Source organism: Carettochelys insculpta, chromosome 2 (assembly GCF_033958435.1).
Source record: "Carettochelys insculpta isolate YL-2023 chromosome 2, ASM3395843v1, whole genome shotgun sequence".
In the NCBI taxonomy this organism is placed as follows: domain Eukaryota; kingdom Metazoa; phylum Chordata; order Testudines; family Carettochelyidae; genus Carettochelys; species Carettochelys insculpta.
In genome coordinates this window covers 170,090,843-170,162,931 of record NC_134138.1, presented here as the reverse complement: position 1 = coordinate 170,162,931, position 72,089 = coordinate 170,090,843, and the positions used below count along the sequence as shown (strand labels likewise).

At 40.7% G+C, this 72,089-nt stretch overlaps 1 protein-coding gene across 2 annotated transcripts; it reads left to right on the top strand.

Moving 5' to 3' along the window:
- Positions 1-23,425: 23,425 nt before the first annotated feature.
- On the top strand, positions 23,426-54,549 carry VSTM2A (V-set and transmembrane domain containing 2A). Of its 2 annotated transcripts, none has more exons than XM_074986000.1 (5): positions 23,426-23,504; positions 25,510-25,676; positions 26,625-26,675; positions 33,365-33,701; positions 53,455-54,549. In XM_074986000.1, the coding sequence occupies exons 1-5, from the start codon at positions 23,426-23,428 to the stop codon at positions 53,541-53,543; spliced, it is 723 nt and encodes a 240-aa protein (XP_074842101.1). In that variant the 3' UTR covers positions 53,544-54,549. The 2 variants fall into 2 exon arrangements, with proteins under 2 accessions (XP_074842101.1, XP_074842102.1); XM_074986001.1 differs by having other exon boundaries at positions 53,333-53,522.
- Positions 54,550-72,089: the final 17,540 nt, after the last annotated feature.

Sequence of the window (72,089 nt, the reverse complement as noted above, 5' to 3'; positions counted from 1 at the left end):
GCCAGCTGCTCCTGGTAAAATTCCTACCATCCCTTCATAATTTATTGAAATAAATAAATAAACAAATTAATTAATTAATAATCTCACCTCTGATAAAATCAGAAAATGTGTGAGGTTAGAGGTGGCAGTATTAAGAAACAATCCTGCCAGGATCATATTCTTACGGGGCTGGCAGAGGAGTGATGTCATGTTAGCATTCCCCTTGTCTTGTAATAGATGGATGGCCGCCATCTTTTGTTCACACTTTAACAAGCTTCAAAGTATAGTGCTTTTACTTCAGTTTTTTCTTCATTTTCTTGAGTGTCAATGTGTTCTTTCTTCTTTTCAGCTGTACATATGTACAGCTGTGTATTTTAGTGCCCAACTCAGTCAGGTGATCAACTTGTGGATTGAGTGTATCTTGAGAAAGATAAATTTATGTTGGTATCTCTCCATCAGTTTTGGACTCCTTCACTGTATTTTTATGGTATGGCATAAGAAGCATCCCAACCATTCATTGTTTTATCATGAAAATAAAATCAGGAATCTGAAATGGTACCTTTTGGATTTCTTCCAAGAATGCCATTGAAACTCTAGAAGTTATCAATTATTTATTCACATTAAAACATAATTTGCAAAATTACCAACCATCAATGGGAATGTCACTAACTCACCAGTAAGAAGAAATTAAGAAAGTACACACAATAATAGAGTTTAGCACTTAGGTGTTGAATTTCACCTGCAGATTACAAAATCCTTTACAAGAGGGGGCTAAATGTTGTTATCTTTATTTTAATCCCAAGAAAGCAGACCAGTGAAAGTGATGTGGTTTTCACAAGGTAACACAAAAAGGCAATGACAGATCTCAAAAAAGAACAGAGTTATTCTCAAAGCCAGTCCTGTGCTCTCACCACTAAACTATCATTCTTGGGAAAATGTACCAAACTGAGGAATGGTACCAAATTACACTTAATTTTATCTTCTAAAACATAGTAGACACTTTAGATTTTATAATAATGACATTGTGCTATCCTGTATTCTTCATTAGTTATGAGAAATTCACACTCCAGATTCGCACATGTAAATGGCAGACCAATACATAAATGTATCACATACAGGTGGGAATGGCCCTTTACCCTTACGTGATCCTGACCTACTTCCAGAGTCAGTTGTGAGATTCTCATTCTCCTTCACTAGAGCCAAACTTGCCATTGAGGTGTTGGCTTGCACTGGGGGCAGCACTATGAATTATCCTGTGTGGTAGGCAGCATCCTGTTTGCAGAGGGCAGGAATCAGCTTTCTTGTCCCATGACTAGCCAGCTATGTGCCTAGTGTAGAGTAAAAGGTCTTGGTCCCTTTGAAGTGGTTTGTGTCTCTCAGGGCCTAGTGAGGAGCAGTCACTATCCTCTCCCAAGTGCAAGGACTGCCGCTGTGTCTGGTTCTTAACAGGGCTTGCAGGACAAGATGAGTTCCATCTCCATCCATCCCCAATATAACTGTGACAGCCCCATAAATAAGCTGGTGCTACAATTTATTAGGACAAATCTCTGAATAGCTTTTCCTGCACACTTCACAGCATAATGTTTATTACCTGCAAACATAACTGTCTACCTTACTCCTAAATTGAGGTTGGGTAGAAGTTTTCCTTGAAAAACTGGTTTCATTTTATTCTCTTTCTTAGCAGTAAAGGTATTGCAGATGGCATGAACTGAACATTTTTGGTCAGTGCCTTTCATCCTAATATTCAGATTATCAAACATGAGCACTGAGTAGTGGGCTCAGACAACTTCTTCTTCCTATAATAATAGTGACATGCATTTTTACTTAGTACAGATGTGAAAGTGTTTGTTTTGTAGCCATTTTATTGCTGTCCTCACCCTGCAAGATATTAAATGATCTTTCATCAATGTAGAATGCGTTATTGTATTTATATTTGATATTTTGTTATGTTAATATTTTACATTCCTTTTATTACTTTATTGCGCCCAAAGCAGGCTCCTTCAGATAGACTGGTAGCTGGTATGAATTAGTGTAAACCTATTTACACCAGCTCAGGATATGGCACTAACAAAAATATAATTCTACATGGCAAGACAAATATAGAAAAGCTGATATTCAGAATAGCTGAGTACTCAATACGCCAGTCGAAGTTAATAGGATCTGCAAGTGGTCTGCACCTCTACAATTCAACAGCAGAGCAGGCTGCAACATGGGATTTCTGTCTCCATCAGTTTGAGGGTTGCTGGGCAGGGATTGGTGGGGACGGGTAATATTTCAAAAAGTGAAAAAGTCACCATTTTTCAAAGGACAGAAGTTCAGGAAAAAATAATTGTGTTGAAATACAGTAGAATCCTGAGATATGTGCAGTCAAGTTGTGCGTGTGTCAGTTTAACCCAACTCAGGGTGATGGGGAGCTGGCTCCTAGGGACTCTGGCTTCCCGCCACTTGGGACTGGAGAAACTGACCAGTGCTGTGGTTCTGGTCAGTTTCCTGTCTCCTGTGAATGGCAGGCAGCCCAGAGCCAGGCTCCAGCTTCCCTGAGTAATGTGAAGTTTGATTTACAAAGGGTTGCTCAAGAATGCAATCTTCGCCTAAATTGGGGTCTACTGTAAATTTTTTTCAGCTTATTGTAGAGTCAGAAAATGGAAAGGGCAAGAGCCTTCCAGGAAAGCTACAAGACTCATGGTGACATGAAGAAGCTACTAGGCTGCCTGGAGGCTACTAGGTTGCTGAGGTTCTGGATCTCCCTTCCTCCTCCCTCCCCTCACTGGCTTGATGCAAGAAAACCAGGTAAGCACTGAACCTCCCTCCAGACTATCTGTAGTGCCTCTAAGTGGACAGTTGAGAAGTTCTCATTTCCTTTTTCCCACTGGATGCATTGAAAATTGTCAGGGAAATTCCTTTTGGAAAGTTTTAATTCTGAACCGAGCTATTTTCCACCTGAAAATCACTTCAACAAAGTATTCCTGACCAGCTTTGCTCAATAGTAACTTTGCTATGGTCATAAATGGAGACAGGATTTTTCATTCACAATTTGACTTCTGACAGCTTTCAGAGATGAATCTTGCATCTTCAGAGTGCTTACGGGCAAAGCCTGATCAAAGCCTTCTAGCAGAAAATCAATGATTTTACATACAAGACAGACAGGAGGTATGATTCCCTAGTCTCAGCACCAAAGGAAACATTTCTACAAGCTTTAATAAGCAGTAAGTATCAGATATCCTGGAATTCAGGAAACAGCAATAAACTTTTCAAAATCCTTTTTTTTTCCCTCAGGGTCATTTTGACTTTTCGCAAATTTCCATATATGTAAAGTACCAAGGGCTGTACTCACATAGCTAGGGGTTCCTCTTAAAACTAATTCACATGACTGGTTTAAGCCCCCACCCAGAATTCCTGGGATCACTGAATGCCTTCACTAGGTGCCATTAACATGCATTACTTCCCCACTCTCAAGAACTAAGTATATAAAACAGGGAATTTTTTTAGCAAAAATGGGAACGCAGCATCCCCTCAGGAAAATACATCAATAAAATATCAACATGAATCATAAATAAAATACTCCCCATGGCAGTCTTGGAAATAGTTTGTTAATTCTGCTCCCCACCTGCTGGCATGAACATCCAGCAGGCAAATGTCTCTTTACCACACCACTTGACCCTTCCCAACCCTTAAATCCCATGCATTGAACCCTGTTTAGGCAGCAGCGTTAGTTTGAAATAAATTATTCTGGAAGAGATTTTCCAGAATTGTTTATTTTGAACTAGCACAGCTCCACACAATAGAGCCTATTTTGAAATTGAGCCATTGAACGCTCTATGGATTATTTCAAAATAGGCTCTATTCCCTGTCTACGAAATGAGGCTTACCTATTTTGAGATAAACTGGCCACTATTTTGGAATTATTTTGAAATAGTAATTGCATTGTGTAGATGCTTGCAAAGTTATTCCAAAATAACAACCCTTGGTCTGCGTCTACACTCGCAATTATTTTTGGAAAACCTGGGCCATTTGTAAGAAGCCATGGAGTATCTACACACAAAATGTGCTCTTTCTAATTGAAATAAAAAAGAAGACTGCCTTTTATCTCACAGACCTCCTCCTCTCCCAGATAAGGAAGAGCACCTTTTCCTGAAAGATTCTTTCAAAAAAAAAAGCATGTATATTTGCACATGGACCCTTCTTTCAAAAGAGCAGTCTTCATAGCTCTGGATTTTTCCATCCCTGGCCCACGCTTTCGAAAGATCAGGGGCTGTGTGGATGCTCTCTATTAAAACAGCACATTGATCTTTCAATCTGCATTTTTTGTATGTGGGTGTGCTCTTTGGAAATAATTTTTTTTCAGAAGATCTCTTCTGGAAGAACTTCTTTCAAAGGATTGCTGTAGTGGTGACTCAGCTTTCTGCTTTGATATCAAAAGAGCTTTAGCTGTAGGTCAGTAAAGACTGTGACCTACATTTTCAAAAGTGACTAATAAATGTGGGTGATTTGCCTTGAGACCCCATAATGCTTTTTCAGAACCATCAAGTGTCTTATAGACATCTAAAAATTGGCACACTCCAGCTCACTACTGGCTTTTGAAAATTTAGATCTAACCCTTTTGTGTGATATATGTGCTGAAAGAGCTATACACAGTTGCAAAAGGGAGTTGTTTAAGAACTCCAACTTTTAATTTCACTGGTTTGTGCTATAGTCTTAAAAGTACTGTAACATTAAAGATAAATGTAACTATTCAATAGGGAAAAGTCATTCTTTAAGTGAATGGAAAATTTAGCAGTCACCAAATTTGCTTAAACAAGATACACGGAGAGGCTATACCACCGAAGAAGTTAAAAACATTATCTTTCTTTCAATGTTCTGTATCTGCAGGTCCCCTCAACATCACCTTTTAATTTAATGCCAAATACTGTCATTAAAGAGCTGTTTCCTCCTTATACTAAGCTCTAATTATTATTTCTCAGGCTTCACTTAATTACATATCCCACCATGTGTTACCTTTCAGCATCTTAAGTGGTACTACCTTACTTATAGGAAAATTAAACAATGTAACACAACTCTTTTATGCAGTAATACAGCTTGTGGTGTTGCACTTTACTTTCTGGTCACATGTTCCTTAGGATTTTAAATTATAACTTTTATAAATGTTTTCAAGACATGAACTTTCTACTGTGATGCTTGCTCTGAAATGCCAATGTTAGCACATAGATTTTTTGGTTATTGTATGCTCAGTACCCTGCCCTTCAAAAGTCAGAAAGAAATAGAAAAGTACAGGGTGGCAGAAGTTGTATTTATTCTTTATTCTTACCCTGGGAGAGTCACAACACAATAACGAATGACTGTAGAGAAATATTGGAAAAATTGAACATCCCTAAAATCTTGATACCCTAAAATGCACAGATGTTCAATGATCAGTTAAGAAGGAACAGGCAGCAACCAACCTTTTATACATGCCACAGATCCATTTCTACTCCAGCTGAAGTGATGGGAGTTCTGATGGGAGTTATCTTTTCCTCTTAATTTGCCAAAGAGACACAGCTTCCCTGTGGGACCCTGTGATGTGAGAAGAGCTGACTGATTAAAGTGTGAACAGCTAATACCCAAGTGCTCCTTTAATATAGGCAGTATTTCCAAGAAAGAGTTCAAGAAGCCTGATCCTGAGATGGGCACTCACAATGCCCCATTTATTTAGACTGGACTTGTGTGTGCCCTCAGGTTTAGCCATAGAGAGACTGATCCAGAAGTAATTTGAGCACCTCCTATTGACTTTAATGGACTTTGAATCAGTCACAGTGTGAAGATATTTAGAATCTGGACTGTTTCAGTTCCGGCATGTACTCATCTCTGGAACAATGGAGGTTCAGTTTCTATGTATTTTACTACCTATCTTGAATTAGATTGTACTTTATGTTACTGAAGCAAAGCATCTTCATTGAAAGAAAATGTCCAACACTGAATCTTATTAGTAAATCTGCCTGCAAAATAAAGCAATCTATCCATCACTTTCAATCAGTCAATCATAACATTTAATCATAAGCCTATTCAAACTTCAATATGCAGCTACATCTATTCTTAAGCTCCTAATTAATAATGTGTTGTCAAAATGCAGAAACATGAACAGTCCTTAAATCTCATCCAGGTTAGGAGATTTCTAATTCTGGTACTTAACCATGAAATAGTTTATTCACACATTGAAGAATATGTGTTTTTAAAGTATGCTGAATTGTTCTGCATTGCAAGCCAAGAATTTCAATTCGTCAATGTAAATTTCATGGAAACGGGGTCTGTGGTCATATATTTATCAAAATATGCATTTTCTGTGTACGACTCCCACTTGTACTGGTACACAGATTATAAAAATATGACATTCATATTCATGTATTCTGTTATTGTTTTTCACAATAGACCCTTATTTTCAGAGTATTCCTAATTAAATCAAATACCTTCAGTGAGGCTACATGTTGAAGCTCTCTAGTCGGGCACCCTCGGGACCTGACCAGTGCCCGAATCAGAGAATTTGCCCAAGAAGGGAAGGTTAGTATTGTCTAGCAGAATTACCAACACTTCAACAGCTGAATGGGCTCCTAGAAGACATTTAAAAGTAAAGTAGAACTAAATAACAGCACAGAATTCTGAGAACTAGAACTGCTGGCTGTAAACAAATGGTGTAGGACCACATGAAATGTGGCCACACCCAGCATAAGTGGACAGCTGGCTAACTTAAATCATGCCAGACCACAAATGTTGTTAGACTGGAGCGTGCCAGATTAGAGTTCGACCTGTAGTAGCAGAGTAAGGGTCTACTGAATGCACAGAAAAGGTAGTAGGATCTAGGCATATGGGAGTATTTTCAATTAGGAGGGAAGATTTGCAATCTGCAACAACCACAGATGGTCAAAAAACATTCTTATGAAACATTTTTAGTTACAGTTTGCCAATTTGTCATGATCAAAAATGTTTTATGGAAACATCAATTTTGACAAAGTTATGGTGGAAGCCATGTAGGGTTGTGATGGGCAGGAAACCTACCTGTTTTTTCCAATAGCTTCCAGGCTACTAACTGCTCCACAGCTTGCCAGGAGGACTACCTATGAGTCAGAGACCCTTGTCTGTGTATTGAACAGGCCACCGGGCAAATTGTCTCTGATTCAGGGATGCTAGAGCTTGAAATCAGGAGGTCTGGGACTTCCAGGATATACTGCTCAAGGGAAGCACGCCATATGGATAGCTGTTGGGCCAGGGTGAATTTTGAAATTTTGGCAGGATTGTTCTCAATCAGAACAAACACAACTTTCAAAATACTGAAATTCTCAAAGAAATGGAATGTTCTTTCTTGTCCCAGCTCTAAGAACAATTAAGTAATACAGGATCTTTCGCTATCTGATAATCTGTGTTTTATGCCTCACAGCTTCTTTCATCCAGATTGACTCTTGAAACCAATACTGTATTTAAATTTTCAAGATACTGGGTGGTAAAGCAGCATAAATTCAAAAACTTTTTTACATATAGTTTGTATGGTGAAAGAACTAAAGTTTTGATTAGACCAATATGACAGCACAGAGGCATAGTGGACAATAGCTCCCTTCTACTCCCCCATGCCAATTTTATATCCAAGTGAAGGCCACCCAGACTTTGAACCTCAGTCCTCTCTGGTAAGAAGCTGCCGTACACCTGCTACTTCCCAACCAAACAGGTGTATGTTTAGTTGGTAGGGAAGGGCTTTTTTTACCTCCCACCCAGCATATCAGCCAGCCACAGCTCAACTAGCACATTGGAGCCGTGTCTACACGTGCACGCTACTTTGAAGTAGCGGCACTAACTTTGAAATAGCGCCCGTCACGGCTACACGTGTTGGGGGCTATTTCAATGTTAACATCGACGTTAGGCGGCGAGACGTCGAAGTCGCTAACCCCATGAGGGGATGGGAATAGCACCCTACTTGGACGTTCAACGTCAAAGTAGGGACCGTGTAGTCGTTGCGCGTCCCGCAACTTCGAAATAACGGGGTCCGCCATGGCGGCCATCAGCTGAGGGGTTGAGAGACGCTCTCTCTCCAGCCCCTGCAGGGCTCTATGGTCACCGTGTGCAGCAGCCCTTAGCCCAGGGCTTCTGGCTGCTGCTGCGGCAGCTGGGGATCCATGCTGGATGCACAGGGTCTGCAACCAGTTGTCGGCTCTGTGGATCTTGTGTTGTTTAGTGCAACTGTGTCTGGGAGGGGCCCTTTAAGGGAGCGGCTTGCTGTTGAGTCCGTCCTGTAACCCTGTCTGCAGCTGTGCCTGGCACCCTTATTTCGATGTGTGCTACTTTGGCGTGTAGACGTTCCCTCGCAGCACCTATTTCGATGTGGTGCTGCGCAACGTCGATGTTGAACATCGACGTTGCCAGCCCTGGAGGGCGTGTAGACGTTATTCATCGAAATAGCCTATTTCGATGTCGCCACATCGAAATAGGCTACTTCGATGTAGGCTTCACGTGTAGACGTAGCCTGGGAGTGTTAGTAACCTGTTAGTCTATGTACCAGAAGTAAATTGTCATCTCTTGCAGCAAAAGTCATACTTGTAAGAAATCCTGCCTCCCTGAGGTATTGTTTTGTCTCTGAACTGCACTGGAGCACTGCAGCTATGGGCTATGTCTACACGTGAAGCCAACATCGAAATAGCTTATTTCGATGTAGCAACATCGAATGTCTACACATCCTCCAGGGCTGGCAACGTCGATGTTCAACTTTGACGTTGCGCGGCACCACATCGAAATAGGCGCTGCGAGGGTACGTTTACACGCCAAAGTAGCACACATCGAAATAAGGGTGCCAGGCACAGCTGCAGACAGGGTCACAGGGTGGACTCAACAGCAAGCCGCTCCCTTAAAGGGCCCCTCCCAGACACAGTTGCACTAAACAACACAAGATCCACAGAGCCGACAACTGGTTGCAGACCCTGTGCCTGCAGCATGGATCGCCAGCTGCCGCAGCAGCAGCCAGAAGCCCTGGGCTAAGGGCTGCTGCCCACGGTGACCATAGAGCCCCGCAGGGGCTGGAGAGAGAGCATCTCTCAACCTCTCAGCTGATGGCCGCCATGGCGGACCCCGCTATTTCGAAGTTGCGGGACGTGCAACGACTACACGGTCCCTACTTCGACGCTGAACGTCGAAGTAGGGCACTATTCCTATCCCCTCATGGGGTTAGCGACTTCGACGTCTCGCCGCCTAATGTCAAAGTTAACTTCGAAATAGCGCCCAACACGTGTAGCTGTGACGGGCACTATTTCGAAGTTAGTGCCGCTACTTCGAAGTAGCGTGCACGTGTAGACACGGCTATGATCTTATAAAGGGCTTGTAGCAGCTCCACAAACCAGTCCTAAAATGTGAAATCATAACACTACTATCCAAAAAAGAAGAGGAATTCGGAGGAATATATAAGGAAGAAAAGATAAACTTTAAGGTGCATGAGAAAAGGAGCAGAGAGCAAATGAAATAAGAATATACAGACAGCTAACCTGGACAGCAATAGCTTCCAGGGAAATGTCTCTTTTAGTAAGACTGGGGTTAAGACAAACAGAAAGCAGGTGCTGGAAGGGTATAGAGAGTGAGTGGTCAATCAAGTTTCTTGAGGGCATGACACAGGATCAGGAACAGCTTTAAAAAGTAAACCCAGGAGAGCAGTTTTAAATAGGATGTTGAACTGAATACGTTGATTAGACACAATGAAGTATAAGGTATGTATAAATGATATGATCTTAGAGGTATGATTGCAGCTTTAATAAACACATTTGTGCTAACTTTAGTCCATCTAGCATAGCTAAAAATAGCAGTGAAAATATGACAGCGTGGAGTCCACCATGGGGTACAATGCAAATATGTATCCAGGACAACAACAGGCTAATACACCCTGTATGGAAGCCTGCACCACCATGTCTTAGCCGCTATTTTAGTAAGACTAAAGTTAGCATGGGTGTGTCTATGCAGATGGCAAGCACAGTTCTGACTGCAGTGTACCATTAGAGTTAAAAGCTACTGTTTCATAGACAAACAAACAAAATAAAATTCCCAAAGCCAGAGGTTGACAGTCACTTGGAGTCACATTTTCTGTCTTGAGGAAATAGTTTCTTCCATAAAATAAAAAAGCCATTTAGTTGTTTCATTAAACTCTATACATCCTACCACAAAAGAGATACCTGTAGTTACAGCCATGAAAGTATATTTATTAATGGAAAGAACAAGCAATTTGGTATGTAAATAGATTTAGCTTTCCCAGGTTTTGTTTCCCCCAGAATTCTTTCATGAAGCTGGAATTTGCTGAAAGTACCTTATACTAGGCTTGTTGTGTTCTTAATAGCTTACCTCAAAGGAAAATGCCACATTCATTGTTCACATAAACACTCCCATCTGTTTTGAAGTCTCCAGCTTTGCATTTATCTGCAGCTGAGTAAAAGATTATCGTTTTAAGAGTACAGTTCAGTTTAAATCAACCTATTTTTCTTTTAGTGCTCTGTGTAGGGTGTTTTCTGAGGTTGTGATTTTTAGCAACCACATTCATGTGTTTGGGAAATGGCTGAAAAGAGCTGATATTATAGTGATGAGTATTTCTGCACAAGGCTCACGCTTTGCTAGTTAGATACTCACAGTTAGTGTCTGTGACCACCCTATCCTGCATGATCACAGAGAGATAAGTTGTTAGAATCCCATTGTATCCTTTGCAGTCTGAATCCTTAGGAAATTGTGCAGATCTTTTCTAGCAAAAACCCTCCTCCAGATTCTCAGTACAATGAGGGTAGCCTGCAGATGGTACCAGTCCCACTTTTTACTCGCCTCTCCCTTTGTTTCCCCTTAGAAAAGTGATTTGAAGGCTAAGCATAATCTGGGTCTTCAGAAACAAATGACGGCTTGGTCTATAGACAGAACTGATACCAGTATAACTATTCTGGTCAAGGGTGCAAATTGTATTTGTTTGTCACTGAAGTAGTTATATTGCTATTACTGCACAGAAGCACTCACTCTTTTGGTGCTCCAGCCCCAGAGCATCCACAGAAAAAGAAATTGTAGGTGCTCAGCACCTACCAGCAGTTCTACAGATCAGCTCCTCCCTCTTCCTCCTGGTGCCTCCCATCCACCGCTATCAGCCGTTGGGCAGCGTGCCAGAGATGCTAGGGGAGCCAGGGAGGAGCAGAGGACAGGAAGAGGCTTGGGGAGGGCAAAGAAAGGGTGGGAAGAGGTTGGGCAAAGCCAGGGTGAGAGGAAGTAGGATGGGTGTAAGGACTTGGTGAAGGGTTGGAGTGGAGCTTGGGCAAATGCTGGAGTCCAGCATCCATGTGGAAACCACAAAGTCAGCACCTCTGCTACTCCAGCTCTGGATGCATTATAAAGGTGCCTTTTTCCACTATAACCTATTTCCCCTCCCAGATGAGACTAAGTTATTCTGTAATAAGCACTTTTATACAATACCAGTATAGTTAAGGCAGCGCAACTACTCTGTGTGGATCAGGCCTAAGAAACAGGCCAAGAAAAATGACCAACCAGCAATGCTACAGTGCAACACTAAGGTAAATTGTGTTTTTCCAAAAGCAATTTTGCATCTCTGCTTAACTGCAGAGCTTCTGATGATAATCTTTCCCAATTTCCCTTCTGCCTGGTTTGCTACTACAGTTTTAGAGTCAATATACATCTAGCAATAGAAAAATCCCACTGAGCTGGGCATGGGATGGTTGGCTTTCTCAGATTTTGCATGTGGAGTTTGTTCCCAGGTCATTCTGTTTAGGAGATGGGTGTAGTACTTTTATACTATGCCCTCAGATCTCAGGGGATTAGCTGAAACCTGGGTGCAGCCTCACAGAACCAGAAGCCTCTGTTCACTTCTCCTGGGCAATACAACTTGACTGTTGACGAGCTCTCCTATGTGTCTTGTCTCTTGACTCCCCACTAAAAGCCAATTCTCCAGTATAGAGCAGAGCTCACAGGAAAGCAAAATGACAAAACTTGCTGTCAAATGGGAAAACAACTGCACAAAACATGAGAAAGTGTCAAAGCTGTTTGTATTTCACAGGGGTTAAAATTGACTCATTTATTGTTAAAAACCCACAATATTGCTCAACGGAATATTTTACTGAAATGCTGCATTTGTCAAAAGGCTGAATGTTAGATGTTAAAGGTGTGTGGTGGTAATTTAACATTTTCTGCAATAGAGCTCAATGAAAATTTTGCTAAAAATGTGACTGAAACATTTGTGGAAATCTTGATAGTGTCCGCACCATTGCCCCACCTTTTCTTTTTGAAAAGATGCCATTTTTGGATGGCAAAACCTTTGAAGGTAAAACCTTTGACCAATTTTATTAAATGGCCACAAAATGGATTCACTTTTCCCATTAAAATCAATAAGCATTTGGCACCTGCCTTGCTTAGTTGCTTTTAAAAGTCCTAGCTGCATCATTAAAGGTTGACATACCTCTACAGAAATTCCTTCCATGATTTAGGAGCCATAATCCCACAATCAAAAGTCATTTGGGCCTGAATTATAAGCCTATAATGAAGGTCAAGATTCTGCCCCAGACAGTATGTCTACAAAGCCCTGAAAAGGGAACCTCTCAGTCAGACTCATGCTTGTGGGGCTCACACTACTGCTGTAAATATGATTGTAGACCGTGCTTTGAAGTTGTGACTCCAACTGGAGCTCATGCTCTGAAAAACACCACCCCCATTCAGTGTTCAATGTAAGCTGTTCACTTATGCACCCATTTAAGAGAGATTTAAATTAACCCAACTGATTAGCAGAGCACCCACAAATAAGTGTTTTGTTTCTACTGGTAGAGCACATTCTCCCATGACTTGGTGAACATAAAAATTTATTCACACATGGATGGAAAAGATTAGAGGGAACATTGCCCTCACTGGGTGTAAGAGCCTGACCTCCAGCCCAAAAATCTACATGATCATTCTCAGCATAGTTGATCCAGGCTGGCAGGCTCACTTCTACAGGCCGCATCGATGTACAGTGAATATATAGGACATTAAAGTGGTTTCAGATGTGGGCTAAACAAGAAGCAAATTTCCAAACAAGAGCAGTGCATCAGGTGCATCACGATGATGTTCTGGAGGTGATTTTTATCATGCTTTGTTTAAACCCAGCTATCGTGCTCAAAACAGCACTCCAATTTAATTTTCCTGTAACAATCACAAGGTGGAAAACAAGAGAGACAGAGCATTTGGATTGATGCCCAAAGTCCCATTTTAAGGCTTTCGGGGTTTGGTTTTGTTTCCCCTCCCACATAACACTAAAGGCAAAACAACATAAATTCAGATTGAGTCATAAAATATTCACAAGGTGAATCTTATTCATAGTATGCACAAAAAATGACATTCAGAGAACAATATTAACACAGCAAAATCAAGCAATCACAAGTTTGGAAAAGCTAGAATTAAGGCTCCACAGGTAACCTTAATTTGCCCCCTTGGTTTTACACACTATGACACACTCTCTAGTGACACAATCCCTATTTTCCCCCCCACTGGACACTTGCCTCCTTCAGTGAACAGGATTCACAGTACTCAGTTATTGTGCAGCCATTGACTGTCGTGTTTTATTCTCATTGTACCATGTGTGGCTCTCTGACTTCTCTACTGCACACTATTCCAACCCTGTTTTGAAGACAGAATTATTAACATCCTTGTGGGATCGTCTATTCACTCATCACTACAGTACTCATATGCATTACAGACATTAATTTATCTTCCTAACTTCCCTGTGAGGCAAGAGTGTTATTATTTCCATTTTACATGTGGGTTACTGGGACAGAGAAGATATATCTACACAGCAATAAAAAAGCCCAACCTGACCCATGCCTGCTGACTTGGGGTAGGGCCCAGGCTAAGGGACTGTTTAATTGCAGTGTAGATTTTTGGCTGAGGATAGAGCCTGGTCCTTAGCCCTTTGAGAGTGGGGAGGGTTCCAGATTTCACGCACAGAGCAATTAAACACAACCTGAGCCCAAGCTCTGGGAGCCTGAGTCAGCTGCCACGAGCCAGCAAGAGCTTTGCAATTGCAGTGTAGAAATACCCAGAGATTACCATAAAAATAGTAATTTTGGGTACCCAATTTGATGTGATTGCACAGAGTTCCTAGCCTTTTATAGTATGTAATATGTTCAAAACACAAGTCTCAGTGATTTCAGTCGCAACTGTGAGTGTTCATCACTTCCACAAAACAGACCCATGGGTCATAAATTGGGCACTCAAAAAAACAAGAACACCCAATTGGTGCACATCTCTGAGAAGGTTAGAATACATGACTTTCTTAGCATTCTGTGACAGAGAATGGGAACATTCAACTCCCTTAACCATGAGACCTTCCTTTCTCTTCCTGAAGTCCCCTGTTTCGTTTATTACAGACCCTCCAACTTTGGCAGTACATGAGATAACAACCTCCTTCTATACACATCCCAGTTCCATTCTCATAGCAGGTCCATTCTGAACATTAAATGAGACTAGGGTCTTATGGAAAATAATATGTAATCATGTAATTAATTGTATGTGATCTCATAATTAGAGATTATCATAAGACATATGCGTTTCCTAACTTCTGAGCGCTAGACTTTGCAATCTTCTTTTAATGAAGCTGTGATAGCATGCTGAGAGCCTGCAGATGAATCAGCACTGTGGTCACTGTAAATCCAATTAGTTTCCCTGGAGAGGGCCTGACTGAGGGAAGGAATGTGCCCTGTCACAGCAGTTTTATTTTTATGTGTGTAATTTCCTAGGTTTTTATAAAAGAAAACTGAAAATATTCTTGACACCCGAGTTGTTCATCACCAGGGATGGAAATTATACAACGGAAGTGCAGATTTCTGCCCTTTGAACTACTGGGGCAGCTGATAATGATAACAAACTAGAGGGGGATGAAAACACACTTTACCTGTGGGTCTCACAGATGCTTGCTGACAACAGAGGAATGGCGAGACTCAGGGGCCCCAAGCTTTGTTCTGGACTCTGGAAAGGGGTAAATTCCCCATTTCTCTCAAGTTCAATTCATTCTGTCCCTCTCCTCCAACCTGTTTCAGTCTCATCTCTTTAGCTCACTAGTTCCATTACCCTTCCTTTATCTGCCCAACCCATTCACTACTCCTCAGGCTCCTGATCCCAATCTCAGTCTCCTAAAATGGCCACTCCTAAGCCTTTCTTCTGGCTTCATAGCTTGAGTCCAGAGTCCCCCATCACCACCACCACAACTTTCAATCAGCCCTCCTCACACACAACCCTGTCTTTAGCCAGTCCCACTTCCAAGTTGCTCACGCAATGAGTCTCTGCCCTACCTCTGTCAGGTTCCCAAAGCTGCTTATCAAATCCCAGGATCTCCCTCATGTTTGTCTCTTTGCCCAAGCAATCTTACATATCCCCATAGCCCAGATCCTTGTCAGATGTGCTTCTTCCCTTCCACCACCATTCCCAATCCCAAATATTCCTAATCCCAGTCAAGCCAGGCCCAATAGCTCTAGCTCCTCATCCAATCCCAGTAGTTTCCTGCCCTCACCAACCACTTAGACCTCAGTCCACCTTCCCCATTTTCCTTACTGCTCCAACTTTCAGTGATCCCTGCAGGGATCCCAATCCTGTCTTTTTGTGTACCAGTCCCACTGTGGCCTCCTTGCTCCCACTGTCCTTTTCCAGTGGTTCCACTTGACCCCTTTCATCTGTCAGTGATAGATTCTCTCCCCTGCACATTCTAGGCCCAAGTCTTACCAGACCAGTTTTCTCAGTTTACATTTTTACCCCTTGAATAGACTTTCCCCCCCTCTGTTCTCAAATTCAACACCTTCCTTTTCCATTCAGCCAGGGGGATCAACAGGGGGTAACTGACAACACAGGAGAAACAAACTCCCTGCTCTCTGTGCCAGTGCTCTACCTCACCCTGCCCCACAGCAGCTGGGATCAGCCTTTATAGGGGAAGTCCGGCACCTTCAATCTTTATGGAGGGATGGCGCCTACACAGCCTAATCAGTGCGAGACTCAGGCACACGCAGTAGCATAGGTGGGAAGGGGTGATGGAGAACAGCTCACTTGATGATTACCTGGTCCGTTCATCCTCTGTGGGGCATCTGACATTGGCCGCTGGTGGAAGACAGGATAAAGGGCTAAGTGGACCTGATACATTGTGGCCATTCATAAGTTCTAGAAGTGTTAGGTAAGCTTAATAGTAATCAGCTCTACCAGCCCTGCTTATAATATGCAATGGGAAGTTTCATTTTAAAAACATTTTCTGATTTTGTAAGCTCCCTTCTATCTCTTAGAAGCCTCTGCAATTTAATTTTCTTTGCTGCTTCTAATGATTTAATATTTGCACTGAAGTAACATTGTGCCGCCATAATCAGGAATTGGAGCCCCCTCATGCTAGACAATACCCACACATATAATGCAGGACAGATCCTGGCCCAAAGAGTTTACACTTCCAAGCTCTGATCATGAAAGATGTATGTGTCTGCTTAAATTTTGAGTCCCTAAGTAATTCCATTGAACCCCTTGAGATTTGTGACTAAGTAATTAGCACTTAGTTGGACTGGCAGTAGCTTTGATAAATTTGTAGACCAGGAGACTTAGAATAACACTTTTTTTCTTTAAAATCCAAATTATCAGACTTGCTTTCTTTTAAAATTAAGCATTACCAAGATATTTAAATAAGTGATTGCTGGAAGGGGCTTGCAAGAGTCCTCATCAGCAGAGCCAGAAGGATCCCATGAAGAAATCCAACTTCTTTTTTAAAGAACTTTCCAGCTTGTTTTTTTTTTTTTCTTGCAGAGACAGCTTTGAAATGGTAAACTGTTCTTTAGGGATGACTAGAACAAGCAACTGGGCTCCTCTTTTGCAGCATTCTCATAAAGCTAAAGATACCAACACTCTGACTCTTTGTTTCTCTTTCTCAGGCTGTATCTAGGTTGCCAAAAGTTCTGTCAGGAGAAGCTTTTCTGACATTTGTGCTGTCCACATGGGGCCCAATGTCCGAAAACCTCCCTTTTTCAAGACATCTCTTCTTCCTTGTGGAATGAGGCGTACAGGGATGTTGTCAGAATGCTGCCAACTGGTAGATGTCCTCTGAGAGCCCTGCAGTCTGGATGCACACTTTGTAGACAAAACATCTGTCAACATAAGTTTTGTCGACAGAAGCCTGAAGTCTAGACATAGCCTTACTTTTGTATAAAATAAGCCATAAGTTCGGAATGTGTCCAAATGCATCACCTGTTTAATATAATCCAAACTGCTTAGTATGTCTTGATGGAAAATGTGCAATAGTGATATCAGGGAATAATTGGTGATGGAATCCCCAAATTGATTTATTTCAGGTCCATCTCATAAACTAAAACCAATCTTACCTAAATCTTCCACTTTTTCTGATGCTGGAATGAATCCAGCCACTGTACACCCGGTAGTTGCTGCTTTGTAAGTGCATCTGCCATGATGGTTTTGGCAGCTGCTGCAACATTAACTCCCCAGCCTTGGATACCTAATAAGCTGTAGTAGGAATGCCCTCTATCCCACCAGCAGCATGTAAGGGCAAGAGGTTAAACATTTAAATGACTTCTCATGTGGGTTATAAAGTTGTGAAACATCTTAACAGATCTAAATCAGTGATAACCTAAAAAACTACCCAAAACACATAAACAAACTTCTTAAGCACATGTAGCACCTGTTCTAGGATCAAAGATAGATGGGAAATAAGGCATACAATTTTAACATGGAGACGAAAAAACAATAGGAACATTTTGATGCCAATGCTTGATCACTCCCTTTTGTAAAATCAAGATGACTGTTTTTTTTGTTTTGTTTTTAAAAATAACAATATCTATTTTGGGGGCATTCTATGGCCCCTGTAATACAGGAGATCAGACAACATGATCACAATGGCCCCTTCTGGCCCCAGAGTCCAGGAAAGAAGGGCAGATGATTGGAGAGAGAATACCATTACACATTCGTCAGTCACACTGTACTTTAATTAATCTTAGCAATAGAGACATTTCACAGAAGATGCTAAACAAAAGGCTCCCAAGAAAGCCCCCTTTGTGCTTCAGAGGAAACCTACATTACAGAGTGATTACAAAGCCCTCAAGATCTCTTCTGCCTTCAGATGCCTGTTAGTGAACCCCAGTCACTTAAAGGATTAAAAACATGAATTGTACAAAAGAATCCCAGGGAGAATTCATCATCAACAGGCCATTTATCAGAATATCCCATAACAAATGTTTCTTGCAGCTCTGATTGTCAATGTACATGTGCAGACCATTTGGCTACCACGTAATGTATCTTGGCCTTGTTCGGCTAAGATTGTGTGTTTGCATGGCTAGGCAAGATACGTAAAACACTGAAAAAGAAAATATAGCTATTTTTGGTTGTATGTTATTCCTGGAAGAAAGGAATCATGTGCTTTACAAAGTAAGAGATAAAGGCATGATTAATGGTGGCAAGGCTCACATCTATAGAAAACATTACACCCTTCTTGCCAAATGCAGATGTAAAAGCATATTTGTCCAGTGCTACTAACTGAACACCCTCAAGTAGCCAAAGATCTACATATACCTTCTGGACTGAGTCTCAGCCAGCTAAATCTTCTCTGCTTCTCAACCCAATGCCAGATATATTGCTCAAATGAAGCACACAGTACAAGGAACCAGATACATAGAGTTAGATGTTATCTATTTGCAGACAGTGACAGGACCAACATAATTTCATTAAAGTTCGTGGTAACCTCACATAAATATAGAGAAGTGGTGAGCTAGTAGAATCTTGATAAATCTCTGATAAGAGTTCCCCAAGGATGGATGATCTATGGTGCTTTTTCAATGGTTCAATTGTCCAATAGCTTTGTTCAACAGCACCCTCTGGGATTATTCCAAAGAAATTGAGCCACCCAAGCACAATCTTGTCAACATTTCCCAGGTCACCAGACATGACAACGATACCTCATGAACAGAAGCAAACACATAATCTGATGGACTTCAAACAATGAAAAGGAATACTTTATATGTCTCCATCACCAAGAGGAGATGAACAGTGCATTGTCTATTCAATACCACAGCCCAAAACATGATTGCTTTGTGTCACTCTGTCTGGAGTGACTCACAAGCAAGAATGCCAGCCACTTAGGAAGCAGGGCACAAACCTCAAACTGGTTGTGAATTTTATCCTTTGATTTCCCCAACCAAATAACATGTGTAAACAGGCAGGATATAGCTTTAACATGGAGTTGCAGACTGTTCTCTCCAGCATTCTGATCCATCTTGCCACCCAGACAAGCCTCACTATGTGACAGATGATCGCTTAACACCAAAGACCACCAAATATTTAATTTACTCCCAGTCACTTATCCTAATCAATTTTCACCTTAGACATCAAGCCAAAAATAAATCTTATCGCCAATCCTATAATAAAATATGGCTTTTTTAGTTAAGAAAAAGAAACGAGAATTATTTACAAGGTTAAAGCAGATACACTTACACAAGATAATACTTCTTGGTGAGTAATTCACCACTGGTAATTCTTTTCTCCAGGCTGTCAGGAATTTTCAGTATTAGGCTCAGTCCACACTACAAACTTCTGTTTCTATAATGACTTTGCTGAGTGATGTAGATATACTGACTTAACCTCTGAGGTAAGTAGCACTGGATCAACAAAAGGGCATCTGCCTTTGACATAGCTGCCATTTTCGGGGCTGATAGAGCACCTATGTCAACAGCAGAATGCCCAATTGGCATGCATAGCATCTTCATGAAGCATTAGAGTGGTGCAGATGTAAACAAGCCCTAAACAAATATTTTTATAGTTACAGAGCAAACATTTAGATAATATCTGGTAGTATGGGATACAGACGTCATGGACACCCAAACCAGTTCTGAACTGTGCATTTGTCAGTGGTCTCTGAGACCAGGGGCCTTGGCATGAGCTGGGACCTAGCCTCCCAGGCTCATAAGTGGAATCAAAGGACCATAGGTATTCTTAAACCTGGCTTTCCCGCAAGTTTCTCAATAGTCTTCCTCAGAAATGAGTAACCTGAGACAGATCAATAAGTAATATCTTCCCCATCAAGAAAGAGTTTCTTGAGAAGGAAGCTAATGACAGTTTCTTTAACATACTGGCATCCTTCCTTTCTTAAGGAGTTGAGCATTTTCTCCAACAACAGGTCTAAATAAAGACTTAGTGTGAAGGAGATCAATAATTAACCCAGAGAATTCATAATCAATATGAACCTTCCTCAGACTAATCAATAGGGGCATACCTTCATTGAAATTGTAAGCTGCTTGGGTTAGAGAACATATTTTTCTTTATTTTTGTACAGTGTACAAGGGCATAGTTATCCTACATAGGTGCTATAGTAGTACATATATTGTATATAAAGCTATAATTATAATGAGCGATCATTAGAAACAGGCTGAAACTGCAACACTCAGATTGAGATTATCATACATTCTGCTTCTAAATCATCAAGTATTTTTGAAATTCTCTTTTATTGAGTGCTCATGTTCCAGCCTATACATTCAAGGAGTGTCCACAGCCCCCCATGGCCACTTATGCATGTCTTAGAACTACTGAATTAGCAAAAAACATGAATCCCATAAGTCCCCTCACACACTGCCATCAGTAATCTTCATACCACAGCACATGGGCCAGCACAAATACCCTTCCTGCAGCACAAGGTGAATGCAGAGGCGCTAAGCATAGCTGGTCCAAGTACTTCTTTCTACAGTCCCAATATGGGAATTTCCATGTTCTAGCTGACTCTTGGCAAGGTCTCCAAATCAGCATGCAGTTTACCTGAACCTGAACTTTAGTTTTTCTATTTGAAACTTCTTAAAGCTAATAATTTCTATGAGCAACATACAATAACAGCACATAACACTATTTTGTTGTTTAAATAAAGCAATATACTGACTATAGTTGAAGTTCTGGGAATCTTTTTCCTATTTCAACTTTCTAATAAGTGTTCTCATTCCATCTCCCTCTCTGTCTCTCTCTGTCTCTCAAATTAATGGGGATTGATGTTATTTTGTATATTCAGTAAAGAGTCCCTTTGCCATCATAGGAGCTCAAGTTTTAATTATTACACCTGACTATAACTGATCTCTGAAACTATTTGCTTTCACCTAGAAATTCACACTGCATTTTTTTTCTGGATTGGACAAAAATGCCCTGTTTATGGTTCCCTCTACCCCTCCAAATCAGATGATGCTATACGGAATCTTTTCTCAATTTAGTTTGCATTTGACTTCACTGCTGATCATGTATATGTAGTTTGTAATTTACATTCATTACTGATGACATGCATGTGGCTAAATATACGCATATAACCAGTCCCCCTATATTTTCAGAGGTGATTAGGGATTTGGGCTACCTATCATAAAACCCCTGAAAAAGGCCTGACATTTCAGAATATGCTATGATTCTACCTTTGAAACATCAGGCCCTTTTACAGAGGTTCGTGTTGGCAACCAAAAACTGAAGCACTCAAAATTACTAGTCACTCTTGAAAATTCAATTTCATGATCTTTAAGGACTTTTTTCTTCCTTCCTTTTGTTAACTTTTACTGGGTTCTTGATACGTTGCCACATGACCTCCATAAGAACAAAAACTACTAAATTAAGTTCTTTTGCTGTATCTACAGTCATTTTTGAGTATTTACACAGTATTCTTTTTTATTCAAAACATTGCTGTACTTAAAAAGGTGACATCAGTGGAACAGACCATTCTTATGGGGAAACATCTTCTTCTGCTACATAAATATCAAAGGATATCTGACATTTGCAAAATAAATAAATGTCAAGGTGAAGACAAAATGATTATTTTTGAAGCTGGAAACACTAATCCCCTGGTCTGGTTCCAGACAGTTATCTCTCCTGTGGCAAATGTCTGATGTAGATCTAATCACTTTATCTGAAAGAGACTGGTGCAGTGAGTAAAGCAAAAGTTGTTCCTTAACCATTGTAGAACTGCTGCAGTCCCATTTTTAACTGACAGACCAGCTCAGTGCTTCACTCAATGGGAAAATGGTTTATTCATATGGATATAATGCAATTTTATGGCTACTTTTTTTCTCCTAACTGGCTATAAATGTTTGCTTTTAGCTTATATCTACAAATGATACACACAATACGGCAGTCTGACTACTTGTCATATACTCACTTCATTTCAGGGTCCCGATTATTTCTTAGTCTTTGATATGTATGCAAAGGTATTTAGTGTTTCCTTAATGCAATGAATACTTTCTGGATGCCCCCTCCTGCAGACAGCAAGATATTTTGGTCAGCAGGGTCTTTTCTGAGACTCTTGAAACACCTTTTATAGTCAAGGGTTGCCTTTTGACTGCAATATGGTATTACAGTCTTACGAATCTCTGTATACAAGGAATGTGCAATGAATACTCTTGGAAGGGAAATATTCTTTATGTAGTTAAAATCTCTCTCTATGATGCATGTCAAGTTTACTATGAGACATCAATAGAATATCAGTATCAAAGTCTGATAATCTTTTTTTTCTGGGCAAATCATACTTAGACACATGCATAGCAGCATAGAGTCAATATCCTATATACATCCTAGGAATATATATATAAATAAATGAATCCTATGAGCGACTGATGATTTTTAAATTCTGCTAATCTATTTTTTTGGGGAAAAGATGATTAATAATATTTTGCATGAAGGCAATTAGGTGCTCATGGTTCAACAGCATACTCATACCATGAACTGTTTTCCCCCTCCGCTACATAGGGAAACACAGAGAAACCCACAAAAAATCAAACCCCTGCATTACCCTGTTAGTCTCTGACCAGTGTGGGCTGCCAGAGTGGGAGGTGTATCAGTGCAATAAAGGCTCCTGAGTTCCACAGCCATAGGTAAAAACCTGCTTTCCTCCAGCCTGTTACAGCAGCCCGAGGAAACAGCAGGTGGAAAGATATAGATACCCCAGAAGGAAGGAAGGGTTAAAGGCATCATTGCAGCCATTAGAGGGAAAAGTTGAAGCAATGCAAGCACCGTAGACTCCTCTCGCTTCCTCCCCCTCCCTTTCCCCCACTCCCCACTTCCTAAGCGGGCTCAGTGTTTAAGGGAGGGCAGTCATCACCACGCAATCCTGAGCAGCTGGAGCTGACGCTGGACGGAGCTGCCAGGTAGCTGGAAAAGAAGGCAGAGGAGGCAGCCGAGCCCCCCTTGTCAAGGCTTCTTTTCTTGCTTTAGTCTGAGGCTGGACTTCAAGCATCACAGCTCTCGAACCAGCTTCTCTGACTCCTCCGTGTATTGCCATACCCCGCGCTTCCCAGAGAAAAGATTCCAGCGAGTAGCAGAATGCTGGCAGTGTCGCAGCCGGGGCTACAGCGCAGAACCTCGCTGTAAACTGGTTCTGTGTGTGTGTGTGTGTGTCGGATTCCTTCCTTGGAGGGCACCTTTGGCTTTTGTTACCCTGATGTGACTTTTGCTTCGCTGTGGAATGATGGGGATCTTTCTGGCTTATGTTGGATGCATTTTCTTTTCCGTTTTGTACATCCAGCAAGGACTTTCCACGCAAGGTAAGTAAGCTCGCGCCTTGTCAAACGTATGTGAGTGTGTGTCCTCCCTAAAATCCCCAGCAGCGCCTCCGAAAAAAAGATGCAGAGGGAAATAAGAAATGCCAAGCGATAGGAATGATAAACAAACAGCAAAAGAGGGGAGAAGTTTCCCCCTAGGGAGACTAAAACCGACTTCTGATTCTCGATCGCAAGGAGGACACCTTAAACACCACTCGCTGGACAGACAAAGCTGTTGTGTGTATGTTTATGATGAATGCACACAAACGTGTGTTTGGGTTGTGTACATATGCATGCTTACAGCGAATACCCGCCCATGCATACATAACTATTACATGCACACATAATATGAGATGGCTAAATCATATGGCTTCCTTAACTGTTGCTATCTACGTAGGACCTGGCTCCCTTTCCGCTCGTTTCCGTGATCCTGAGTCCCAGACCTTTGTTTCCCTTTGGGGGCTATGAATAGGTCTGAAAAAAAAACCCAACAGCTCGACTCCTTTGAAGAGCCCACTAAAACGCGCGCCTTGCATGCCAAGCAGCGGTAGAGCTCTGCAGAATCCAGTCTGTGTGGGACTTTGAGGGCTGCAGTGATCATTTCAGCACCATGGACAGAGCGTCTACGCCTGCCCTGGGAACGCTGCAACATTTCTGCAAATACAACTCCCGTCTTGGTACTGGTTTTTAAACCCTGACCAACGAGGACAACTTCTTTCAATCCCTGAGCACGCAGAAAAAAATAGTCCCCTTGCCTTCTGGCTCGCTGAATAACCCGCTATGACTAAAAATCATATCTAGGGGGAAAACTAGGATAAAAAATACCAGCCTGTACCTGTATGTGCCTCTGTTTCATAATGCATGTGTTGAGAAAGCAAAAGGTGGCACGGTAAATTCCCAGATCACCTCCACAATAAACTTCAAAAGAGAAGGTTGTGCGCATCAGAAAGAAAAGGGAACAGTGGAAATATTCCCTCCTTCAGCTTTGTCAGCTTATATGTACACCCAGCTGGGCATGGAGAGCTGGCTGTTGAGTTCTTTGAGCAATGGGTCTGCCTGGTCACCGGTCCTCAGATTTTAAGCAGGGTTATTTGGTTTTTGACCCCTTTCTCTGGCCAGAAAGAGGGCTGCAAGCTTTATCATCAAGTTTGCTCGATTGTTAAACCAGCTACACGTGAGCCTAAGGAAAATATAGGGAGACACGACGCTCTTTTAAGAAATACTGGAATTTGTAGGAATTTGCTAAACCGTAGAGCGGCGTCGTAAGGTGGGGTGGAGTGGGGGTGGGGGAGTCATATGTAAGGAGGTGGGAGGTTTGTTCGTTTTGGAAAGTGAGTCTGCTAGAACGGAGAGTGATAAGAAACATTGTTTCCTGATTTCACTGTGCAAGCATAAATTATCAGAGAAGCTTACGTGACTCAGTTAATGTGTTCGGAACGCGCATTTTGATGAGTGATCCTAACCCACCCCGTAGCACATTACGCAATCTAAATATCTCTCTCAGGTCGCCATGTAGAGTTTAATAATTCCCGGGGTACATACGCTCACGCTAGGAAATGCAATACGTGAGCCGCGTTGGTTTTCCGAGGGGCCTGTCACTGAAATCCCTCGATGTGTTTGGGGACATATTGCATGCCACCCGAGGAGATTGGGGCCTTTATGTAACTTCCTTAACCCAAGGGAGTGATCAGAGGGGGTACTTTGCCTTGCCATAAGCCGGACTTGAGTACAAGAGCGGAGTTATGCGGACTGTGGGTGGGGGCAGAGAGAGAGAGAGAGAGTGGGGAAAGGGAGATGGGGAAAGGGAGTGTGAAAAGATGAAGGACAGAGCAATGGGAGCGAGATGTAGAATGGGGGAGAGTGAGAAAAAGGCGAAGGAAACGGGGAGGAGGATAGGAGGAAAAGCTCGGGAGCAAGAGAACGATAAGAGGGAAAAAGCTGGAGAAAATGGGGAAGGAGCTAAGGAGGAGGGAGCGGAAGATCCCACCAAACTGTCTTTGTTTTGCAGCGAAATTCACCGAGTTCCCCCGAAATATCACAGCCACCGAAGGGCAGAACGTGGAGATGTCCTGCGCTTTCCAGAGCGGCTCCGCCTCGGTGTACCTGGAGATCCAGTGGTGGTTTCTGCGAGCGGCCGAGGAACAGGAGGCTGGAGCCGAGGTGACGGGCACTCAGGTAGCCATGCGCCTCCGCTGGTGTTTCCGTTCCCCTCCAAGCGGCCGACCCACCGCGCACGCCCAGAAGGGGGGATGGAGGGAGTCTCCAGGCTACCCGGGAACTGCGGCGCGGCGGGGGGAAATGGGCCGGGACCTTGGGTGCCTGCAGCTCCCCGGGCTCAGCCGCAGGTCTCAGGGGATGCTCGAGGCCCAGGTGCTTTGCAAAGGACGCCTGTGCTCAGCGCGCTCCTTGCGGCAGTGTACCCACCCCCCAGGCCAGGTCCCGCGCCTCTCCGCCACCAGCTCCAGGGGGGAAATCTAACCTGCCCAGCGCGGAGGGGAGCGATTAGGGGACGCACCCACCCTCCAGCACAACCCCCCTCGGGAGCCCGCCGGGGCTGGTGCCGAGGACTCATCTCCGCAGAGATCCTCCTCCTCTCCCCTGGCTCTGCGCTGGGCGACAGAGCCACGGCCCAGGGGAGCTGGGCGGCCCCGCGGAGCGGAGCCGCGGAGCAGACGCTAGGCTCAGTCCTCGCCGATGCGAAGGCGGAGGAAGGAGCCCCCCTTTGCCCGGGCCCCGTTCCCCGAGCTGGGGCGGGGGTCTGCATCGTCTCTTCACTTTGCAAGCCCCCCTTTGTGCTAAGCATCGGCCCTCACGCCTGCCCCGGACAGGGTGGGAAGGGAGCGGCGCGCGGTAAAAGGAAGCAGCCGGGCAGCTGCTCTGGCTTTCTGCACCAGCGGCGCGCAGGATGCCGCGATCCTCCCCAGCCGGCGGCCGCCCCAGCCCTGGGAACAGGGAGCCGCCGCGGAGCTCCCCGCGCGGTTCTGCCCATAGGTGGCGCACTTGGCCTGCGAACGTTCCCGGGGAGCCGCCGCCTGCTTTGCCTGGGGGATGGTTGCGCAGAAGGGCCGGGAGCCCATCACTGCGCGCCAGCAGGTGGCCACACACGTGATCCTTTCCCAACAGGTGGAGCTGCTACCGGAGAGAGACTTGGACAACGACGGGACGAAGATAAGTGTAAGTGTGTGAACACCAATGAGAGAGCGTCCCTGCAGAGTTAATGGCAGGAGGCTTGTGGTTAGATTAACACACACCCGAAAGCCTGCGGGCAACCAACTCATCCCAGAGATGGAGCTTCTTTGATTGTCTCTATAAGGAGCGGTCCTGTGACACCTTACAGACTAACAGATTCATCTGGGCATAAACGTTTGTGGGTAAAGAACGCACGGCTAGATCCCTGCACAGGACAAAGTGGTTCTTAACCACCAACGCTTATGCCCAAATGAACCTGGCTGTCTTTAAGGTGCCACAGGAGTCCGCCTTGTTTTTGCAGATACAGACTAACATGGCTACCTTTTTGAGACTTTAGATTTTGTATTCCCCTGGCTGTCTCGGAGGCGGGTTACAGGATGGGATTCAGACGGAGGCAGAGATGCTTTCCTAGCCCTGTGCACATTGTGACAGAAACAATACATCCCCAATGGGTTCATTAAACTACATTGTACAGATTTCCTCAATAAAAGCAAGGACCTGGGCAAGCTTATCCCAAATAAGCCTCACCCTGCAAAGACGTGTGGGTCAGTTTCCTTCCAAGAATGGCTCCCTCTTTCAGGCAACTCAGGCCACCTCAAGACCCTTCAGAGAGCTCTAGATGGGGTTGAGATCTGAAGGAGTGAGGGTGAGGAGGTGGGGAACTGAAGATACTGAATGTAGATAGTAGTTTTGCCACACTTCTGGTATTGGTGAAGGCTGGAGGACCCTATATTAGCACCAGAAATTCCCAGCCTGGGTCTGTGCTAGCTCTTCTCTGGAGCCTCCTCCTAGGGGCAAGATCAGTCCCTTCTCCTTTTATGATGGTGCTGGGGAAGCTCTGTTACCACCGCTCCATGGGAGCCATAGTGACAGGAGAAGATGGAAGGAATTCAGAGCTGAATGAAATACCTGGCTTACCTGTTGCTGGTTCAGGCTGTCTAACAAGCTGTGAAGTCAAGGGGGGAACCTCATAGCTTACCTAACAGGAGAAAAATCCCACTATGCTCTGTAGTCCTCTGAAAATGAGGCAACTCCACAAGGATAGTCTCACCTGCCTCAGAGTTCCTACCCATCCATCTCCAATTAAGTCCTCCAGGAATGACCCCAGGAGAGGTTAATTCAGCCTCAGAATTCTAAATGAGGAGTAAATATTGAAATTTTGCTCTGAAAGGTCATTTCCCTTCAGCCGGAAAATGTAGCTATTTAAATGGGTGATTTCAGAAGCTCATTAAAGCTGGGGGAGAGAGGGCATCTGACCCAATACAAATCAAGATGAAGTTCTTCCTGTGGCAATACCTCTATTGATTTCACTGGGTGTGGCCTCTGTGTCATACCTTCAGGCACAGACTCTCCAAAACTGAAATTATCTCCTATTTGGAAATGAGCATTTTCGCACAAATGTGGGTCAGACAATGGTGGGCTGTGGAGCAGACGGGGGAGGTCAGAGGAGCCTTTCCTTTATTTTTGCAGTCCCTGCACTTGGAGAACATGAAGGACTGCTCTCTTCCCCCTCCCTCAAGCTTAAAGAAGAAGGGACCATAGTTCATTGGTAACAAATACTTCAGTGTGCACATCTCACGTGATCTCCAGAGGGATTTTGCTTTGAGACAGAATCCATTTTTGAACCTCCACTGAGGCAGTGCAGCTCAACACAAGCACAATCTGACCCTAAATAAGCAACAACTACATTAATCAGCAATATATACTTACTGTATATGTTAAGTCCTTCAGTCCCTTCTTCTTCAGTGCCCACGAGTAATTTGCCAGCAAATAAATGTTAGGTTGAAGGGCAGAGAGAGTGACATTTTAATGTTATACTGAACACTGCACGCACAATGACCACAGCCCTCTCATTCACATGTCCTATGCTGCTTGTCATCTTACCATGTAAACTCTTTGTATGATGGACCACATATTCCAATAAGGACTGAAGGACCCCTGATTTGGGCTTTTGTGCACTATCACAATGGAAATAAAACTGCTATTAATAAACTCACTAATTAGTCAGAACCTATTCATGCAAAACTCCCACCCAAGTCTATAGGAATGTTGATTACAGAGTGAACCTCTCCAGACTGGTACTTTCTCTCATCTAAAAACAGCTTTAATCCAGTATAAGTTTAAATAACCAGATGGCCTCTTATTGTGTGTGTAGCCAAGTTCCTTGGGGTCCCAAAAAGTTTGTTTACAGTCACCTCTCCTGTCTCTCAGAATTCTGTGCTGTTATTTAGCTTTAATTTACCCATAATTATCTTCTAAGGTTGTGTCTACACATGTCCCTCCCTTTTGGAAGGGGCACGTAAATCACATAGTTTGGAGCTGGTAAATGAGGTGCTGATATGAATATTCAGCACCTCATTAACATGCTTCGAAAGTGCTGTTTTCAAAATGCAAAGTGGCCATGTAGACATGGGTGCTGTGAAATAAACCCCAGATTTCGAAGTTCCCTTATTCCCAATTCCTATCTGATGCTTTATTAGAACCAAATCTGAAAACAATTAAGAATCAAATCATCTGGGAAAAAGAATTTAATCAGAAAGAATGTGAACGATCATTGGGAATAATTTAAGAATGCTTAACTATATGTCTCAGAAGCCCCAGTCCCACAAATGAAGAATGCACTGGTGAAAAAGTAAACCTTACTTGGTTTAAATGGGAAGTGAAAACAGATGTAAAAATAAAATATCAAACAAATAAAATGTCCAAAATTGAAGAAAGGGAAAGTTGATAGTAAGTAATATAAACAAGAAATTAGGAGTTGAATAAAATTGGTAAAAGAAGCCAAGGCAGATAAGGTGAAATCTATGGCCAGTGGCATTAAAGACAATAAGAAGCCATTTTTCTTCAATACGTTAGAGAAATCCTGAATAAGTTTCTGTTCCATTGCTGGATGGAAATGATAGAATTATGAATAATAACACAAAAAAGAAAGAAATGTTTAATAAATACTTCTTCAGGGGAAAAAAGATGATTTACTCCTTCATATGGTGATGACAATCCTTTCCTCATTACACCAGTATCTTTGAAGGATACTTAACAGACACCACTATGTTAGAAATTTTAAAATAAGCAGATACAGATAATTTGTATCCAAGAATTTTAAAAGAGCTGACTGAGGAGCTCACTAGTCTGCTAATGTTGATTTTCTGTAAATCTTGGAGCCTCATGGAAGTTTAAGAAGACTATAAGAAATCTGACGTTAGGCCAATTTATAGAGAGGGTAAATGTTATGACCAGGATAATTATAGACCTGTCATCCTGATATCGATCCCTGGAAAGCTAATGGAGTGCTGATAAGGGACTAGATTAATGAAGAACTAAAAGAGCATAATGTAATTCATACAAATTTACATGAATCATGGAATGTAGAATATGAAAACAGATATTGTCTAACAGATTTTTGTGAGATTATAAGAGTAGACAAAAGCAATAGTTCTGGTATGAAATTCATTTCTGTCAGGTGTTTGATTTCATACCTCACAATTTTTGGTCAAAAACTAGAACAATATACAATTAATATGTCATACAGTAAGTGGATTAAAAACTAGCTAACTCATAGTTTTCAAAAAGGTCTTGTAATGAGTGGGTCAGTTTCTAGTGAGGTCCCACAAGGACTAAATCTTGGCTCTATGTTATACAATGTCTTTATCAATGACTGATAAGAAAATATAACATCAGCTTTGATATAGTTTGCACATGACATAAAAACTGGGGGAATGATATATAATGAAGAGAACATCGTGCAATAAACTGGGCACAAGTAAATAATATGCACTGTAATATGGCTAAATAGAAACATATACGAATGGGAACACAAAATGTAGGCCATATCTACAGTGCGGGGAACTCTGTCTTGGGAAGCAGTGACTCTGAAAGAAATGAGATGGGAGTAGTGGATAACCAGTTGAGCTGGGAACACAGTGACCAAAGCAGCTAATGTGATGTTGAGATGCGTACCCAAGGCAATGCACAGGAACAACAGAGGTACTTTTACCTGTGTGTTCGGTACTTCTGCAACCTTTGCTGGAATAATTTGTCCAGTTCTTCTGCCCACAATTCAAAAAGGTTGTTGGAACATTGGAGAGGATTCAGAGAAAAGGGTGAATGATTAAGGGATTAGGAAACATGCCTTATTGTGGTAGACTCAAGGCGATCAGTGAATTTAGCTAAACAAAAAGGCTAAAGGATGACTTGATTGTAGTCTATAACTATGTATATAGGGTATACATGGGCTCTTAAATCAAACAGTGAAAAGCAAAATTCAATCCGATAGTCAAAAGTTTAAGATATACATATTTAAATTGGAATATGGTGTACACTCTCAGTGGTGAAAGCATGGGTGCTGGAACAATTTGTGAAGTGAGGGTGCTAAGAGCTATTGAACCAAACTATCATCTCCAGATATAATGGCAACCACTTTGAGCCAGGGGATGCTGCAGCAACCCCAGCACCCCTTGTTCCAGCACCTATGAATGAAAGTAATTAACCATTGGAACGTATGGTTGCAGAACCATTGTTCTGAGGGTCATGGTGGATTCTCCAACAATGCCAATTTTTACTTCAAAAATGGGTGTTCTTCTCTGGAAAAAAAGTAGAAAGCTACAAGAATTATGTTAGAAAAGTTCTATGGCTTCTGTTATACGGGAGGTCAGATTAGGTGCTCACAGTGGCTCTTCCTGGCATGAGAATTTGAGTATTCAATTTGTGAGAGGAACACTATGTAGTGAAGCAAGCCATCTTTGCATTTTAAAATTTAGATATGGCTAAGGAGAAAACAAATTCTACACTCAGTTACTCCTCTGCACCAGCCTTGACTTTGTTGATTTGCACAGAGAATCACAGAGGCAGAATTTGGCTGACAGAGATAATTTCCATGCTCACTGCCCTTTTGATTTCTTTTGTATTGTTTTGGATTACTAGAACAGTATAGGTACGATATTATTATTGATTTAAGTTAATGATCTACCACTTTGTGTGTTTACTATTGCTTACATTTTAGTTGAAACATTTAATCTATACTCTAACTACAGACTGCCATACGCAATAATTTATGCATGGAACTGGGAACAATACCAGTTCATGCATTAGAGTCTATCACATTTTTGCTGCAGTCATGCGTCAACAAGTATTGCCCTGCAATTCACACAGCAGGCACGATAAGGGCTTTGACAGATACATGAGTATGATATGCCAAGCCAGCTGAAGCATTATGCTGAATCATCATAAATAACACGTACCTGGGTGCAGTGTAATGTTTTTCTTTTTCTAAGATTTGTCACATTCTTCATTATCTGAATGACTCTCTATGGCATATTGACTTGAATCCTCTGTATTTACATGAAAATAAACTACATTTCTATCTGAATTTATGTAACCAATATAGATGGCAGAATTAAGGGCTTCCTAAAAACACGTAGTTTTCAATTATGATGAATTCTCAGAATGGCTTGCTATTCGTGAAGCCATAAATGAAAAAGTGTTCTGGTACAAATCACAAATATAAAACAATAGCCAATTATATATAAATGACTATACGGAAAGATGTGTACAGAAAAAATGTCCTACTTTTTCTAGGGTTTCTTGGTACCTTTCACTTATGAGTAAATTGAAATGTCTTGAGGTCTACAGAAATAAATAATTTGTGCTTCTAAATTAATTATACAAAACGAAAAATGTTTTATGCTGCCTTACAATATCAAAGGTTACATTGAATGTCTTGGTATTCATTTATGTCACCTAACATAACAGAGTATGAGCTATTTCTTATGGACAGATCACAGATATGTCACTATATTTTAATAAGCAAGTGTTTCTATAAATAAGAGACAAAAAAACTACCCACATGTCACCAGATTCTCATCATTACTGCTAACAAACAAATTCACACAGGCTTCCACAAGCCTAAAGGAGACAGGTTTAATGTCAAGTGATATTTTTTTTAAAAATAAAGACTACAAGATAAACTAATAAAGAAATTTAAATATTGGCAAACATCTCCACTAAAGCTGTTAATGTAGTCGTTCAAAATCTGAATGATTTAATAAAGTCATCTAATTGGAAAGGTTTAACTAAAGAAATGCACTGACATCAGCTTCATACAAGAAAGCTCATTAAGAATGTTCATGATCTGAAAGAATTAATTAAGGAGCATGGGAGACTGGGTTGTTTGTCTGTGGCCAATTAACATTTCAGAGCATACCATCTAAATAGATTTGGAGTTAAGTCATTTGTCCCTATGAATACAGAAAGCAAAGTTAATCTTTAATGTAACTTTACTGAAATGAACAAAATCACACCACATTGATTTAGTCCATGATCTTTTGGGGTATGTTAAACCTGCAGCTGGCCTATGCCAATTGATTTAAGGCATTGCTGTTTGGGCTTCAAGGCTGTTTAATTGCAGTGTAGACTTCCGGGCCCAGGGTGTAGCCTGTGCTCTGGGACCCTCCCATCTCACAGATCCTAGAGACAACTTACACTCCAATAAAACAGGCTTACATCCTCAATCCAATAAGCCCAGAGAGGCTGGTATGGGCCAGGCCCTAGAGTTTAATTGCAGTATAGGCATATGCTGAGGATAGCTGCATTCTGTATGTCAGTATATGCTTCATAAAGAAAGAATATCAGAATGCTGATATTTAATACAGAACTTTTTTTTCCTGGACAACTTGCAGACAGTGAAAGTACAAGGGAACGACATCTCCCACAAGCTGCAGATATCAAAAGTGAGGAAAAAGGATGAAGGCTTGTATGAATGCAGGGTGACAGATGCCAACTATGGAGACCTTCAGGAATACAAGGCCCAGGCATTTCTCAAAGTCAATGCTAACAGCCACTCCCGGCGAATGCAAGCCTTTGAGGCATCCCCAATGTGGCTGCAAGATATGAAACCTCGCAAGAACATCTCAGCCGCTGTTCCCAGTAGCGTCCATAATTCTTCCAATCAGCATCTGCGCTCAACCTCCAGCCCGGAAGCAGCAGCTAAAATCCCAAAACAGAGTCCACAATCAGGTATGATAAGCATTTTGAGCATCTCTCTCTCTCTCTCTCTTTTTTTTTTTTGGTTAACTCAAACAGATAGGGAAAGGTTGGTGCCCAAGATACACATGTATGACTAACTGAAACTCATGATTATGGGTAACATTTTCAAAAATATGTAAGAGTCTTGGCAGTCTAAATCTTAATAGAAGCCAAAGGGATTCAGGCTTCTAGATCCAGATCCTAAAATATATTTAACACGCATCTTCCATTGAAGTCAATGGGAATTAGGTGTCAAGGGATGTTTGAGGATTTGGGCCTTAGTACCTACAAATATCAGTTGTGAAACTGGGACTTAGACTCCTAAGACACTTAAGTGTTTTTGAAAATGTTGCACTGTGTATGCCTTAGGAACAGTTGCATAGAGAATGTGCATTTGTCATTAGTCAACCATCACACTGAAGGCACTAACATGACAATGCCTCATTTTCTGTCATTCAGAAATTAACCTGTTTTATTTGGAAGCTATGAATAACATACATGGGAGTGAGCCTCATCCAATGTACAATGAGGAATGCTACAATTGTACATACAGTGTGGTCCTCCATTGTTCCACAATAGCGATAGTGAGAATGAAGGAATGAATACATAGAAAACAGTTATGAGCGAGCAAAGTAAACACTTTGGAAATGCAAAACAACCAGAATGAAAAAGAACTAAAACTTCTGAAAACCAGTTGTGCAAGTTAAAGCTTATGATACTATCTCATGCAATCCTTTCATAGACCAACTAGGGAAATATAGTCTAGCCAACCAATTACATATGTGTCTGTGTGTGTATACTTACTGGTTGGAAAACCATACTTAGAATAGTTATCAAAGGTTCACAGTCAAACTGGAAGGATATAATGAGTGGGATTCCACAGGGATATGTTTTGTGTCTAGCTGTATTCAATAGCCTCATAAATTATTTTGATAATGTCAAACAGCAGTGTTTCTTAAGGTTTTCGAGACCTCAGAACACCAAAAAATTATATTTTCATGTGGAGCAACTGTGAAATTTTCTTAAAAAATTGTTTGTCAGACCAAAAACAAACACCAACATGTACAGCAAAAACAAAATAATTTAATCAGGTACCACAGCAATGAAGAAGAAATGTTGTATCTGATTTTAATATCAGAAAATATATACCATCAGTGTATTTTTCCAAATGCTTGCAGCACACCTTTGAGTTGTTCATGGAACACCTATGTTCCATGGAACACAGGTCAAGAAACACTGCCATAGAGAGAGCATTTACAATGTTTGCAGATAATACCAAGATACAAAGGGCTGCAAGTCCTTTAGATGACAGGATTAGAATTCAAATTAGCAAAATTGTCCAAAATTAATAGGATGGAATTCAGTAAAAGAAATGCAATGTATGATACCTGGGAAGGAAGTATAAACTGAACAAACACATAGTGGGAGATGACTGTCTAGAAAGGAGTACTGCAGAAAGGGATCTGGATGTTACAATGGATAGCAAACTGAATGAGTCAACACTGTAATAATCACCAGTACTCATCTTGACTCAGGATATTTTAAGCTGGTATCTCCTAATCCACAGGCAACTGATGATGTAGCTGACAGTGGAGTGAGTACCAATAGTTTCACATTTGAGGCTCGAGATCAGTTCCCTGATTGAGAAGACTGGTATTTGATTTTTCACATTCACTTTAATCTGGTGATACTTTAGACCCATTCTGCACTCACTTTATGGAGGTGTAAATGCCTATGCAAGTAACAAGGCAGTGGAGAATGTGGCCCTAGATATCAAGTGATTCCAGCTGAGGAAAAGAAGAAATCCAGTTGTGGCATGTCAGAAAGACAAAGCAGGGACTATAATCGTAGGCTAGCACATAGTGGATAAGCCTTGTTGCTCATCATTAATCAACATGTCTGCCCCGATTTTCTTGTATGGTTAAAAAAAAGTCTCTTTCCTCATAGCTCAATGTAGTGCTCAAATACAGAAATTGGTGAAATACAGACATTTTCCAATTTTGTTATTTTTTGTAATTAATGCATCTATCCCAAATAATGGAAACCTTGATAAAATTATATGTTCGCATAATTCAACTATTTGTGATTAGAGTTATACCATGGGATAGCTGGTGACATATTTTCTTTTATAGAGGAGTACCTTCACATCAGTGGAACTCTTTACAGAGCAAGGTTTCAGTCATATCAGAATTTGGTCCAATATTAGAGTAGAGGTCGGATTATGTTATTACTAACAGTAAAAACTCTCATTGCATTGATAAGCACATTGCAAAGAAATATGCACCTTATAACAACAGAAGAAAAGCTTAGGTATATAGCTATATACAGGTATATACATATCTAGTAATCTAGATACCAATATACATACAGATATAGATATACATGGGTATTTCAGTGGAAAGCTATGAGGTAGGCAAGATCCGTATCTTTTGTAGGTAAGCATATTTTCTCCCCAAATGTTTGTTTGACGGTTGCATGTCACTCTGGTTGAACTCTTTCACTACTGGTGTTTAGCACAACTGTGTCAGTTTTCAGTTGGCACTAGAGATGTAATAGGGCAGTCATCACTGTAAACAAGCATTTGCCAACTATTACTATTTGATATTACCTGTGATTACCATATTTCCGCAATTTACTGAAGAGACCAAATATTTGTCGTAATTATGAGAGGACAGTATAGCAATGGTTGATAAATGATCATTTTTGATGACTTATTGTGAATGTATGGCTTGTGGGCTTTTGTATATCTCTGTGGGTCTTGTATATCCCTTGTTAAGCTCACAGGATGCTGTGAAACTTAATGAAAGACCATTCAGCCTTGTGAAATGTGTGTGTGCGAGTGTAAGTATATATCTATAGATATTGATATAGGTATATATTTGCAAAGTGTTATAGTTAGAGAAACAGATGTAGAATGGACAGAATATGTCAATCAACCAGAAAGAAAAAAACATGTAATAAATAAAATAAATTAAAGAAGTATTAAGATCTATTTTGAAGTGTTTTTAAGGGAGGCAAAAGTGAGGGCTGTCATAGCTTGACCCTTTGATTTCATATTCATAGGCTGCTGTAAACGAAGTCTGCCACCACGGAGTAACAACAATCTGAGTAATATGACAGCCTAATATGCATATATTCAGAAAAATGTTTTACGTAGGTGGAGTGATAGACATTTTCTCTGCATAATTCATTGGAATGTATCATATTGCAAAGGTGAAATAACACATTTCATTTATCACAAGATCTTGTTACTATAGGTAATTGTGTAATTTGCTAGGGGCCAGCTTTGAAATGAATTTTGTTCCATGAAAAGGGAAGCCAAATGATCTAGAGTGATTGGGCCAAATTTGTCTGTTTTATTGCAGTAAATCCAGAGTAACACCACTGACATCAGTGGAATCAGTTGATATTTACACCTTTATAGTTGATAGCAGTATCTTAACCACTGAAAATCTGCACATCCTAGTCACTTTGCCCTTTCCAAAACTTTGGCATCACAACATTCAAAAATCACTAGTTTCAGCTATATTTCTTCTCAATGAGTCTGGTTTGACAGATCATAAACAGGACACGGCTATGGATTAAGAAGTCATTTCAGGCCTGCATTCTGGCTTCTTAAATGCAGACTTCTCAGATACCTAGGCAGCCAATGTGCTCTCAGGATTCACGATTTCAAATATAGAACTGGCTACATCTCAGGAGATCTTCTGTCATCTAAGGAGATATATGAAAAGCATCTTCTCTGGGGGCAGGGACTTCAGTATGTAACTTTTAAGGGAGCAAGCGAGGATAGATTGATCTTTGCTTCTTGTGGCATCTACTAAATTCCTTGAATCAGGGAGACCACATCAGACGTCCGCACCAAGTAGAAGGACAAAGGGAGGAATTTATAACTTTCTTGGAGTCTTCTGATTCTGGTAAATGGATGCCTTCATCCTGCCTCCTAGAGACTGTGGAGTCCATAGAATGCAAGATGAATTTTTGTGCCCAAATTGTAATGTTACAGAACGCTCACAAGCATTTTTTTTTGTCTATGTATCAGACCTCTGTATAGAGTAGACTACATAAAGCCTGCAGCCTTCACTGAAGCCACTAGCAAAAATCCCAGTGATGTCACTGGGAACAAGATTACACCCTTTGGGGCTCATTTTTTAGAAGTGTTGAACATCCACGGTGCCAGCTGACGTCAGCCATAGCTGTGGGTGCTCAGCACTACAGAGAATCAGGATAATGCCTATTTGAGGTGTAAAATAATAAACATTGCCACTGATTTGGTTTTCTTGAACTTTATCTATACCAATTTTAATAATTCCATCAGTAAGATAATGTGTAGGCAATAGGCTATGTATTACTGATTACAGTTAGATATCTTTATGTGCCATAATCTTTAATATTTTCTTTTTCAATGAAAGGGCTTGTATATTCACTTTGTCTAGAAACAGCAGCCCTTTTTTTGAATTTGTCACAAAGTACAGAATAAACTTTGAACTTATTAGCTGATACCCAAAAAATGTGGACCTCATGCAAGCACAGTCTGCCAAGCACTAAGTAGCTTCAACTCCCAGTGTTCTCAGTGGTGATACAAGGATCAATTCTGATATGAGAAAACAAGAATGAGGAACAAAGAAAAATAAATGCCTCTCTCTCAATCAAGGAGTAATGTAACAGACTCCAAATAGCTCCAAACACTCTTTTCTGTGAAATAAAGGATGATCCAGGGAATTATATTTTTCTACTTAAATGATGTACTTTGATTGGCTGAATTGACCAGTCTTTTTAGCACTTGTGTTGATCAAAATATGTCTTCTATTCTTCTTTTAACCTGACCTTCCACCTCTCTGTACAGCTATGCCTTCATCTCCTGAATTTTTTCAGGGATAAGGAGCTGGCAACAGAAGGGTATTTAGCTGGCAGAGGCACATGCACACGGAATGTTTACTGGCAGCAACACCCTCTGCCAAGAGTGAAATCTCACCTGGCTCTGCTAACTAGCCATGTGAGTATGCATACGGGAAGCCATTTGCAATTTCCAGAAACCTGCTTAGCATGGCTCTGCTGGCAGTGGGGCTGTGCAGACATAGCTTCAGAGAATAGGAAAACATTACAAAACAAAATCTGACCACCCCCCAAATTCCCAACTGAGATAACAGAATTGGGACCTGAGAAGAATGTGCACAACTGCAGTTCTGTGTTTTTGGCAATTTTTCTTAATATTCTGGTAATTACAGGGCTTGGTCCTGACAGATGGTGACTACTATGACTGGATTTCATTACACACTTAAGCACATATGTAACTTTAAGCATATGAGTAGTCCCCTTGAAGACAATTAGAGTACTCATATGCTTAAAGGGTAAGCACAGGCTTAAGTACATTGCTGGATGTGGAACAAAGCGGTCAACATCTTACTGTGTCGAGCCCTATACGAGGATTACTTTTCTGAGCTAAATAGGGAAAACCCTGTCTGGAAAATATTACCAGTTGCTTTGTTCTTTGAGCTCAGGTCTAGGTAGTCACCTCCTGTAAAGGCAGTTCAATATGTTGGGACCAAGGTAAAGTTGAAAACAGAAATGTTCATTTTGAATTTTTTCCCCCATGTTCAGAAATTAATCTCGACCTTTCTGCAATTACAGTACCTTTTCCCAACATGCATATATTTGGATCTAGCAGACCAATTTAGCTATCTATTTAGCTATCCATCTACTTAATTAGCTATAGATATTGCCATGTAAATTCTTAAATCTATCACATATATTTAGTCATTTGAAAATGATTTAACCTCTGTGAGTTATGTCACCTCCAGAGCCAAAGTTATAAAATGTCATGGGATAACTTCCGAGGCATCTTCTTAGCAGAGGTAGCATAAAGCAAGTAATTCAACTCCCATCATCTGTTAGAATGCTTATTAACCACCAGTAAGAATATGCATGGCCACTGTGTTTTGTGTCTCTTTTCATCCAAAGCACTCATCTTTGCTTCTCAGCCTGGTGTCTTGCATCAGGGCATTGGGATTTGCAGGACATAAGAAAGGACACACAGAGGCCGTGTCTACACGTGCCCCAAACTTCGAAATGGCCACACAAATGGCCATTTCGAAGTTTACTAATGAAGCACTGAAATGCATATTCAGCGCTTCATTAGCATGCGGGCGGCAGCGGCGCTTCGAAATTGATGCTCCATGCCTCCGCGTGGCGCATCCAGACGGGGCTCCTTTTCGAAAGGATGCCACCTACTTCGAAGTCCCCTTATTCCCATCAGCTCATGGGAATAAGGGGACTTCGAAGTAGGCGGGGTCCTTTCAAAAAGGATCCCCGTCTGAACGTGCCATGCGGCGGCATGGAGCATCAATTTCGAAGCGCCGCTGCCGCCCGCATGCTAATGAAGCGCTGAATATGCATTTCAGTGCTTCATTAGTAAACTTCGAAATGGCCATTTGTGTGGCCATTTCGAAGTTTGGGGCACGTGTAGACGTAGCCAGAATAATGTAAAGGGTTTCTCCATTTCAGAAACCATCCCTTTTGTTACCTGGCAAATATAAGTAAAGTGGAAAGCATTTTTCGCTTGGTTTTGGATGTGAAACAGGAAACCTACTTTCTCTCATGGAAAAATCCCACTCTAGAAATCCCTTAATAAAGGTTACAACATTAAAAAAAAATACAAGTTCTCTGCTGACTTAAATGTATAAAACACTACTGAATTCAATAGACCAGCATCCATTTGCATTAGCAGGAGAATTAAGCCCTAATATAAAAATGCATTTCAGTATTACACCAGGCCATGCAATGTAAGTGGATTGTTCTGAATTTCACCATCTCATACCAGGTGTGTATGTGGCTGGGAACTGAAGGAAGAGAGAGAGAAAAAAAGAGAAAACAGTGATCTGGAATTATTTCAGGGGTCATTTTTCCCCCCGATGTAATTTTTCCTAGGTGATTCACTCTGGCTACATGTACATTAAACGGTGCTATTCAGATAACAGCTGTTCTTTTAAAATAACTTTTCTAGCATATACACTGTGTACACACTATTTTGAAATACATTTGAAATAGTGGCTGCATTATTTCAAAATTGGTAACCCTCATTGCAGGAGGAATAGCGCCTATTTTGGAACAGATAGTTTGAAACAGGCGCTGTTCAGACATAGAATAGCACTAATTCAAAATGAGTTATAATGCTGCCTCATGGCACTATTTCAAAATAGCACCAAAAGCCCAGAAATGCTATTTTGAAATAGCTGGGTGCTATTTTGAAATGCATTTTGTTTGTAGAGTTATTTCAAAATAGGTAATAGCTGTTCTGAAATACCTCATTTGTAAAACTTTTGTAGTGCAGCTTTATTCTCTGAAAGCTTAGTCCTGACCTACTCTAAGATATTGAACTCGAAGTAATTAGTGATTTTCTGATATTTTTTACTGGATTGAATCATTTGCAAGACCCATTACATGCGCTTTTCTGGCTGTTAGTGGTTGTTAATATGAAGATAATGCTGGTTGCTAGCTTAGAAAGATGGATGTCATTTGAAGAACACAGGATGATATCTTTTTGCACCATAGGTAGAGTGTTGAGGATTTCCCCTTTTCATTTACCATTTCATTCACAAAGTGCCTCTGGCAGATTTTGTTTCTGCAATTTGCTCCGTGTGTGCGCATGTGTGCACGTGTGCATGTGTGTGTGTACATGTACAAGCGCAGACACACGTACATGTGTACTGCAGTCTGATACATCTCATTGAATTTTGACCCCCATGTACCAACAAAAGCTACTTGAGTGGAACTAAGCTGTCTAACATAATGAAAAGAGTGAAGACATAAAAGTGAAAGATAATGGTCACAGCCACTATTGTAGAAACGACTCACACAGGCTTTACGTGCTCTGCAACAGTGACTAAAACACAGAAAACCATTTTGTTGCTGCTGTTCCTTCTGCTGTTACTGTTACTATTACCTCAACTACTATTGTTGCTTTCACACCCAGTGTCACTGGGACACTGTCCAGTGAAATAAAGTCTGCAAAAGAGCAATACCAATTGACACAGTGAAAAATAGAATACATTGCTGAACACCACAATAACCCTAACTGTATTCTCCATCCTCCATTTCTTCCTCTGCCACTGAACAAATTGTTAAAATGATAAGATTCGTTGGAGGGGGGTGGAATTGTGAACTGAGGAAAAAGCAGTAACTTGTCACTAAATCCTTATGGACCTGATTCTCAGCTCATGTAAGCTCATTAGAGTCAATGGAGAAATGTTGATTTATACCAGTCCTTAAATATTATACTACTGTCCCTGCCAGAAACTCCATCTATTAAAATAACAGTTCTTGCATTTATTTGTTTCTTGAAGCATATACAGAAATATCTGGAGGTTCCTATTCTATTCCCTAGGTGTCTACCACATAGAATACTGTCAAAGGCCTGCTCATGTTTCTAACCACTCTAATCCTCATCAACCTAGGAAAAGTGGAAAATGGATTTGAAGACAATGGTAGAGAAGCTCAGTGACTCAGAAAATGGGGAAGGATGGAATTAAAACTTTGAGACAAACACTTTAAGACTGAATCGCCAATTACACCATTTTTATACTAATATGGCCTAGTGGATTTGCATGGAGTTACTTCCAATTTACACCAGTGAAAAGGAGGAGAGAATCAGGCTAGCCACATCTAAAGATGAGGCTGAATATTGCCAGCTGGGGCAGGGGCAAAAGGTGATGTATGACTTACATACCTGACACACAGGCTTAATTTTGCAGATGTTCTTTTTAAGAAAGTGGTTTTGAATGTTTGTGAGATAATACTAGGGCCATTCCTAAGTAGGATTTCATTTTGGAGGGGTGGATGAGTGGCATGTAGGAGGAGGAGACAAGTGCAATTAAGTTTTGAAAAGTGACTCACATTTTTTGTGTGTAATTGGAAGGCCTCTTAACCATCCAGAAAATATATTGTTATTTGGGGGTTTAATATATAAGAAGTTGTGACTGTTATGCTTAGCTAAGATAACATTGGAGAAACTGATCAGCTTACAGCTGTCAACAATTAAAAATGTCAGTTCAAACAAACCCTAGGTCTTTTGTAAGCACACAGCATGAATGCATTGGTTTATTCCTTTGTCTTTTATGCAGTTTACAAAATGTCTAAGATATTTTAAGACCACTGTTTCCAGGGGAGAAGCAAAGAAGAAGGATACTCAGTTACTCAAGAGTCAAATAAGACTGCTGACAGAACATGCTGCCAGTGTTTCCCAAATATTAGAAGTAACTACCAATTTACTATTAGGATTTAGCTGTGATACCAGTGCCTGCATCCTGCTGTGCCTATTCTTAACAACAATGGATCTTGGGCTGCTTTTGAACCTACTTTTAGTAACTGGCAGTATATGCAAAGACCCCATATATTTGAAATCTTTTGTTAAGAAGCATTTATTCATTCAAGTGCACTGTTGAAGTCAATAGGACTTGTCAGAGGAGTAAAGGATATTCAGCATGAGCAAATATTAAAGAATCAGTGTCTACATTAGTGAAAGGATATCAAATGTGGTTCATAATTACAGCCATACCAAATTCAAGGTCTGTTTTGGTCAGTTTTATGGTCAGAGTATTTTAAAGGATAATAAATTCCATGATTTTAGATATATAAATCTAAAATTTCACAGTTTTTATTGTAGGGATCGTGAACCAAAAGCATATGCATTTCAGCACTTCATTAGTAAACTTTGAAGTGGCCATTTGCGTGACCATTTCGAAGTTTGGGGCTAGTGTAGACAAGGCCCTGGAGAGGCACATGCTCTGTGCAGGATTAAATGCTGAGAGTGGGGGTGCATGATGTGTTACAAGCAGCGTTGCTTCCTTCATGTCCTCCGTCCCTCCCCTTCTGCCCTTGGTCCCACCCCTTCCAGGAGGATGGAATTTGTCCCAGCCCCACCTTGCATGGAGTGCAAGGAGGCTGTCTGCTCCTCTGATTAGACAAGGAACAGCCAATTAGATTGTCCAGCCCATCTTCTTCTAAATTTATAATTGCACACAACCTTATTTTCTGGAGTTTTGTCTAGTCTCATACAAGTCCCAATTGATGAAGTTTCTATCATTTACAAGATTTTGCCACAGCCAGAGACTGTACAATCAGAAGGTCAAATTGATGAGCAAGAAAGCTGATTTGAACAGCAGTATATTGTATGCACTAGAAGCGGGAATTGGAAGTTGGCAGGGAGCAGTATATAAGTGGATCCTTAGGAAGATACTGAAATAATCAAGAAGGTTAAAAAATGAACCATGAACAGCTGCACTTGAAGAGGTGGAAAGGAAAGGATGTATCCTTATGATGTTGTAGAGAAAGAAATAGTATGACTGGGTATGGCCTGCATGCAAGGGGAAGGAAGAATTCAAAAACGTTTTTGTCAGTTTTTCCGGGTTTTCTGTGATTTACTTTTAACATTCACAGAACTGAAATACGTAGTCCATTTGCAGATATGGTAGTACCTACAGTGAGGTCTACTACCTGTTCGTCTTGCATATACCACTCAACATTATGATAATCTTAATTGCAGCCAGAGCAGATTCTAATCAAATTCCTTATTTTCTGGACACAATGAGTCCTAGTTTCCTTTCATCATTATTTCTTACATTGGTTTCTCCTTGCTCATTATGGACCATACTACCCCAGGTGTATGAGGCTTTTTTTCCCCCCACATTTGTATTTTCCTTTTAGTCTTTATTCTGACAAGTGTTTGCAAATCCCTCTAATCTGTGATAACATTGTAACTCTGGGCACAGCTCTGAGCAAGATGTGGCACTAACCCAGGAAGGCATCATGACTCAGAAACATTGCAGAGGCGCAGTTCCTTCCCATACTTTTCCCTTTGCTTTGAAGGTTGGAATGTAGTAATTTGTTATTGTCCTCTCCCGGCAGCAAACATAAACACCAGCCTCCACTCATTTACCTATGCTGGCCGGAATGTTGCGGAGACAGCCAGAATTCTGTCCGTTCACCTGTCCCACCCTTGAGGAGCATGGAAGGGGAAGTGATCACACAGTATCTGCATATCCCTATGAGCCTGGACCAAATCTAGACAGCTTGCATCGAGATTTAAGGGGAATTCATATATAGTATTCCATGTCATGCTCCTACCCTTAACATCTGAGCATTTCATTTATTTAATTATTTTAAATTATTTATTTATATGTATGTAATTATTTAATAATTTAATTTAACTAATACACTCATTATTCCTTTTTCCAGAACACTAAGGAGCAGAACAGGACAGATCCTTACTTAGGTGTGCAGGGTAGGGGCACACTCAAGATTTCTCCTCCATTTCATGGCTCATCTTGTGCAATACCCTTTGCACAATTCTTGTCCCAGAGCACTGTAATGGATGATGTAATCTGTGTACCTCTACTAGTCACTAGGCTCCTTACGAAGGGACCACTCACCTGTAAGTTGGGGTAGCACTGCACCACCAACAACTCAGACCAGAATGTCACAATGTAGCGATCATGATCTGGAATATTTAGCACCTCAAATATAAACATCAATAATTGGCATTAAAGGCTAGAGATAAAAATAATCCCTTCCCCAATTTAAAATCTCAGTTTAAGGCAAATTTCTTCAAAGCAGTGTGTGTGTGTGTGTGTGTGTGTAAGTAAACACACACCCCTACATGAGGTTCACTGTCTGATGTAGTGGCACCTAGACCACTTACACAGAGAAACACCACACCTCCTCTACATCCTTAGCTGAGAGCCAGTTGGTTTCTAGCTGACTTTTAGCTCAAATTGTAGAGGCACCTGAACAAAGGTCCCATGTTTGAGTCTGCCTGTGGGCAGCTACATATGCACAATATAGTTGCATAAGAGAGATAGGAGCAGAACTTCCTTGAGTTTTTTGTCTGTCTCATGGAAAAATACCTTATTGTTGAACAGGAACTGCTTACAATCCAGCTTCAGTTTTGATGACTCTCCTGAGTCATAAAACTTATTGGAAGAATATGTTTAAGTAGACACTGCACAGAAATTTTTCAGTGTGTGTGTGTGTGTGAGTGTGTGCAAAGTTTTTAAATTCCAAGTGATTTTTGAGCTCAGATTTCAGTAAACTAAGAGATGTTAACGAGTGAACAAGGTTTGAAAAAAAGTGAAACACCTAAATATTCAAAAAACATTTTTCACTTCAATTTTTTTTTTTTTTAGATTTTTGTTTGAGATTGTTGTAGTGCCTCAGAGACTAACATACTTATTAAGTCATGAGCTTTTTTGTGTAAGACCTATTTCTTCAGATTTTTGGAGTAGAAAAAATAGAATCCAGAGTTTATATAGCATGGAGGAAGAGGGGAGGGAAGGATTAAAAAAGGGGTTACTTGTCACTAGTAGGACCAGTTGATGAAGCAAATTAAGTGGGATGTGTCCTGTTTCTGTGAATATCAAGGGTGGGGAAATTGCCGTTTTAATAAACAAGAGCATACAGTTCTCTGTTAAGGCAGAGGTTAAATAAGTCAAACTTGCAAATAAATTCCAATTCAAATGTTTTCCTCTCTAATCTTGTGGTAAAATTCTTTTTTAGAATAATGGTTAGTTTTAAATCCATTATTGAATGTCCAGCGAAGTTGAAGTACTCCTCTATAGGTTTATGTGTGTTATTCCTGATGTTGGATTTATATCCATTTATCCTTTGGCATAGACTGTATGGTTTTTCCAATGGATGTGACCAAGGGCCATTGCTGACACATGATGGCATATATCACATCAGTGGATGTGTAGGTATATGAACCCCTGATGGTGTGGCTGATATGACTAGATAGTGTGATTGTGTCACTTGTATAGATATGTTGACAGTTGAGAATGGGGTTTGTTGCAGGGGTAGGTTCCTGGGTTAGTGTTTCTGTAGCATAGTATGTGGCTGCTGGTGAGCATTTTCTTGAGGTGGGGTAGCTGTCTGTAGGAAAGAGCAGGCATGTCACCTAAGGGATCATGTTGCAGGATAGGTTGTAGGTAGGTGATGACAAGTCTCATTTTGTTAGTTTCCTTTTTGGGCCTGTCATGAAGTAGGTGACTTCTGGTTATTCATCTGACTCTGTCAATCTGTTTCTTTAATTCTGAAGGTGGATAGTTAAGTTTTATGAATGCTTGATAAAGATCTTGTAGGTTTTTGTCTCTGTAGGATTGGAATACATATGGTTGTATCTAAAGCTTGGCTATAGACAACAGATCATGTGATGTGGCTTGGACTGAAGCTGGAGGCATGTAGGTAAGAATAGCAGTCAGTGGACTCCTGGTATAGAGTGGTATTAAGGTGACCTTCATTGATTTGTATTGCAGTGTCCACAAACATGATTTGTTGTGTGGAATGGACCAGACTGAGTTTGATAGTCAGCTGGAAATTGTTGAAATCCCTGTGGAATTTTGTAAGGGTCTCCTTATCATGTGTCCCTATGATGATGTCATCAATGGAGCATAAAAAAGATGAGGAGTGCTAGGGGATGGGAACTGAGGAAACATTGTTCTCGGTCAGACATAAAAATATTGGAGTTTGGAGGGCCATGTGGATGCCCATGACTCTGCCGCTGATGTGAAGGTATAATTTGTCCCCAGATTGGAAGTACTTGTGGATGAAGACAAAGTCAAATAACTCAGCCACCATGAGGTGCCATGGCATCATGGGGGGTGGTGATCCTGACAGCATGCAGTCCATCTTTATATGGAATAATAATGCAAAGAGCTTCTAAGTCCATGGTGGCGAGGATGGTGTTTTCAGGAAAATTAAGGATGCTCTGTTGTTTTCTCAGAAATTCAGTGGTGTCTTGGAGATAGTTAGGAGCATTGATAGTATAGGGGTTGAGGAGAGAGTCAAAACAGCAAGGTAATCCTTCAAGATGCCAATACCTGAGGTGATAGGATGTCCGGGGTTTCCAGGTTTATGGATCTTGAGTAGAAGGTAGAATACTCCTGGCCAGGGATCTGTGAATTCTTCTGTGTGGATTTGGTCTGGAGCTGAAGTAGACAGTTACTTGAGCAGCTGGTATAGTTTCTTTTTTGTATTCCTCAATGGGATCAGAGGGAAGAGGCCTGTAGAATGTGGTGTTGGTGAGTTGTCTGGCAGTCTCCTGTTCATTGTCTGACCTATTCATGAGGACTATAGCACTCCCTTTTGTCAGCCTCTTTTATAATAATGTCAGACTTTTTTTGAGGCTGTGGATAGCATTGCATTCTGCATGGCTGAGGTTATGAAAACTGAAAAGGAAAACTGAAGAGTTTGGAGGAGGAGGCAAGTCAGAAAATTGGGAACCGAAGAAAACATCAGCACAAATTTCTGTGATGCAAACAGCCAAATGCCGACAAAGTTCTATTTATGATGATTTATCATTTAGTGGATACTAGACAGTCAGGGCACATAAAAAACCTTCATAAATGTGTACACATATGGTGCTGAAAGCCAGGTGATCTGTAATGAGGTCACACAATGAATTGAAAAGTTTGTGATTTTAGTCCTGATCTCTGAGCACCAAACCTGTATTTTGCTCATAAACTTCTTTCTGAGACTTCTTCTAACGTTCCAAATCCTGAAAGCCATATTTGGATGCGCTTAACCAGCTTGCATTCAGGAACTGTGTCTACACGTACATTACTCTTTTGAAAGAGGCATGCAAATGAAGGAGTTTGGTTTTGGGAATGAGGGGCTTTCAAAATCAGGGGTCCATTTCAAAAGGCCCCCTGGCCACAGGGGTGGCTTCATTTCAAAACTTCAGTTTCAAAGCTGCCATTATGCGAATGAGGCACTGCATATTCATATCAGCACCTCATTAGTATATCTTGAAGTGCCACCTTACCATAGCCCCTCCGAAAGGAGGGGCTAGTTTGGCCACAGGCTTAGTCTTTAAGGGTCCAAAGGACTTCTTGCTGTTTTCAAATGGAAGCTAGAGACTATTCATTATCAGAACTATCAGCCTAAGATGAGTCACCTGGGCCAATTGATGTTTTTGACCTTTTTGAGCAATTGTATTCTGTAGTTATACTTTTGAAATTATGTCTTGCTGAAAATTAACATTTTAAATGTTAACATTTTAATAATAATGCTATTTACAGAATAAAGCTGACATTCTCTAGTATACCTGTCCACATTAGCTTTTATGTGTCAGAGTTAGCATTTAAGATGGATTTATTATTTTCAGTGCTGAGGCCAAAATTTGCTTTCTGTTCATAAGTATGTGGAACACTTTTCCACACCCCACCTCCTGTACTGCCATGTAAGTACAGCCATTTATATATATATCAAACAAATTCCCAAAGATTTTCATAATTTGCACCACATTTTAAGAGCGTCCTGTGGAATCTTCCCTCCCATTCACACTCACATCTCTGGCAAATAGAGCACTTTACTACATGAAAAAGTAACGTTTGGATAATATATAGGCTGTGTCTACACTAGCCCCTTCCTTTTGAAAGGTCCATGGTAATGAGCAAGTTGCAAAGATGCTAATGAGGTGCTTCCATGAATATGCAGTGCCTCATTAGCATAGTGGTGGCCGCCCGCTATTCGAAAGTGCCGCTTTTGAATCTCACAGCACCAGTGTATCTGGGGGCCTTTTGAAAGGACCTCCCCAGACTTCAAAAGCTCCTTCTTCCCATTTGGTTTTAGGATGAAGGGGCTTTTGAAGTCCAGGGTGTCCTTTCGAAAGGCCTCTATCTATACAGGTGGCGCAAGATTCAAAAGCGGCGCTTTCGAATAGCGTGCAGCTGCCATTATGCTAATGAGGCATTGCATATTCATGGAAGCACCTCATTGGCATCTTCCCAATTTGCTCATTATCATGCCCCTTCTGAAAGAAAGGGGCTAGTGTAGATGTAGCCATAAAGAATGTTGCACTTTTTTCAAAGCACTTCAGCAGCCGGAACAAAAAGAAGACCCGACATCATGTGACTAGCCATCTCCCCTGTCACTACCAGCAAGTACTCTGTAGGCCACCAGTGGTTCAAGAACCACAGTTTGAAGTTTCTAATATAAATACTGGGGATCATTTCTTAAGCAATTTTGCAATAGTGCATGCACATGTCCATTCTTTCTTCATATCACTGTCCTGGATCCCGCTGAGATTCAAACTGAAGCTTTTGGTAATTATAGAGGAAAACTTTTAGAAATGGCAGGCATCTGATTGATTAACTTTTGAAATCCACAGCCAGACAAACAGTTTGTAACTAGCATGGCTGTATTCACAATTCCAGTGCTACTTCTCATTTTGTGACCAGACAGGTACATTAGAAATCCATTTGAACCCAAGCCTGGGATCTGAACATTTGGAAATGCAGGAACATTTGGATCTGTATCCAGAGATGAATTTGGCTTCTGGCTTTAGTCTGTAGGAAGTGTTGAATAAGAAACCCAGATTTAAAACTCTCTGACATTTTGGGAAATCTGGATCTGCATTTGAAATGTTCACTAAAGTCTATTTGTATTACATACAGATTGAATTTCTAGTCCAGCACTTTCTCATCTGGTAACATTCAACCATTTATCATGGATGTTGCCAAGTTTCCCATGGTCCCATAAAGTTTGTTTACAGCCACCAGTCCTGGCTCTTAATGTTCGAGGCTGCTATTTAGACCTAATTTACACTTGAAATTTTTCTAAGAGCCCAGTACTCAGTGAAAGTGTTGGCAATGCAGCAACATAAATTGACCTCCCTGTGGTCTGGCAAATTTTCTCATTCAGTATAGATCAGGTCCCAAAGATACTGGACTAGCGAAGTTCAACATGCAGTGCTTCATCAAATCCTAAAACTCATACACTGGGAGTAACACAAGATAGCTTTCATCAGTTACTTTAAAAAAAGCAACATTACATGAGGGTTCCTTAAAGAGTTGCTTTTTGTTTCGTTACTTTAATGTGTTCTGCACCTTGTATATGCTTCCCTCTGCCCCCAAGTAGGTAAGAGAGTTGTTGAAGCCAGTGTAAGAATGGAGAAACTTATTCAGTGCTTCAATGAAAAATCTGAATACATTTAGGCTCCTGCTTTATTTCACAGTTATCGTTGAAGGATAATAATGCATTTAATCTTCACAACCATTCATACTCACTCAGATCCTTTGTGGCTGAGAAATCAATTTTATTTGAGAGATGTTACTAGAAGTATGTCTGACATGGCTGGCTGAGCATTTTGAAAAGAAATAAAACTTCTTAGAAGAAGTAAGACTCCATTACTGCCTTGGGATGGTAGAAGGTCAAACCCCAAGCTATTCTTAGGAGATTTTTGTAAAGAATTTTTAAGTATTTTCGTGTTGGGATTGTTCTCAATATGTTCAGTTAAGCTTTAACTTGCACATGCTTTATACAACCTGGTCTAAAAACTTTGAACAAACAAAACCAACTCACCACAGATTGAAGAACCTGTAATTTGTTGGTGAAAATATCACATGGAAGATATGTTTTTGTATTGGATGAGAAAACAGGGTACAATCTCAACTATGTACTGCTTCATCAGCCGTGGGTATATTAAAAGTATTGGCTGAAAAGATAAGAATGGTCGCAAATATTTCAGTTTTGTCTTTTTCAACAATGAAACTCTTAGGATTTGTAAGGGAGTGATTTCCTTAAAAATCATGTTGTGGCTTTCAAACTATCAAGCTATGTTGTCATTAAATAATTGTTCAAAATTACCCCCTTTGAAAAATACCCACCTGGGATTTAGAATCTTTTTCACATAAACTGTGCTGAAGATGTCATGCAAAAAGGATGTAATGCTAATGAATTTAAAAGAATTTGACTGCGCAAATCCAGATGGATTTTATTGATAAAGCAAGGATCAGCTAAAGGTAGTAAAATACTTGAAAAAATAAAAATAGAATGTATTAGTCTAACTGTAGAAAAAAGGCCTCCTTTAAGTAAGAAAAAGAGGAAAATCCCATGAAAATATAATAAACCACAAGCTTGATTTAAAATCATGTAAGATGTATAAAAAGGGTATATTCCAGGATAAACCAGAATGATGTACACAAGGTACTACAAGCAACAGACAAAACTTTGAGTTCCAGTGACCTTCGTGTACACTTGCCAGCAGTTATGTACATGAGCAATTATCTGTAGACTAGATCCACTGCAAGTCCTGAGAGCAGAATTATTCATGGGCAGATCATGTCCTTAATCTTAGATAATATTATATTCCACTGTACATGAGATTTTGAAATGGCAATAGAGAAATTAAGCATCCAAGTCTTTTTTTTTTTATTTTCAGTGGGAGTTGAATTCCTTTGAAAACCTCATGTACAAATTACAGTGGGTGTCACTGCAAAGTTCACATGAAAACACTGTAGGTAAAATCTTTTTCATGGCAACTTCTGTATGTGTAAGTTATAGTTTCACCAGTAAATAACATTTATTCCATGTACAATTAGCCACACATTTTATTTGCAGAAAGGAGGCATTATATTGGGACTTGGAATTTAATCCCATTGCCATTCTAACAGGAAAAGGAAAGCAAATGTTTAGCTTTCTCCAAAACATTATTGTCTAGGCAAAAGGGGCCAGGCGTTTAACTAGATAGAGATCTGTAAATTGAAGGGTTAAAAAAACACTTAGAATCAGTGATATTGTTGACTTCCTTTGTATGTTGATAATATATATTATAACCCTATGAAATCAAATGTGCACTTTTTTGGTGTTAGGAAGTTCAGGGTCACACTTGATATTGAAGTTCTATATTTAAATAATTTAGAAAGGATTAGCAGTTGATTAATAGAGGTTTTCCTCCATCTTGGATCATTTGTTAGTGTTCCAAGCCACAAAAGATTGCTTATGAGCGTTGACAGCTCTATTTATATATAAACTTACAAACATTTATATGCACTGAATGTATTTGTAATATATAATCAATAATTTATTAACCCTTTATAAACAAAACCTTAAGGTACAGTATGATCACATTCTATTTACAAGTTTCCCCTGAAATAATGTAAGTCTTTTTGCTGTTACTGAAACCATTTATTTAATGATGTACAGTAGTGGCCTCAGAGTTTAAGACCTAGCATATCACACTTCTGGAACTCAATAATACTTACGTCATCTTTTCAATTTTAATTGGCACAGGTGTACAGGTGTAAGGGATCTTATGTTAAATCTGCTACCACAATTTAGGCATCATTTTCTTAGATTTATGAAGAGAGAATCAAAAACCCTGGAGGATCTGAGTACTCAGGAATAAATTCACTTTGAACCATTTAGCATGTATTTCTTCCCTTAAACTGCACTGCATTCTCCATGGTTTTAAACATTGCTTTTATCTTGCAAGCAAATATTTTTAAAATCAGCAATAGATTGTATGTTAGTAACCAATATTATCATGAAAAAACAACTTTGGGAATTATTTTGTAGGAAATACTTTCAGGTGGATGGTGTTTAGCTATGTTTCTCTCTGTATACGGTAATTGGATTACATTGTATAAAAAGACATACAAAAAAAAAAAAGCCTCTCTGGGACTGAAATACTTTGTATGTGTTGTTATTTGCAGTGCATGCCAAGACATTCATGGGCACCAGAGCCAAGCTGGCGAGCTAATTAAATATATAAAATGTATGTGTTTAAACAGCCTTATAAGGAGCATTGGAAATCTGCAAGATGAGCGAATATCTTATAACTTCTTCCGCAGGTGCGAGGATAGCTACAAGCCATGGACTTTCTGTCCTGCTTCTTGTTTGTGGCTTTGTGAAGGGTGCTTTGCTTTAATCTAAAAGTGCTGACTTTTTCCAATATCACTTTCTCTTCTTAAAGCAAAGAGCAAATCGCCTGTAAAATCCACGGAGCGGACAGCAAAGTTGACCCTAACCTCCAACCATCACTCTGCACCCAATGTACTCTAATTCTCTACACATGGAGCACCTTCAGGAAGTACAGAAACAAAACAAAACAAACATATATATTGTTTAAACATATATATATATATATATACACATATGAAGAGGATACCATCTTTTCTTGATCTATATTATTTTCTTTGCTGTATCACTGATCATTTATTTAAAGAGAACTGGTGTGAAGTAACAGGACATTTTGTAACAGCAAGACCTACTTTTCTTTTCTTTCAACAAATAGAAGCATCATATCTTTGACTTGTTCAGGGGTTGGCTTGCAAGTCATCACTATTTTAAAAATGCACTATGGATGGTATTTGGTTTCCTTCTTTGAAAGAACTGTTGCAGTCATGAGGCAAACAGTGGCCAAATATAGATACGTAGACCAACAACAACAAAATATCCAGAAAACAAAATGACTCTGCATCATCTCTGTGAAAAAAAGCACCACAGAAACTTTGATGAAAAGCCTATTTTTATTTTGTGTGAAGAAGAGTGCAAAACAATACCACCAACACTGTAAAGCAATTAACAGGACGAGAGGATGTTGTTTCTGAAGCAGAGAAAGAAGCAGTACTGAGGGTTGTAATTTTTTTTAATTTCACTTTTTTGAAATTTTCCTTTTTTTCATCCCCTCCCTTTTCCTCTTTTCCTCTTTGTTTGTTTCTTGTTCAATGGTGGCAGTTGCTGACTTGGGCCAACCCCTACTGACTCTGTGGTGGTTATATAAATACATTTTTGTGTGTGTTCTATATTTCAATGTGTTTTCTCTAATTTTGCAACTCCTGTATATGCAAAACTAACTTCAATTCTGTAAATTGCTTACAGTTTGTGTGATATAACTTCACGGTCAACATACCATGGTCCTCATGCAAGACAGTTTTTAATATTATCTATACGTCGTGCCACCAACAGACATTTTTGTTTCCTTTTTTGATGAAGCATTGTTTTTTAATTTGTAATTCAGTACTGTGTGGATTTTGTAATACATGCATTCACTTCCACTGGTTTGACTCCTCATAGATGGCAATGCAGCCCTCTGTTTACTCTGTAAAATGCACATTAAAATTTGTTATGGTCTCTGAACAATGAATTATTTTACTTGTGTGTATGCTATTCTGGAATCTGGTGGCTGAAAGCCTTTTTAATTTATTATGTTTATTTAGGATGAGGTGATTTTATCATCAGAGAATGAAAAATATAAGTCGACAGGCAATTACTGCATGCAAGCAAGCAAGGTCAAAATTAAAAAAAATGAGAATGTGCTCTGGGAAGATTTACTTTTAATGATGGCTTTTAGTCAAGTGAATTTACTACAATGGTTCACTAAATTCACTCAAACTCTTACTGCTATAGTAAAAGAGGTATCTTTCTACATTTCTGTAGGTGGCTAGCCATTGTTTGTTTATATTCAATTATAATTCCATCTGCCTGTGAAATGAAAAAAAAGTTGCTGTTAACTGGAAATAATATTCATGACATGTATTAACATATTAATGAAGGAAGTAAAAACTACAAATATTCATTAATGGAATCAGTTAGGTAGCTTTCCATATCATTTCTTCATTTCACTCCAGTTGAATAATCCAAATCCTTGTTGTTTCATATACTAACACAGACAAATGAGTACAATACTATACATATTTAGTGAATTATTTATTGGGGAACTCTGTAACTATTCCTGGTCAGCTATAAAACTGACCCTGAAACACATTATTTTCCCCATATAGACAAGAAAAATTAGCTTAGTTCCATTTAAATTCCTAGGAGCATAAGGCCTTTATATTAAATTTTAAAAGGCTCACAAAAGTCCCTATCTTTCACTCTTAAAGTCAACAGCAAAATTATCATCAATTTCCATGGGAGCAAGACCAGACCATATATTTCCAGGATAAAAGAGGAATGCACTATTGTTTTGGTTCTGGGTAACATAAAGGTGCAATTTTGGAGGGCGCGGTTCTCAGATAAATTTCTAGTGACTTCACTTGGAAGATTCAGCTGAGTAAATCAAACACAATGTGCAGAATAGTTTATGATTGCAAAAAATATTCAGTGCATATCTTATACATTCTCACATCTTTGACTGCCAGTGTACACCAAGGGAAAATATTCATCGAGTTAGCCACATGATAGTCTGGTCTTTTTTTCAGAGCAGTTACAGTTAATTTAGAACCCAAAATATACAATTAATATTTAAATTCATTCCTTGTAATCTGTATTATTTGCCTTTGTTAAGAGTGAATTTCAGCTCATCTTATCCTAGCTAGCTGTATTAGATCCTTTGGGGCTTCCTTCCAGTCTTTTATAATGTTGACTAGAACTGGCTACAGAACAAGAACTGAGGGGGTGTTATTTCTGTTTTCAAATGGGATTTTGGAATATGATTGTTGTTCTGCATTGGAATAACAATGAAACACTTCAAAGCTTGAGAAAGTGGGAGAGCCAAGTGGTATGGGCACTCCCCTAGGCTGTGATAGACTCCAGTTCAAGTCCTCACTTTCCTTAATTCCCCCTGGGTTATTGGAAACTCTGGGCTCAGCTGCTCTTTGCTTTTCTTCAGAAATTCCATTCAGAACCTAAAAAAGTGCTATCAGTACAATGCACTTCCACAAAATTTCAGTTATGACCAACCAACATTTGCCAACAAAAAATCCTTCACTTGAAAAAAAAAGATCCTGACTAGCCTAAGTCTTGACTAACTTAAATAATTTTGTTTCATCTGCACATTAGATTCTTTTTGTACTTCCTGATTAATATAGTTAACACCACAGACCCACAGGGCTCCCTTCAGTTACTTTTGTGTTATGTGAAAGTTTACTAGGTGTTATTGGTTGTTGTCTATTTGATAGACACTGGTTAAAACCACTGAACAAAATCCATATGCAGGTATTTAAATACTTGATTAGCAGATATATAATATTTATTTGAACATATAGTGCTACTTACAGAGTATATAATAAACATAATCCAAAGTATATCATTTCCCCTTAGGTGGTAATCATAGTGTCACTGTTCTCATTTCAGTCTACCAGCAACTCACAGGCAGATATCCCATGAATTTTAGTGGGAGTTTTTTGGTGTTTATCTTGATTCATTATCAGACACTGTGGATATCTGGTGGCTGGATAATGTGCGGTGAGGTACCAACTACGCCCTTGTTACCATCCGAGTCTTTAAGTGCTACAGCGCTGAGCTCCGTGCAGCGGGCAGCCTGGGCCAGGATGACGGATGCCCCTGGGTCCTAAACACCCCAGTTTTTTACTGCTAGAGCAGGGAGCTCCTAACACTCTCACCTATGGCCAGGCTGTGGTAACCAAATGGTTAAAGCTCTTTTTATTGTGCTGGCTGTGTTCCAATGACAAAGAGTAACAGCAGTCAGGCTCAGAGCTTAACTAGTTACAAGTTTATTTCAGCTACAGTTATAAGCGTGCAGTTACAAAAAGGCTATTGTCTGCTTCTTAGATGCTAGCAGAGTACAGGTGTTAACAGGTTACATTACAATCCAATACAAAGATATCTGTTACCATCTAACACAATGATATCTTAATACAACAACATCTAGTTACAGAGCTCTAATTCTTTATCTGTGTACACCAAAAGGAGACCCTAATATGGGTACATCTTACCCTCCTTAATATGGGTATATCTTACCCTCCTTGTGTCTCTTGATACCAGCATAGCCAAGCCAGGATCGGTCACTCAATTCCACGGAAAGACGAATACGAGGTTGGGCGTCCCCAGTTGCGGACCTTGGGAGGCAATCACCTGACCCGACCACCAGGTAGTTGGTGGGAATGCACTCAGAGTCAGAGTGCTGCTGGGCCCATCTTTATACCCCCTGGGTCACGTATTCTCTTTCTTATCTATGGTGCCAGATTGTACTGGTCTGTCTTTTGTGACGCCAGTTTTTACAAGGGCAATTCTTACTTAATTTGCACTTGTAAGACAGGAGAGAAAGAATTTTGGGAGTACAGGACATTCTTTTACAAGGGCGGAGATTTCTCTTCTGGGATGGCTGTGTGGGCGCATCAAATCCATCAATGCCAGCTGGGGTAATTTCCTGAGGCCCCCCTTATTGACAGTTAGCCTGCTAGTCCTCTATCTGTATTTTCTGTTTCTCAGGGTCACGATGAGCCAGGATATCTGGGCCCCTTTAGGAGGGCATCAAAGACTGTGCTGTGTAACTGCTGTTCAGTGCCCTGTGTGCTCTGAGGCACCTTAGAGGGGAGGCAAAAGCTGGTCTGTAGTGGGGGAGATTTTGTCTGGCTACAATATCATGCAGTGTATAATATCCACATTAGCCTGCTGTGCTCTGTCTCTTGTTTTTCTTTTAATATATCCAGCTGATGACATGCTATAACTTATCATGTGATGGAGATTAATTGGAAGGAGGCATTTCTGTACATTGTGCAAAATAATAATACCTCTACACTCCAAATTTGCACTTCATCAGCAATTAACTATACTAAAACAGTATCTTCCAAATCCAGAAACACACATCAAAAAGTGTGCAAACTAGGACAAGCTACCTGCACAATGTATGGAGTTTAATTATAAACACATGGAAATAAAGGGAGAAAAGAAGCAAAGGACAAGAGACTAAAGTAAGCTAGCACTGAAATAGAAAAAGGGGTGGGATCGCTATACATCTGATATTACAGAACAAAAAGATGTCTTGTAGCACCTTATAGACTAAAAGATATTTTGGAGCATAAGCGTTCGTGGACAAAGACCTCCTTCATCAGATGCATGGTTAGGGGTTGGTTTCAGAGGGGTATTTAAAGAGTGGGGTCCCAGTAAGAGGGAGGGCCAGAGCTGACAGGTCTATTCAACAAGGTGGAAAAGGCCCAGTATCAACAGCACTTATCAAAAGAGGATAAAACAAGTAAGATCAGACAGGGGGATGTGAGCCTTTGTCAGAGTCTAACTGGGAGATATTAGCACCCAGGGCAGAGAAACTGCCTTTGTAAGCTGAGAGCCACTCCTAGTCTCTGTTTAACCCATGCTTAATGGAGTCAAACTTGCAACTAAATTGCAGCTCAGAGATTTCTCTCTCCATTTGATTTTTGAAATTTTTTTGTTTCAGAACTGTCACCCTTAAATCTGCCACTGAATGTCCAGGGAGATTGAAGTGTTCCCCCACAGGCTTCTGTGCATTACCATTCCTGATGTCTGATTTATGTCCATTTATTCTCTTATGGGCTACGTCTACAAGTGCCCCAAACTTCGAAATGGCCATTCAAATGGCCATTTCAAAGTTTACTAATGAAGCACTGAAATGCATATTCAGTGCTTCATTAGCATGCGGCAGCCGCAGCGCTTCAAAATTGAACGAGGCTTGCCGCCGCGCATCTCATCCAGACGGGGCTGCTTTTCCAAAGGACTCCGCCTACTTCGAAGTCCCCTTATTCCCATCAGCTCATGGGAATAAGGGGACTTCGAAGTCGGCGGGGTCCTTTCAAAAAGGAGCCCCGTCTGGATGAGATGCGCGGCGGCAAGCCTCGTCAATTTTGAAGCGCTGAGGCCGCCCGCATGCTAATGAAGCGCTGAATATGCATTTCAGCGCTTCATTAGTAAACTTCGAAATGGCCATTCAAATGGCCATTTCGAAGTTTGGGGCACATGTAGACACGGCCATGGAGAGACTGTCCCATTTTGCCAATGTAAATTGCAGTGGGACATTGCTGGCATGTGATGGCATATATTATATTAGTAGATGTGCAGGTAAAGGAGCCCCTGATGGCATAGTTGGTGTTAGGTCCTGTGATGATGTCACTGGTGTAGATATGTGAGCAGAGATGCCAGTGAGGACTGTTGCAGGGGCTGGTTCCAGGCCTAGAGTCACTGGTTTGTGATTTGTAGTGGCTGGTGAGGATTTAAGATTGGCAGGCTGTCTATTGGCGAGGACAGGCCTGCCTCCCAAGGTCTGTGAGAGTGAAAGATCATTGTTCAGGATGGGTAGCAGATCACTGATGATGAGCTGGAGAGGCCTTAGGTGGGGGCTGTATGTGATGGTCAGTGGTGTTCTCTTGTTTTCCTTTTGAGGCCTGTCTTGTAGCAGGTGGCTTCTGGGTACCCATCTGGCTCTATCAATCTCTTTCCTCACTTCCTTAGGTGAGTATTATAGTTTGAGGAAAGCTTGGTAAAGGTCTTGTAGATGTTTGTCTCTGTCCGATGGATCACAGCAAATACGGTTGTACCTTAGTGCCTGGCTGTAATCAATGGATCACGTGGTATGCCCTGGATGGAAGCTGGAGGCGTGTAGATAAGCATAGGGGTCTGTGGGTTTTCGGTATAGGGTGGTATTTACGTGACCATCGCTTATCTGCACAGTAGTGTCCAGGAAGTGAATTTTTTGTGTGGAGTGGTCCAAGCTAAGGTTGATGGTGTGGTGCAAACTGTTGAAATCATGGTGAAATTCTTCAAGAGCCTCCTTCCCATGGGTGCAGATGATGAAGATGTCATCAATGTAGTGCAGGTAGAGGAGGGGCACTAGGGGACAAGAACTGAGAAGGCGTTGTTCCAGGTCAGCCATAAAAATGTTGGCATACTGTGGGGCCATGCAGGTGCCCATAGCAGTGTCACTGTTACGAAGGTATAACTTGTCCCCAAATCTGAAATAGTTGTGAGTGAGGACAAAGTCACAAAGCTCTGCCACCATTTGTGCCTCAGTCTCATCAGGAATAATGTTCCTAACAGCTTGGAGTCCATCTTCATGTGGTATATTGGTGTAAAGGGCCTCTACATACATGGTGGTGAGGATGGTGTTTTCAGGAAGGTCACCAATGGATTTTATTTTCCTGAGGAAGTTGGTGGTATCTCGAAGAAAGCTGGGGGTGCTGGTAGCATAGGGACTAAGTAGAGAGTCCACATATCCAGACAATCCTGTGGTGAGGATGCCAATGCCTGAGATGATGGGGCATCTGGGATTTCCAGGTTTATGGATCTTGGGTAGCTGGTAGAATAAAACTGGTCTGGGATCAAGGGGTGTGCCTGTGTAAATCTGTTCCTGTGTTTTTAAAGTGATGGTCTTGAACAGATTCTGTAGTTTCTTTGTGTATTCCTCAGTGGGATCCTCGGACAGAGGCCTGTAGAATGTGGTATTGGAGAGCTGCCCGGCAGCCTCCTTTTGGTAGTCTGTCCTATTCATGATGACAACAGCACCTCCCTTGTCAGACTTTTGGATGACAATGTCAGAGTTGTTTCTGAGGCTGTTGATGGCATTGCGTTCTGCAAGGCTGAGGTTATGGGGTAAGCGATGCCCCTTTTCCACAATTTCTGCCAGTGCACGCCGGCGGAAGCATTCTATGTGTAGGTCCAGTTTGTCATTTTGACCATTCCATGAGGAATTATTTTTCTTGTACTGTAGGTGGGAGGGTACCTGTGGGTTAGTGTGTTGTTCAGTGTCATGTTGGAAGTATTCCTTGAGTAGTAGACGGCGAAAGAAGGCTTCTAGATCACCACAGAACTGTATCAAGTTTGTGGGGGTAGTGGGCCAGAAAGAGAGTCCTCGAGAAAGGGCAGATTATTCTGCCAGGCTGAGTGTGTAGTTGGATAGATTGACAATGTTGCTGGGTGAGTTAGGGGTACCACTATTGTAGCCCCATGTGGAAAGTAGGATTTTAGATAGGTTACAGTCCTTTTTCTTCTGTACAGAAGAGAAATGTGTGTTGTAAATCTCCTGTCTTGTTCTAGTAAAGTCCAGCCATGTGGAGGTTTGTGTGGAAGATTGTTCATTTATGAGGGTCTCCAGATTTGAGAGCTCTCTTTTGATGTTGCCCTGTTTGCTGTACAGGATGCTGATTAGGTGGTTCCTCAGTTTCTTAGAGAGTATGTGGCACAATCTCTCACTGTAATCTGTAGTATGTTGATTTCAGTGGGTTTTTCCCCTTCAGTCCTTTTGGTATGATGTCATTCTGTTTGCATTTGGAGAAGAAGATGATGTCTGTCTGTATCTGTGCAAGTTTTTTCATGAGGTTGATGGATTTCCACTCATTGCAGCTAAATGTAGTGCCTTGCATGGTGACAACTATCAGAGAGGTAGCTGTGTTAGTCTGTAGCTTCGAGAACAACAAGAAGTATTGTGGCACCTTATAGACTAACAGATATTTTGGAGCATAAGCTTTTGTGAGCAAAGACCTGCTTCTTCAGATGATCTTTCACACTCACAGACCTTGGGAGGCAGGCCTGTCCTTACCGATAGACAGCCTGCCAATCTTAAACAAATCCTCACCAGCCACTATAAATCACAAACCTGTGACTCTAGGCCTGGAACCAGCCCCTGCAACAGTCCTCACTGGCAACTCTGCTCACATATCTACACCAGTGACATCATCACAGGACTTAACACCAACTATGCCATCAGGGGCTCCTTTACCTGCACATCTACTAATATAATATATACCATCATGTGCCAGCAATGTCCCACTGCAATTTACATTGGCCAAACGGGACAGTCTGTCCATAAGAGAATAAATGGACATAAATCAGACAACAGGAACAGCAATGTACAGAAGCCTGTGGGGGAACACTTCAATCTCCCTGGACACTCAGTGATAGCTTTAAGGATGACAGTTCTGAAACAAAAAATTTCAAAAATCAAATGGAGAGAGAAATCTCTGAGCTGCAATTTATTTGCAAATTTGACTCCATTAACCATGGATTAAAGAGAGACTAGTAATGGCTCTTGATTACAAAGGCAGTTCCTCTGCTCTGGGTGCTAATATCTCCCCATTAGACTCTGACAAAGGCTCACATCCCCCTGTCTGATCTTACTTGTTTTATTCTCTTTTGATAAGTGCTGTTGATACTGGGCCATTTCCACCTTGCTGAATAGACCTTGTCTGCTCTGGCCCTCCCTCTTACTGGGATCATCATCATCATCATCATCATCATCATCATCATCATCAATAACTGTGGGCTCAGTGCCCATTGGTGTCTGATGCCTCTCACTATTTCCTTCCATCTTTCCCTATCCAATGCAGAGTGACTTAGTTTCTGTAGACTAGCTCCTCACCAATCTACTACATCATCTATCCATTCTCTGTGGGGTTTGCCTCTCCTATTCGAAGCATCCATGATGCTGAATACTAGGGTCTTGATTTTGCATTTGTCGTTCATTCTGCAAATATGTCCAAATAGTTGTAGATTCCGTTTTATAACCTTCTGCAGCAGGTTCTCTTTAGGCTGTATTTTCCTATATAATTCCTCATTGGTGACCTTCTGCATCCATCCTATTCTCAGAATCTTTCTATAACAACTCCTTTTGAATGCCAATATTCTTCTTTTCGAATCTTTTGTTATCACCCATGTCTCACATCTGCACAATATGCTGCTGAATACACATGTTTTCAAGACGTCCAGCTTCATTCTTAAGCTAACTGCTTTGCTTTTCCAGATCTTATCCATCACCTTCAAACTCGCTCTTGCTTTCGCTATTGTAGTTGCTATTTCCTTCTTATAGTCTAGATCATACATTATGTTGCTCCCCAGATATGTGAACTGCTCTACATTTTCTAGTTCAATACCATCCACCCTGATCTTCCTTACTATTTCCTTATCTCCAAATACCATTGTTTTTGTTTTACCGATGTTCATAATCAGTCCGTACCACTTCTTTTCTTCATTTAACACCCGCACCGTTTTCACTAACTTCTCCTCATCTTCCTCAATGATAACTATAACATCCGCGAACCTCAAGTTCTTAATTCTTTTCCTGTGCACAGATATCCCTTCTACCTCTTCCTTGATTTGTCCATCGCTCTCTCCAGATGTGCGATGAAGATACTTGGTGATATTGGATCTCCTTGTCTCGTACCTCTACTTGTTTTAAACCAACTTCCCAACTCCCCACATGTTCTCACTACTGCCTCCACATTATCATTGATATCTTTCAACAACCGTATTAGTCTGCTATCCACTCCGTATGACTCCAACACCGCCCAAGTCACTTTCTGATCTATACTGTCAAATGTCTTTTGAAAATCGACGAAGCAAGTGTATATGTTTTTGTTCTTTCGTCACGCTTTCTCCGCTATCAGTCTTACTGCCAATATCTGCTGTATGGGCCCCACTCTTCAAATACCCCTCTGAAACCAACCCCCACTCATGCATCTGATGAAGCGGGTCTTTGCCCACGAAAGCTTATGCTGCAAAATAGCTGTTAGTCTATAAGGTGCCACAAGACTTCTTGTTGTTCTCGAAGCTACAGACTAACAGGGGTACCATTCTGATATATGATATTACAGTAACCATGTGTATTTGTGGCATACGCTGTGTTAATAATTTTCCTAAGTTCATTAGGACTTTACCCCACTATATACTAAACACTTCCAGCAAGATCTTCTTCTTTTTCAGTCTCCTTAAATCATATTGGTTGCATTAGCAGGTGAGAAACTTCCACCTCCCATAAAAAAAAACATTTTGCAATGTGACGCCTGTGAAGCACCGTTTTTTCTGGAGAAATGTAAAACAAGCACTACTTTGTAAGGTGTACATGTTGAAAAATATTATTCTTAGGGATTAAAATCCCTTTCCTGTGTAGGAGGGAAATGGCTAAGAAAAGGAAACAAATAATTGAGAAATCTATGTTCAGGGGATGAAAAACAGGTATTACTTTTCCCTAGCACCATTTCATCGCTGTTCAGTAATTGCCATTTGGTTCATTTCTTTATCAGCAAGAATAGTGTTAAGAAAACATGTTATCCTTTGGAGGAAAAGAAATGGCTTACCTTATGCATGCACATCTATTGTATAATTCTCTGTGTCTTCTGTGTACACTCAAGCTGAAGGTCTCAACTTTTTTCTAGATAGTAAATCACATAAACTAAAATATTACATGCTAAATGACTAGGTCTCTCATTTTAACTCAATTCCAAAAAAGAAAAGAACAGAAATTCCAAAGATGTGTTAGAAGATGGTTATGAAAATGAAGTAATTGCCTTTCTAGGGGAAATCAAAGAATCAGAAAATCATAGAACAATAGAGCTGTAAGAGACCTAAAAAAGCCATCGAATCCAGCCCCCTGCCCTAAGCAGGACCAAGCGCATCAGATCAGCCCAGTCAGGGCTTTGTCAAGGCGAGACTTAAACACTTCCAGGGATGGAGACTCCACTGCTTCCCTGGGTAGACCATTCCAATGCTTCACCACCCTCCTAGTGAAAAAGTTTTTCCTAATGTTCAACCCGGAACTTCCCAACCACAATATTAGAGCTTAGTAATTTTCAGATTGGATCACCATATAAAAGTTGATGATGTTTCTTTCATATAAATTTAAACATGGGTTATTATTCAATCAGGTCTGCCGATGCTGGGGTACAGCGGGGAAGAAATGGGGCAGTTGCCACTGGGCCCAGTGTTTCAAAGGGGCCTGGAGCTCTGGGACCCTTTGAATAGCCATGACAAAACTGGTGCTTTGTTGACAAAACCCAGGGAGTGTCCAGATTCCCAAGGTGTTCTGTTGACAGTAGATTAACAAAACACATAACTTTTGTCAACACTTTAATCTCATGCCCCAAAAAGAAAGAAAGCCGGTCTGAACATTCTGGTGGGGAAGGAGGATGGGTTCTGTCAAAAGACAGGGCTTCCAGGACACCAGGCAGCTCTGTCTGCTGTGCCTCCAGCTGTCTGTTTTGTTAAGAGAGCAGCCATACAGTCTGGCCACTCCTTGTCAAGAAAGAAAAAAGTTCTGTTGACAAATTACTATAATCTAGACATTGCCTAAGAACACAAAGAAAAGGTTAATGTGGTCTATGATAAAGTTTGTGTTGTTTCATATATTTGTCGGGGCATGCAAAAAAAAGAAAATAAACTCCAAGGAGACAAAATTGGTACACAGCACAAAGATATTTAGGCCACATCTACATTATGAGATAAATTCGATTTTTAATAAATTTGATTTTTAACCTCATTCTTATGAATTTGAATTTATGTCCACAAACCTTCTTGAAATGCAACCCATCCTTTTTTCCATGTCAAGTTTCCACATCCCTATTGCCCTAAGCAAGTTCAACATCATGAACAGTGCATTGTGGGTACCTAACCCACAGTGCCTTAGCCCCAGCTGCTTTTGGGTGTTTCATGTTAGAATGCCAGAATGCAAAGCGCTGTCCCAGAATTCAGAGCACCCAGTAACAGAATTCAGACCTCTCCCAAACTCACCTGGGTTCCCTGTGCTGCATGTCCTCTGCTGACGTTGGCTTAGCGGCGGGCAGTTGTGCTATCAGCCCTGTCCACCCACACCCAGTTCCATCAGCCATGCATCTGCTGCAGACATTAGCATAGCGGTGGGTGGCTGTGCCTTCAGACCTCCCCCAAACCCACCCAGGTTTTCCATGCCATGTGTCCTTTGCAGACATTGGTGTCGTGGCAGGCAGCTGTGCTATCAGTTCTTTCCACCCGCTCCCAGTTCCATCAGCCTCACATCTGGACCTTTATATTTGCAGACCTGGGCGCAGCAGAATTCAGCTTCTAACTTAATCAAAAATTTACAGTCTTCCTGTGACCTTCTTCATGTGCACCTGGATGGAGAGAATCAGGGAAGGACGTGGCCATACATATGGGACACTTCTGGAGGCTAATTAATTCAAATTAAAGACATGGCACTTCCACAATAGCCTTGATTTGAAATTGTAAATTCAAAATTGATGCTATACCCATCTGGTAGCATTGACACTTTCTTATCGGTATTAGGATTCACTGATTAGAGCTAAGGGTATTTACAGTGAAGTCAGTGATGTTTTAATATTGAGCTAACTCCTTTAAATTAAATTTTATCTCATTGTGTAGAAACAGCCTTAGGTAAGGCAAGACTAGAGCTCATCAGAAAAATTTTGGTTAAAGTTCTGTTTGGGAAATGCTGATTGGTGCAAACTGAAACTTTGTGGAAGTGCATTGGAGGTTTTGGTGGCACTGTTCAGATTCAGGATGGAATTTCTGATGAAAACTCAAGAACAACTGTCCCCGGAAAAGCAGTAGCACAGGCAATGAAACAGAGGCTGCTTCCAGTCTTGGCCCCTCCCGTCGGAGGAGGAATAGTAATGAGGCAATTTGAAGCAGGCTAATGAGGCACTGACATGCATATTCAGTGACTCATTAGCATAATATCAGCCATGCGAATTTTGAAGTGCAGACTTCGAATTGCAGATTGACAGTGTAGATGTGGGCAGGTTTGAAATAAGTGCACCACTTCAACTTTCCCTTACTCCCACCTAGTTTTGTGGGAGTAAGGGAAAGTTGAAATCAGGTGCTTATTTCAAAGCTACCCCCATCTATGCTCTCAATCTGCAATTCGAAGTCTGCACTTCCAAATTTGCATGGCCATCATGATCCTAATGAGACACTGAATATGCATGTCAGCGCCTCATTAGCCTGCTATAAATTGCCTCATTACCATGCCACCTCTGATGGGAGGGGGCAAGTGTAGAAGCAGCCAGAATGAGAACTTGAACTGGAATCTTCCACAGTCCATGGTAATGCCTGTACCACTTGGCTCTCCCTGTCCTTTGATTTTTGAAAAGGTTGTTTCATTCCAATTTAAAAAAAATGTAAAAAAAAATCCTTTTGTTTGCTCTTTTTTCCTTTGTAAAATGCAATTTTTGTTTTCCAGCCCAGATCTGATGAAGACTAGAGAAGACTGAAAAGAAGTTCAAGGACATAATACAAAATACAAATACAATACATAATCCAAAATAAAAGAGTGAAAGTCAATTTTCAGTTAAGCAAAGCAATGCATATTAGAGGGAATGATTTAAATTATTCACTGTGTATTTGGGGTTCTAAATTAACCACTCTGGAGAAAGCCTTGCCATTATTGTTGTTAGGTCAGACAATACCTTCACTCAGGGTGCATCTACACTTGCATTCCTCTTTTGAAAAGAGGTAGGCAAATAAGGTAAATTGAAAGCGCAAATAAGGCATGCATTTGCATATTTGGCACCTCGTTTGCATATTCTAATTTCAGAAAAGAATCTTTCGAAAGGAGAAAGCCAGTGTAGACGCTGCTCTTTTGAAAGTTAACCCCATCTTCAAAAGAATCCTTCTTCCCTTTATTTAATAGGAAGAAGGATAATTTTGAACATGGGGTTTACTTTCGAAAGAGTGGCGTCTACACTAGTTTTCTTCTTTCGAAAGAAGCTCTTTCAAAATTAGGATATGTAAACGAGGTGCCAAATATGCAAATTTATACCTCACTTGCATTTTCGATTTACCTCTTTCGAAAATGGAATGCAAGTGTAGACACACCCTCTGTGTACGGTGGCAGTCAGAGAAACAGATGTGAGGAAGTATGAGAAATGGAATGGGAAATAGACCTGAAAAATCTAACAAATTGTTTAATGGTGTTCTACACTGACCTGGAATACTCTTTGCATTTCTGGATCTCCTAGTTTGGAAATAGTTGGGAAGAAGTAGGTGATATAGTATCATCACACGATGATAATAATCGTCTTTCCATTGCATTAGCCTTTATGAAAAATGTTTAAGATGCTACCCAATTAGACATTTTAAAATCAGGAGGTTCAGAAAACTTGCATCCAAGAGTTTTAAAAGATTTGGTTGGGCAGGTCACTGGACTGTAACTATTGATTTTTAATAAGTCTTGGCACACCAATCAAGTTTCAGAAGATAGGAAGAAAGTCAATCACTTCCCCACTTACTAAAAAAGGATAAACAGGGTGAACTAAGTCAAGATAGCCCTGTCAGCATTGATCCCAGCACAGATAATGACATGGCTGACATGGGATTTGATCTCCAAAAAGATTACAGGATCAAAACATAATAAACGCAAATTAACCTGGCTTTATGGAAACTTTTTGCTGCTAACCCAACACTGTCTTTTTTTTCTGATGACATTACAGGTTTGGTTGGTGAAGCTCGTGTTGATATAATGGACTTTCATACGGTGCTTTGCATGCTACTATGCAATATTTTTACCCAAAAAAAGAAAAAAAAGGAAGAACAACATAAAATTAATGTTACACACATTAATATGATTACTAACTGGCTAACTGCTCTCTAAATGGAACTGCAAACTGGAAATCAGCAAGGCTGCATCTCCACTAGCAAGTTCTATTGAAAGATTTTTTGAAAGAAGAAGGCTCTTTCAAAAGATCTCACGGAGCGTCTGTCAAAGCACAAAAAGTGTTCTTTTAAAACGAAATAGAGAGAACGCGGTGCTTCTTTTTAAAGTGCTCTTCCACTCCCATTTCAGGAAGAATGCCTTCTTTTAAAAGCTTCTTTTGAAATAAAATGTGTGTAGACACTCCACAGGGCCATTCTTTCCAAAGAGCAGTCCTCGTGGCACCTGATTTTTTGATTCCTGACCCATTCTTTTGGAAGAGCCGGGGGCTGTGTGGACAGTCTCTTTCAAAAAGCACATCACTCTTTGATCCACTTTTTTGTGTGTGGACACATTTTTTGAAAGAAATTCTTTCAGAAGAGATCTTCCGGAAGGGCTTTTTTGAAAGATCTCTGTAGTTTAGATGTAGCCCAAGTGAGTATTTTTCCAGTGGGGTCTGTCAGGGACTGGTCCTTCGTCCAACATTTTTACCAATGACCTGAAAAAATATGAGATCATCATTGATAATGTTTGTACATGACATAGAAATTGAAGGAGTGTTATATAATGAAGAAGGTAGGTACTTATTCAGAGCCATCTAGATTGTTGGGGAAATAGGCTCAAGCAAGTAATATGCTCTCTAATACTGCTAAATGTTAAGTGTGTAGATTTAGGAACAAAGAACATAGACACACTTCCAGGATGGGGGACTACACTGTAAAGCAGTGACTCTGAAAACGATTTGAAGGTTGTCGTAGGTAACCAGCCAAACAAAAGCTCTCAGTTTGATGCTTTGTCCAAAAGACCCGATGTAATCCTGGGGTGCATAAAGAGGGGAATCTTGAGTGAGAGTTGGGAGGTTTACCTCTTCAATTTCCTTTCCTTTGGTATATCTCCTGCTGGGGTATAGTATGCCATGTTCTGGTGTCAACAATTTAAGGAGGATGCTGATAAATTGAATTGGATTTGTAGGCCAGTCACATGAATGATACACTGATTAGAAAACATGTCTTACGCAGGAATCTCAAACTCATAGCTCTTAGGCCACAGAGCATAGGTTATTCAGCTTTCAAAAGAGCAGGTTAAGGGGTAAATTGATAAAACTTAAGGTTATGGTTACACTGACCTGAACTGCCAGCAGTGGTATGCAAATGAGCCATGTCAAAAATGCAAATGGCCACAAAAGAAATGGTGTAAACATTGGTCTGCCGATGAAACACCCCCTTTTTCATCAGTTTCTGGGAAAAAATCAGGCATGAGAGGCTGCCGACAAAGCAGAGGTTTCACCATCAGACCCATGTTTACATTGGATTTTTTTGCTTCTGCTGCTGAGCAAATATGCAAATGAGCAGCCATTTGCATTTTGAGACTGTCCATTTTCATACTGCTGCTGGCGGTTCAAGTCAGTGTAACCATAGCCTAAGTGGCTACAAAGGTAAAACATTTAATAATGAGCTCCTCAGTCTATGAGGGAAAGGTACAACATTGTCCCATGGCTGGATGTTGAAGATAGGCAAATTCAGACTGGAAATAAGATCAATTTTAACAGTGAGAATAATTAAGCATTGTAGCAATCCACCAGGGATGATGGTATAGTGTCCACCACTGATAATTCTTTAAAATCCATATGGATTGTTTTTTCTAAAAGAGGTGCTTCAGGAATTATGTAGGTCAGTAGAGGATCTCACTGGTCTCTTCTGCCCTTGAAATCTATTAAAATATGTCTATTTATATTGATATGGATATAGCAGAAAATTAAGGCATTCCATGGTGGGCATTAAAAATGATTGGAGATATAAATGGACTCACATTTAAGAACAGCACTAAAACATAAAGCGGAGACAAGTAAGAGTGGATATAAAAGAAGAATACTTAATAAGAAAAGGTATGGCTGAGGTTTAAAAAGACCATTCTTTTACCATTACTCATTATGAAGAGAAAGAAAGAGATTTATAGTTGGAAAAGGGGATTTATTTTTAAAACACAGAACCAAATTAACCTTGGAAACCCATTACCATCAACAACATTAAACCCACCACTTAGCAGACAATATGATGCTCTGTTTTAGAGAATTAACCTGGAACTTAGGAGATGCAGGTTAAATTCCCAGTTTTGCCACAGACTTCTTGTGCAATCATGCTCATGTCATAGCCACCTTCTGTTGCTCAGTTCCACATCAATAAAATAGGGATTCTAGTCCTTCCTCTCCTCCAAAGGGTGTTCTGAAGATAACAACATTTGAAGATTGTGATGTGCGTTCTCCAAGGTGATGTAAATAGTTAAGATCTACAGTAGGATTCCACACAGAGATGGAAAAGTATGTGGATAATAGGAACATTTACATTAGAATTTTCTAAAGGGTTTGTGTGAATTCTTTAAAATCCTTGGGCTTCAGACTTTAGTAGGTAGGAAGAATCTAACTTATGGATATTAACCATGAAATTTCTTTCACCTTTCTCAAAAACAGTTAGTACTGGCATCATCAAAGAAAGGTTATTGAATCAGTGGGACTACTTTTCTGACTCAGTGTGGCTGTTTCTGCTTTGGACAACATGGGTTCCAGAAACTATAGATATTTTTTCAATGTCATTAATAAAAGACCTAAAACTTGAGGCTGCCCAGTCAAGGGATTTTTGGTAGTTGCTGTTAGGCTAGTCAAAGATGTACCACACTAAACTGTTCTTACAGAAGCGCCAGAGGTCTACATTACACATTGTTCTGAACATGGAAGAGAACAGGAACTGATATGGCTGCTGGTCAGAAATGCCATTACAACTACACAACAGATCAGCATTAACAAAATCAGGATAGCGGCTTGGAAACAGTGTAATGGCCTATGAGGTTTTTGCCATTTTTATTTTAAAAGATTCAATAGGAGACCAACCACTGGCCATGGTTTGTCAAAACAAAGTTAGACTGTATGATGACATCTACACGAGGACATTTTCTGACAAAAACAGGGTTTTGAGTTAAAAAAAAAACAACACAGAGTGGCTACATGCAAAATGCTCTTTGTAGACAGACTGTTGACAAAACCCAGCACATCCACCAGCAGCACTGTGCCTCTCCACGTTTAGGAATAATACCTTTGTCAGCTGCTTCCTGTTGAAAAAAATGCATATAGATTTCCCAGGGCCCATATTTGCAACAGACAGGGCTTCCAGTTTTTTGGGCAGCCCTGTTTGCTGAGCTTCTGGACTATCATTTGTTGAGAGAGCAGCTGGGTAGTCTGGCTGCTCTCTGTCAATGGAGCAGATTGATCTTTCAATCTGTTTTTCTGAGTGGAAGTGACCTGTAGACAGAAGTTTTGCTGGAAGAGCTCTTCTGACAGTCAATTCTGTTGACATCTCATGTAGATGTAGCCCATCTCTCAAAACTAAGAAACAAACACATTTCCCTCAGAATCTAATATTTTCACACACCTGGGAGAAAAATAATCTACCATACCAATAAAAGGTGTAGTTTGTATCTTCACTGCTTTATTTTCTCTCCTCCACTAC

Coding starts and splice junctions, on each gene's coding strand:
- VSTM2A (XM_074986000.1), top strand. CDS start 23,426: ATGATGGGGATCTTTCTGGCTTATGTTGGATGCATTTTCTTTTCCGTT. Junction 23,505..25,509: donor GCAAGGACTTTCCACGCAAG/GTAAGTAAGCTC, acceptor TTTGTTTTGCAG/CGAAATTCACCGAGTTCCCC. Junction 33,702..53,454: donor AAAACAGAGTCCACAATCAG/GTATGATAAGCA, acceptor CTCTTCTTAAAG/CAAAGAGCAAATCGCCTGTA.